Below are 72,089 nucleotides of genomic sequence, written 5' to 3'. Positions count from 1 at the left end.
CTAATTTCTTGCCTTTCCTTTGATCATTTAGCTTCGAAATTTCGGCAGATGATGGACAAAACATTACACTACAAAATAATGCCAAAAACCAGATATCCGATTGTTTTGACCAATTTTGATGATGTGACTTCAAACTCAATTTTCTCGGCTCGGCCGTCAGCGACTTTATGATCCTTTTGTTGTAGCGGGTCACGCACACAAACACACACACACACACACACACACACACACACATATATATATATATATATATATATATATATATATATAAGCTGTTTGTATTTGACTTGTATAATTGTACTAAAAACTATGTGTCGATATACTGTTTGTCATAAATGACATGTACATAATCATATCTGATGTAACGGAATTAAGCAGAAATAAATCAAATCAAATCAAATCAAATATATAATTATATATAGTATAATGACTAAAATGAATGCAGTCTGAAGCTACTTGATTATAAAGCAAAGTGGGCCTAATGAATGTTCATAATACTGGTACTTTCTCTTATAAGGTGACATGACAGGTTCATATCTTTCGATACATGAATATAAAACAAATAAGGAATTTTTCTCACCTAAATCATTATTTCAACAGTCACAGAACCCTCCTCTCGTTATGATTGTTATCCTACCACTTCTTATACCTAATACGAAAGTCATTACAGTCTACGATGCCGCAAGGAAAACTATCCGGTTGAAGCATGATGTTTTCTGTCGTGCATTGTTGGTTAATGCAGGTATCTGAATAGTAACTACATAACATACCTTCTTCAGGGAGCATTTTCAAATCTAACGACACTACGAGTGCTGCATCTCGAGTACAACAGGATCGTTTCAATAGAAGAGGGGACTTTCCCAGCCGATGTTTCACACATGTAAGTACATTTAGCATCCGGGATGTTTCGTAACGGGTTTCTTATGTACATGTAGTTTAAACGCAAGTATTTCTTTTTGTTTGTTTTCTACTCCAGATTCTTTCATTGATTTTGTGTTTTCATAATCAAATCTAGCAAATATTTCCAACATCAATAAAAGAGTGCACCAAATGTAATTAAAAAAAAAAAAGATACTCATAGTCACCATATCATTCTCTTACTGTAAAGTCTCAATCATTAGGTGATTTCAGGTTCGGTGCTAGTGCTAGTGCCAGTGCTAGCCCCAAATAACAGCCTTAAATCGAGCTCCAACACCGACGCGTACGACGGTATGATTAACGAGACGATACCGATCAGAATCATCGATCTCAACACTAGGTGCTAGCATCGCACCGCCGAGGGAATAAAAAAAGTGATGGCGCGTGATTACAGTCAAATATTAAAAGGTGTAGCCATGACTGCTTAGTTTTAGACACATAACGAGGAAGACTGATTAAAATGTCACAAATTTCATTACTTTTGTAAAGCATGATTATCCTAATTTTGCTTTTAGGCTCAGAGTTATAAAGCCATGTCGCGAGTGTTCGTGTACGTTACGCTGGCGACCACTGCATTAGCACAGACTTTGCACTTACAAATGTAAAACGTGCTTATATTATGGACGTCATGAGTGTCGCACGGCAACGCTAGCACCGAACTTGAAATGACGAAAATGATGATCCCTATCAATGGAGCGGGGGAGCTCGGTTCAGCAGACATTCAACACCGAACCCAGCACCAGGAATCGGAAATACGTCATAATTTTGAGGTAAAATCTTCACACAGACGTGATTTCAAGTTTGGTTTTATCGCCGGTGCTAGTGCTCAGATAACACTAGCACTAGCACCGAACTTGAATCACCTATTGCCTTTTTGTTTTTGTTTTGTTTTTTTGTTTTTTTTTTCGGTTGTGATATTTTTCACTGAGGGAGAGAGAGAAAAAAAAAGATAAACAATTTCTTCTAACACGTCATGCATGTGTGTGTGTGTGTGTGTGCGCGCGTGCGCATGCTTGCTTGTGCCGAAGTGTTTCATAGCATTTGTCAGATTATTTGTGTGAGATGAGCCATTTGATTTAATTGAACTTTTTACCAATGTTATTGGTGTTATCATTTTACCATGATTGACGTGCTTTCGATTCTTTTGTTGTTATCATTTTAGATACCTCTCGGGGAACAGTTTCCATTTTCTGCATGAGAATGTCTTCACCAACCTTTCGTCTCTCTACGAACTCACCTTGTCATCAAACGAAATCGACTTTCTTCCGGAAACTGCTTTCCGCGGGTGCACTAGCCTTACGTCATTGTAAGTGTTTCAATAAAGTGAAATGATAAAGTTTATTTTTTAAGCAAATTGAAAGTGTGTTCTTTCATTGATTATCATTTTATTTTCTTCAATTATGTGTAGTGCGAGATACAGAATAAAACGTGCACATTAAACGTGAATGCAACACTTTTATTTTTGATACATAAACGCCGTACAATGAGAACTGATGTTGACTAATTGTCGTTAAAAGAATGCATTGATATTATTACATAATTAGCCATCAGTTTATTACTCTATATAATATGTATCAAATGTGACGAGCCACAACAAAAGGATCTCAGAGTCGCAGAAGGCTGGTGCAAAACCATCGGATGTCTCTTTTTTTTTTGCAAAATTATGTAGTGTAATGTTTAGTCTATCATCTGCTAAAATGTAGAAGATAAACGACCAAAGGAAAGGCTAGAAATTAGTTGTTTACTGGCCGTGATTTCCCGGCTTTGATTTAGCGCCGCAGATAGACTCAAACCTTAGCAACGAGGGAGCAATCCTATTGGTCAGTGGCATTCCGGTTACTGATTGGTCGTGCGTAGACTAGCTGGTGCTGAGTTTGGACTAGGAGCATATCTTCTATTGCCAAGTGGTGAAACTGTCTTACCTCCCCTTTGTAGGGAGTTTTCTCAAAACGTTTGATTGCTTAGACCACTCAACATCATCTCATTAAAACGTTGATATCTCTACAACTGAGCACTTTTATAAGTTGTGTTATATATTATGAAATTTAAGCGGAAGAGTAAGGGAATGACGTCATGTCATTTTCAGAAAATCGACCTCCCCGACTTTTGGATCCTCTTGTTGTAGCGGGTCACACACACACACACACACACACACACACACATACACACATGGACATATAACTTAATCAGAAATATACTCTAACGCAGACCTACGTTATACACGTTTAACGTTCTTCCATTACCTTACTTAACTGTACTGATGTGCTCTAAATTCGAACACCAGTCAACAATTTAGTTACCATTGTAAGTAATGCTTCGTAAGTTCTCTTTAAGAAAGACAACGACGTCTCGCTTATAAGAACCTTTACCAATCTTTTCCATTAATATCTATTCTCTTTGTTTGTTTCGTTTGTTTTTTGTTTGTTCTTTTTTTTTTAGATTGTATCTCTGCCGTATGCATCGCATGATTCTATTCCATAAGACTTTCTTATGTGTACATACCCTGATTGGGAGAGCACAGTGTCCGACAATGTGAAACACAATGTGGAACACGTTGTGGAATCTATTCACATTGTTAAAATATTACAGTTTTATTCATCATTTCACAGTGTGAAACAGGACATTACTACTTGAACACTCTGTGAAAAAATAAAGAAACGCGATGTGAAATCATCTTCACACTGATAACTTCCAGCGTTTCCACATAGCCAACTATGCGATTACATTGTGGAAACACTGTGACACACTGTGTTCTTTCCAGTAGGGATACACATATCTTTTAAGCTTCTTTTTCCACTGTTTTTCTACCTGATCCCACTATGCAGGACGCTTGATTACAACAAATTAGGACGGATCCTCAAAACGCATTTCATGGATTGCCCTTTGAGCTACAGGATTAGTCTGAGCGCTAACGAAATCGCGTATATCGAAGAGGGAACATTTTCACATATCACGCGATTAAGCTATTTTCATCTGCAAAACAATGAGATCATGGACATCTCTTTTGCCAAGGATTTCCACAACAAGACAGTGACTTATTTGTACGTTGCTCTCTTCTCTAATTATGACTGTATACAAGTTGTAAAGCTATATCAGAATCCCCGCATACACTAGAAGCAACAGATTTGATTTAGAATAATGTACTAACTTTCGAAATCAAGTGTTAAAAATGTAGAAAATCATTGAAATGAAGGGTGGCATAATAATAATTGAAGATCAACGTAATTACTGCTTTTTTTACGCTGTTATCTCACCTTTGATTTTTTTTAAACAGATGTCGAGGTAAAGAAAGAACATAATTATTTATATTGTTTTATCTTTTTGAGGGAGGGGTGCTGGACATAGGTAATTTATAATGTTTATGTAGGTCTTGTAAGGTTTCCTTTGTGCATTTTGTTCAATCAAATTCATGCAACGAAATGTCTATCACAATTATTTACCAATGCACGATGCACAGGACTATGGTACTGCGAATTGTTTGAAGTGTAACAAATTAAAATCTGAATATTGCACATATTCACTTAATGATTTTTTATGATTTTCTTTTCAAACAATTTAAAACACTATATCTCTTCAAACAAGTTCAAAACTGTTTCGTTGATTATATGGTCCAGGCTAATATTCCAAAAAATCCTCAAATACATAAGGTTAAATTTATGAGAGTCAACATGTCTCCCTAAGAGAAACACTGTGTCAATTCGCTATAGGTTCTGTGTATACAAGGGTAGAAAGGGTAGGTGTATAGTAGCACTTTGATGGATTATGCTATGAATTTTGTAACAAAAGTCTTTTTTTTTTCTCGGTGTTTTATTTGTATTTTTTTATTTTTAATAACATACTTACAATCTACTTTTACTAATAATTTTTTTTCAAATAACTTACTACATGGAAAGGTCACTCCTAAAAGTTATGGAACAATAAATGATATAAAACCAAAATGAATCCAACATTAACGCAAATTAACCCGGAATATTTCTTAGTAGTATTAGTATTATATATTAAATATATGTACATATATATGTGTGACTGTGCACCTCAAAACGAACATAAAGTCGCACAAACTGATTTTGTGTGAGGACTGAAAATAAGTGAAATGGGTCAACCTAGCCGAACTTGACTTTTTCATATTTTCTGAAAGAGAGGGTCTCCTTTTACACTTTGCTAAAATTTGGTATCATAGAACGGGCAGGAAAGTGTGTGTGTTTTTTTTTTTTTTAGCAGTTTATCTCGAACATTTTTGGTAGAATAGTGTGATTACGTGTGTCTTTAGAATCCCTTTTTCATTTCTGAAAAACCTTGTCCACTTTCTTCACTTTCAACTCTAATAACTTTTGAAAGGATAGTGCTACTGCTTTAAAAGTTGGCATTAATTATGGACAGAATGTGTTAATGAGGCATGGTCAATTTCAGTTTAATCTGATAATCCCTTCATTGTTGTTACTCTGGTGGTTTACTTCCTGTTTTTTTTTTTTTTTTGTCCCATTCATCGCACAGCCAGCATGGTTTGGTAAAGATTAAGCGCTTGAATAGACACTGTACTTCAGAGCCTCTTTTCTCAGTTTACACTTTCCCTGAGTTTGTGCTTTCTTTCCAATATTTAGATTTGATTTGAGTTATACATCATTTTAAAGCTTAAAGTCTGCTCTTTCAGAATATGGTCTTAACTAAAAATTCATGTCTGGCGACTTTTTGTTTGTTTTGAGGTGCAGGGTCACATATATATATATATATATATATGACCGTGCAACACAAAACCACGGACAACTCGAACCCCTTGATTTTACGTGAAGACTCAAAGAAGGTCAAACGGGTCAACCACGTCAATTTTCGGTTTTTTTTTTCATATTTTCTGCAAGAGCGATTTATCTTTTACATTGGACTTGAGTTCGGGGTAATAAAATGAATGAGAAAGGTTTTTTTTTTTTTTTTTTTCAGCAACTTTTCTACAACCCCTAGTAGTAAGATGAGGTATGTATTTCAGACCACTTTTCATTTCTTGAAAATCCTTTGCACACTCTTCAATTTCAAGAAAATTTTGCTCCTTTGGAAGTTGGCGTTAATAATGAACAGAATGTGTCAAGAGCGCATGGTAAATTTCAGCTTAATTTGATAATTCCTTCATTTTTGTTGCACCGGTGGTTTATATCGTAGTTTTGTCTCACTAATCGCACAGCTTGCACGGTTTGGTAGAGATCATACGCTTGAATAAACCCTTTACTTCAGAGCCTCTTTTCTCGGTTCACACTTTTCAGAGTATGCGCTTTCTTTTAAATATTTAGATAAGCAAAGAGAGTCCATTTGATTTGAGTTATACATCATTTTAAAACTTTGAGTCTGTTCCTTTAGAATCTGCCCTTACACTAAAAATCCATGTTGGGCGACTTTTTGTAGGATTTGCGATGCAGGGTCAAATAATATTCGTACTTTACAGTTGTCTAAAGTACTAAAATCATCTTTCATATCTCCTCTTTTGCAGCTACCTTTATTCCAATCGTCTTACTTCCATTAAACCGAGGACCTTCTGGAACCTTCAAACATATCAACTGTACAGTATATTTTTAATTATCTTGATGTAGTTTTAATTTATACGTGTTGCAATGAATGGTATGTACGAATAACGGCGACAAGCTGCAGGTTGACGATTACATGGATTCCGATTTTCCATATACTGTGATTTAAAGGAAAACGTTTTGATAATGATCATAGAAATAAGGGAAGATCACGTAAATGACTTGTCCTTATTGTATTCATCTATTTGGCATAAAAGTTGTTTACCTGGGTTCGTTTCGACGCTTGACTTCTTCTTGTTATCATTGTTATGTTTCGCTTCGCATGGACCTTGCATTTAAATTAATCTACAATGTATATTTCGCATTCTCTACATAGGTACCTGTATAACAACCGAATCACCCGCATTGAGGCAGGAGCATTCGAGAACGTACAGTCGACTTACATGTAAGAGAACACGCGCGCTACTCTCACTAATCAATTCGTATGTTTTCTTTCTTTTTTTTACAGAACAACACGACGAGAAATTTATGGGCTTATTTATTCACGTTGCAGTATCTTGTTGTAAATGCAAGTTAAAATGCAGGATAACGTATAAAATAATTATTCGACTGAGTCGGACGTGCAAACGTGGCACATAAAGAGTTAACTCTCCTCGGCTGAATAACAATGTTACTAGAGTGTGTGCACTCCGATAGAATTTTTCTTGTTCTTTGATAAGTGTAATAATTACATTTGTTATCCCCTTAAAAAGCTCCCTACAGAACAACAGGATCGGCAGAATCGAAAGAGGAGCCTTCAAGAACGTGCAATCTTCCGATTTGTAAGTTATATTTGCTGCTATTTTTTTTTTTACGTATCATTACAAAAGTGATTTACCTATTGAATGACAATTTGGAATGGAATATGTGAATGAAGACTGAAGGCGTCAGAAATTTCAATTGAATGTATATGTGACCGCCTAGCAGCTCAAAACATGCTAAAAAGAGGGCAAAATATTTTCCCTTTTATACATAGTTTAAAAGAATGAGTAATCAGCTGGTACCTAAACTGTCAAAATGCCACATCCAAACCGATTAAAGATATGCTTAAGATAAGAGAAAGGTAGGAGGAGCAATTTCAATGAAAAGTCAGAAAAAAGGAACAGAAGTTTAGGGTCACTCAGGCTACCCGTGCTAAAGCATGAACATCATATCGAAAGCAGCACCAGTCTGAAATATGTAAACATATCATACAATCTAGATATTTTATTTTAAAAAGAATATATATGATCCAGAAAAAAAGTGTTCATACTTCAACTTTATTTTTGTTTTAAGACGCCACGTTTGACAGCAGGTTGAAGTGGGTCAAGCCATTTTTTTTTTAAACAGGGGGGGGGGGGGTGACATAAACTAACGTATTATATCTGCAGATTTTATACTAATATGTACAACAACTTTCTTATTTTTTTTGTCAGATATCTTAATGACAACGGCATTCGTGTGATTGAAACGGAATCTTTCGTTGAAGTGTCTGTCCGGTGAGTTCCTTTTCTTGGTTTCATTTTGGGTCAATGTCGGAACTGATAGTTTAAACGAAATGTTAAATTCAACCTCGGTGTCAATCTATTCTGTTACCATTTATTTTAGACTGTTTTGAGATGATTCGTATAACCATTTTCTTTTTAGTATTGTATATTATGTCACCAACCGTACAGTGTAACATCAAAAAAAAAAAAAAAAAAACACTTTGAAATTCAACTATTTCCATTTTTGATGTAGTTTCTTACCAGAAATGTTTGCTTCGAGCAATATCAAACTTTAATGTTTATTATTCTTACATCGCAAATATGCATATTCATACAATGAATATTTGGGCCTATGGTGATTTCTGTTCAATAATTTCAAAGGACGGCTATAGTATTCCCAGAAACTTTATAGATGTGACTCTTTCCTCATCTCGTGTAGAAATACGTTCACTTTCAACGGCAACCTGCTAGAAAGGATTGAATCACGTGCTTTCGTAGACGTGGAACTCCCTGACCTGTAAGTGGATATAGCAATAAGTGTACATCTTAACATTTGTTTGTACATGTGAAATTGCCGGCGAGTGAGATGTTTCAAAATTTATAAGATCCTATGGTACATATTTCATCAAATATGCATGTTCTACCCGCTATTGCAAGCGTAAAGAGCCACTGTTGTATTTGCAGGGAAATGGAGACAAGATTAATATTTAATCTTGGTTTTGAATGCCATTTCAAATTGTTTGAAGCCAAAAGCTGCCTTCAAAACTAAAATCTTAGTTTTGCTTCTCACAGCATTGTTTTAAAATGTAATGCGTGATGTTCGCACTTCTTTGAATCTATTATGTTTTTCGTAGATGTTCAATGTTCTGTATATCTCTTTCATGCACTTATATTTTTCCGCTATTACACGGCATGCAGTAAATGTAGTGCTATTCAGGAAAACTCTCCAAATACTGATGCGTTTATATTACATTTATCCACGTTGAAAGGAACTTCGCTTATTCCTCTCTGACGTCACTACCAACCCACGTCTTCTACGGACTGAGAGTGTACGATATGTTGTAAGTGTCGCAATACGAAAAGATAGCTTTGTGTGTAGGAAATTACCGTGCATGTACACTGACACATCCCTTGAAACATGAAAAAAAAAAATGTCATTTCGAGTTATCAGAGCAGTATGCTACGAGTATCAACCAAAACGAGTTCTGAAGAAAATAAAACAGAGTTGTAATACCCAGAAATTCGGAAAGGAGTTACTATATGTTAAGAAAATGATAGAAAAATGATATGCTTTGATTGTTCCTTTATTTTGTCAACGATATATGAAGGGTTTGTTTGCAAAAAACGATAAGTCCATTTTTGAAGATTTTGAAGTGCGATCTCTGTCATAAAGTTCAAAATAATACCTTTTAAATGATATATTGGTCACTACATATAATGGTATATTATTTACGTTATGGTCAAAAGAAGCAAAAATTTTGTTATTATTCTCTTTATTTTTCTTGACCTTTAATCGCAAATATCTCTATTTGACAAATATGGACTTATCGGTTTTTGCAAACAAACTCTTCATATGTATATATATATAACGATTACTTTAGGAATATATATATTTATATATATAATATTAAATACATACATAAATTTGCATAAAATATATGATATGTAATATATGTTTCGTTTCGTTGTTTTATGTTTGTAACAAACTTCAGGGTACAGCCTTCTACTCAGCCTTCTACGACATATGAAACGATTTGTGCCACTGAAGCTCGTAAAACCAGATCCTTGTCTCCTCTGCTGTGTTTTAATATGTTTGAACTGTCATTAAACTTTGTCATCTCTCCCTCCCCCCCCCCCCCACTCTCTCTCTTTCTTATATCTTTTAGGCATCTGGAAGGAAACGAAATAGCATTTATTGGGTCTGAAGCTTTCTATGACGTGCGGATCACGTCACGTTATTACTCCTCTACAAAGCTGTAAGACTTGGTTAATCAATGAATACCCTATTAGTATGAGATTTCCTTCTTTTTTTCTTTTTTTCTTTTTTTTTTGGGGGGGGGGAATGTATTATTCACGCAGCTGTTCTTCTTATGTAATGTTTCAGTATTTTCTTGCAACTAGCACACCCAGATACAATTCCAATTTTATGAAATAACGTGATATAATCGTATGACAACGTTAAACGTAACATCTCTTTAATATTTTTTTTCTTTTGGTTAAGACTAAATGTTTTGATTTTTGATATTCTGAAGCTTTTTCGTAGATACTTTCTCGAAGTCTTTCAAGCTTTACAAATGAGTATAATAAGAATAAGCACTCCGTACACACAGGAATTATCACATCATGATGAAACAAACTGCTGTAAAGCATTCTTTCTTCTTATACCCCTTATATTTGGGGGACGAAAACGGACATGCCAATTAATTAGACTGGGTTATATTTTGTTCAACGTTGATCGTTTTATTTGTATATGGAAAACTAAACGATAATTGCGTACCGTAATTGCTAGTGAAATTTATACAACTCCAAATATAAACCACTCTCGAGAAAGGGAGGTAGCATATAGACGTGGCTATTGAATGGTATAATGTTCACCTTCTCTTTTATCCTAGGTACCTCCAAGACAATGTCATACAGGAGGTCGAGGGCAAGATTTTTGGAGGCTCATGCTACGTTGACGAAATGTAAGTCTTCTAAAGTATTAATGTATTAAAGTATTAATTCATTCATTCATTCATTCATTCATTTATTCATTCATTTTTTATTTCATTTCCGGCTAAAGCATATAATATGACATTGCATATACACAAAGTCAGTACAAAGTAACTTTTACATGTCCAAATGAAATTTAAACACACGTTTTGTTTGTTGTGTTTTCTGTCCTGCAGTTTCTGTCATAAAGAGTCTTCTCTGTGAAATCATTGCAAGTTAAAAGATGTTTTGGAATATTGAAACCGCAACGCATGATGAAATAGAATGTTTGACGTTATGGCGATGAGAAAAAAGAAATCATTGTAATTACTGCTCATAAATATTTTTTATTAATACGCAAATTATAATGTGTTAACATTTCTTTAACATCAGGAAAGGACGAGTTCAAACCCCTTTGCACCGACACTATAGTACTAACTTCGATATGATATTTGCTTTATTTGGTGAAGTGTTACTTTCTTCTTTTTTTTTTCTTCCATTTGTAAATCACAAATGCCACAGACGGAAGCGCAAGCAATATCAATTTACCCGAAAAATCCTCTGCTATTTTTTTCCTGTTTCCATATTTCTTTTATTTACAGTCATATGCAAAATAACAAGATCGAATTCCTTCACGACAATGCATTTGAGGACGTCTCAGCAGAAGCAGTGTAAGTAGTTGTCTAAACAGTCGCAAAGTAAAGAAGAAAGAAAAAGAAAGGGAATAGTGAATAATTATGTCACATTATAGTAGAAATACAGGCTTGATCACATTCCATCACTGTTGGTCCAGGAAAACATCTGACAGTTATTTCCATATATGTCTACATACATTAGGAAAGCTGTTCCAGTTGTCCTGATGGATAATATCGAATACAAGTGGCTGGTAAATAGTGTTCTAAACTGTAATGACGTGCTAATGAAATTTGTTCTCCTTGGTAAGAACGTAACGTGTCTCCACTTCCGTCATGACTTTTTTTTACATATTTTAAATGCAGGTCTGTGACAATAAGAAAATATTACATGAAGTTATAACACTGTATGTTGCTTGACTTATTGTTTGATATACCACATCAGGTATTTGCAAAACAACAGGCTGCAGATTTTTCCAGCACTGGCTCTTTCGCCTCTCAACATGGAAAGCATTGACCTGACTTCAAATATGATTGGAACTATTCCGGACGGCGCTTTCCTTTTCCTCACCAATACCCGTATTCTGTACGGAAAACATCCTATTTTGTTTTTCTTTTGGATCGCCTATAATATGTATCTATGTTGTATTTTATTATATAATACACTTTGTCTACCTAGTGTCTAAGCACGTTTGCATTGTCTTACAGATAAAACTGAAAAGGTTAAAAAGGTATGACATAATTATACGAAGCAAAGGCCTTATGTGCAAGAGTTGTTCGGGAAGAATTTACATGAATCTATGTCCTTTATCTCGAAGGTTTTACATTTTGTTTTATCATTTTAATCATAATTTGAGATGGCATTTCATAACATATCAGTTTATCACTACAGACGCCAAACACGTATATTTTGCAAGCATTTTTTTTTTTTTTTGATAAGGTATCTCTGCTGCATGCGGTCATGGTTAAATCACTTGCAGACAAATGATCAGAATGACAGAGAGAGATTGAGATATTGTATATATATATATATATATATAGAGAGAGAGAGAGAGAGAGAGAGAAAGAGAGAGAGACTATAATATAGTTGAACCCTGATTAAGTGTTATTCATTTCAACAATTACATTTTGCTTGTTTTTTATTTTGTATTTAATCTTGATAACTTGGATAAAAATAAAGAGTCGTATGTTATTAATCTGTACTTGTGGTAATGTATAAAAAAACTAGAAATGTCGCTTTGGCGACTGGTATGCCTCCGCCATAATGCATGATTCTCCTAATAGGTCTATATAGTACATGTGGACAATGTGTGATAACATTTTCACAAAATTGGCAAAATATTAAAATGACAAGTTTGTCACAAATAAATGTGTTGAATGTTCACCTTCCTTGACCTAGGTTTAATTGGATGGATAGGAGAGCATGTATTTGGACTTTAACTTGACTTTGACCCATTCATACGTTTATGCATTGAGTAATTTTCATGGTATGCAGAAAAAGGGCAATTTCTGTATTGAATAGTAAATTGTTACCATTTTCATCTGGCTTTTGACCCTAAGATTCATAAGATAATCACTGTCAGGCAGAACATGCATAAATATGTAGTACGTTTCAAGATAACTTGAGCCACTTCCAAGATATGGAGGAAAAACTTAGTTCAGCACTTTCACTTGATCTTTGACCTTTTGACCTTTGAGGCAAAAACAAAAGAAAAAAAAATTTCCTGAGAATCTCTATTAGGTTATACATGCATACACCAAGTGTTACAAAAAAATAATCCTGCTGGCATTGCATAAACATGAGGGAAATAGTAAATTTTTGAAGTGTTGCCCTTGACCTTTGACCCCTGACCTTTGACCCCATGAACCCTAAATTCGCTAGATAATCACTGCCAGTCAGTACATGTATATATACTATGTTCCATGAAGAAACCTTGAACAATTTCCAAGGCACAGAGAAAAAAGGTGAAGTTTTAATATTTCTACTTGACCTTTTGACCTTTGACCTTTGACCTCATGACCCAAACTTTCACCAGAGAATCTTAATTGGGTAATACATGCATACACTAAGTTTCAAGAAAATATCTTCAGGCATTGCATAGATATGATGGAAATAGTGAAATTTTATGTATTTGACCTTGACCTTTTGACCTTTGACCTGAGCATGTGCACCCAAAAGTTGATAGGCACAACTTCACCCCCTAATACACATACATGCCAAGTTTCATTAGGATACCTCAAAAGGTTTTGATAGTTACCCTGTCCACAAAATTCATTACGGACGGACGGAAGGACGGACGGACGGACGGACGGACGGAAGGACGGACGGACGGACGGACGGACGGACGGACGGACGGACGGAAGGACGGACGGACGGACAACCCGAAAACATAATGCCTCCGGCACCACTTCGTGGCGGAGGCATAAAAAAGGAAAAGGGAAAATCGAGGCAGATCATAATGAAACGTGTATACCACAAGCTTACTGAATACGTGATGATACATCTATTGACATGATCCATTACTATTTGCTTTTCCTTTCAGAAATCTGCAGCACAATCTAATTTCGGAAATATCACCGGCACTTTTCTCTCCGTTAAGCAGATTGGAAATCTTGTACGTACCCTGAATGGAAATGTTATAAAAAAAAATGAGCTTAATAAGAGGTTACAGGACCTACGCAATGCAAATGCGTGCATTCTTGTGACGATCTACCATACCCTGATCATCGGTTTTGTGACAAAATATGATCATGAATATGTTCCAGGTATGATGTAGAAAACAGATGAATGAATCAATATATGAAAGATAATCCTTTTATAGGGCATAATTGCTTCTTTATATTTCTTGGATACTTAAAAAATAAATTTTCAAAACAAGATCATGTCGATGAAGACATCTTTTCTCAGTCGTGAAATACATTCCATGTGTTCTACCAGAAAAAGAATAAAAACAAGTGTTTTCTTTTTCTTTTTCCAAAAAAAGAACAAAATTTGAATGAAGGAAGGAAATAGACGAATATTATGTTAAAAGAAAAAGAACTAAAGGTTTTATATCCAATATGTATTTGAGTCGTAATCATATATAATTCAGAATGTTTATAACGTTTATTTATACCTAAATTTTGATATGTGAATATTTGTGTATGTGTGTGTGTGTGTGTGTGTAAAAAAAAAAAAAGAGAATCTAAGCCGTTTGTCTTGCGACTAATTTGTGTTTCTAGTGATATCGGGATAAACATATATTATGCCCAGGGCCTGACCTAAGCGTTATTTGCATGTTCAATATTACATTTTATACAAATGATTAATAAACATACAGCGTAGAGAAACTACGCGTGGAAGGCTAAAGATGCAGTAGAGAATTACATCATTGTTTTATGCGTTGTTCTCCTAGGACTCTTAATGATAACTCCATAACCGTACTCGCAGATGGAGCGTTTGACGGACTCAGCTTTCTCCGTACAATGTGAGTAAAATATCGAGAAAAGGTCTGTCACCTGCTTAGTTTGTAGTTATTTCATGTTTATAATCACCAAATTAGGCTCTACCTCATAATGCAAAAAGAGACGATAGATTTGTATAAATTGGTTACGAAAGCTTCATTTACAGTTGATTTTCTCTTGTGTTGTAGAATGTGTGTCCGTACGATAAAAAATTCTGCAATAAATTTCTCATTAGACTGGAAAAGAATAGATAACGACACAGAGTATTTTACTTACCCGTGACCAGGACGATTATATCTGACATTATAATTTTCAATGTAAATTATCCTTGAGTCTGCATTTGTTTGTTTGTTTGTTTGTTTTTTTGTTCCACCATGACGTCAAAAAGCCTTTGTGTTCTTGCAAGGATTCAGCAGAAATAAAGTTTTTTTTTTTTATCTTTTATGTTTTCGCTTTATTAGTTTGTCAAAATCTATTCTTTTACCCTGTTGTTTTTTTTTTATACCGTATAAAGAAACCTGGCGAGAAATGAGATTGAGACGATAGGCATGGATTCTTTCAGTCACCAACTGAATGTTACCTCATTGTGAGTACAATAGTGTGAACACGGTGAAAGGCCGAATGTAAACGTCTTTCTTTACAGCGTCTCTCTCTCTCTCTCTCTCTCTCTAGTTTCTATTTATCTTAAAAACCGATACCTTTCTCTAACTCTGAAGACAGCGGTATTTTCTGCCTTTCCGTTTTTGCTTTAGTCCACTCATGTCGAACTCAATTGACTTCATTTTTCATGGTGTCCAGCATGAATCACTTCATTATGAAAATGAACTCGGTGCTCAATCTCCTTATTCATTCTTGTTCTACATCGTAAAAACATAATCCTTCCATTTGACCTCATACATTTACGGCGATTTCTTGTACATTTTTGTGATAACCAGAGTTACCGAAAGCACTGATCATGTTTCCAGTTTATGGTTTTATGCCCTCTGTTTCTCAGACAATCACTGTCTTAGCATTTCGTTTTACTATTACTATTATACTTACTACAATACGTGGGACTGCATTCTACAAGCTACGCTTTTTAGCAGCATTCTTCATTTCCGGCATCTTTTCCATGATATGATTCGGTTTCAGTTTGCCTATGCATTTCTTGAAACTATGTTTTGTTTTATTGAAAATAAATAAGAATGAAATCATGCAATCGCACTCAGAATGCAACGTGTAAGAAACGAACACGCAGGAACGAAAGCACACACGCAAACAGTAAACACCTGACCATTTCAGTAACGGCTCGAGTACAAATTTGGCTACCATCTTTGGGAATCTCTATAGATATTCATTCTAAAACCTCCTTTGCATTCGGTGTATACATACCATTCTCTATAACTATACAGTAAAGTCTTGAAAATGATTTGTTGCTGTTTAATTTTCTCTCAAATATCTAAAACTAACTTCTCCCTTGTTTTATATTCGGAAATTCAATCGTGAAAGGGAAAGAAGATTATGGATTTATATAACATAATCCCAGAAAAGGATAAGCCTTTTTTTTTCTAGTAAATGCTCTCTCGTCCTGATAATATCTTCCGACAGTGATATATCGGACAACCCACTCGTCTGCACTTGTGATATCTTCTACGCCATGTATGGAATCCAAAGCGCCATAGTTGGTGGAGAGTGCGCAGCACCCATATCTGTGGCAGGCACTAACTTCGTGAGGCAGAACTCTGAATCACCGTTATACTTTCTCAACCAGGATGAAAAGTTTTTCTACTGCAGTAAGCACATTTGATTTTATCACTATTTCTTACGAAAGTTTGCGTGTGTGTCTCTGTGTGTGTGCGTGTGTGCGTGTGTGTGCTTATACTAGGTGTTATAAAAAAAAAAAACATTTCCCACTTTTGATCCTTAATAGTTCGAAAACTATACATCAGATAACACTGTCATTGATATGAGTAATAGCTGAATAGTGTACAATTTAGTTAGAGGGGATTTGAATGTCAGAACATGAATCAGTTTCGTTAAATCCATGATTGATTTTAAAGTTAAGTTCCAGATTTTGGTCAATTTTGAAGCCTCTGTACAAGAACCAATGATGTGTATGTGAGTGTGTGCTTACATGACCCTGATCAATAAACATGAATACCATGAATACCACTTTTCAGAGCTTTAGTGACTAGGCTTCTGGACTCTTGCTCAAAGGCACATGAATGCTTTTTCATGATGAACTGCCCTGGGCACTGCTAGTCTGAGTTCATGGTAAAGGGTAAAATGCATGCACAAGAAAGAATAAGCACATGAAGAGTTTGTTTGCAAAAACCGATAAGTCCATTTTTTAAGATTTTGAAGTACGGTATCTGTCATAAAGTACAAAATAATAACTTTTAAGTGCTATATTGGTCACTACATGTGAAGGTACATTTTTGAAGTTATGGTCAAAAGAAGCAAAAATTTTCTTATCTCTTTATTTTTCTTGACTTTTAATCGCAAATATCTCCATTTGGCAAATATGGACTTATCGGTTTTTGCGAACAAACTCTTCACATGTACTCATGTGCTTGTGTACATTTCAGGATGAATAAAGACAAGCTTTGATACTGGAATTTCTCATGAATATGTAATAGAGCATACCAATTCTGGCCATTGTTCAGGACCATTGTCAGGGTTTTAACCACACAATCCCATACACACCAATTGACCACTGTGCAAAATTACAATATTGTACAGAGGGTTGAAAACAGAGTGAAATCTGAAACCTAACTTAGAAATAAATCATGAATTTAATGAAACTGATTTATGCCATCATTTAAAATTACCTCCAACAAAATTCTACACTATTCAGCTATTGGTCATATCAATGTCAGTGTTATCTGGTATATAATTTTTGAACTATTAAGGATAAAAAGTGGGAAATGTGTTGTTGTTTTTTTTTTTTGGTAACACCTAATATAAAATGAAGAGCTTGCTTCCAAAAGGCGCTAAATCCATTATTATTCAATGAATTTAGCGCCTTTTAGAAACAAGTTCTTCATATATATATATGAAGAGTTTGTTTGCAAAAACCGATAAGTCCATATTTGCCAAACGGAGAAATTTGAGATTAAAGGTCAAGAAATATAAAGAGAATAATAAGAAAATTTTTGCTTCTTTTGACCATAACTTCAAAAATGTACCTTTATATGTAGTGACCAGTATATCATTTAAAAGGTATTATTTTGTACTTTATGACAGTGACCGTACTTCAAAATCTTCAAAAATGGACTTATCGGTTTTTGCAAACAAACTCTTCATATATATATAGATGAAGAGTTTGTTTGCAAAAACCGATAAGTCCATTTTTGAAGATTTTTCAAAAATGGACTTGTCGGTTTTTGAAGTACGATCTCTGTCATAAAGTACAAAATAATACCTTTTAAATGATATATGGCTCACTACCTATACAGGTATATTTCTTAAGTTATGGTCAAAAGAAGCAAAAATTTTCTTATTATTCTCTTTATTTTTCTTGACCTTTAATTCCTTTAACGGCGCTAGTCGTTAAAAGGGGTTTACACTCGCTCACTGACTTGTTTTCTGCCTTTGAGGGCGTTCGGCGCTAGTCGGAGCCTGAGAGCAGGCGGCATACGCAAAGAGCGTCGCCGAAAACATGAACGAGTGATCTCCTTTGATGGTTCCCGATGGCGCAACCGCATTAGTACGCTTAGCAGTGCGCGTGGGAAAGCTGAACATTTAGCGTGGGAAAGTTTAGCAGTTAATGTGAGAAGGGATCATTCTGTGCGTGGATTTCACGGAGAGAGCATCAATTTTGGGCCCTCGCTTAAATTATTGTATAGAGCTATTCATTCGGATACAAAATCGTCAACTCTTGCTACGATCAGAGGCAGTGGAATTTCCAAGATGCCAAAACATTCGCAGCGGAAAGCTTCACGGGCTGCAGCATCGGCCAGCGCTCCTCCGGTACCGACAAGAGCAAGGAGGATTGCTCGAAATGCTCCCCCACCCAGTACACGCCGGGAAGGAACGACTACTCCCCCTCCAGTGTCCTCGCGATCCGCGGGGTCGGCGGCCCGAAGCTCAGCAGACGAACATAATACCAGCCGGGGCCCCGGCGCAAGTTCCGCTGTTGGGCAGCTGGACTACAGGGTGCAGACGGAGGACCGTGCTACGGGGCAGGCGGCCGGGAGAGCTCATGTGACGGCCCAGCCTGAGCAGGACATGGGTGGCGCCGTCGGCGATAACGGTGAGTACCCAAGTAATGAAGGGCTTCTAAGTGCCTTGGCCTACGGTGACCGTACATAAGGTTAATGAAATGCCTGGGGTCGAGGACGATGAACAGGGTCAGTCGTCAGACACTGGATTCCCGAAGCCTCCCCTGATGTCGACACCTAGGGAAGAGCTAGGTTCAACGGTTCCCATATCGACCACAGAAAAGATATGGAAGGGCGAGTTTGTAGATTTGGGTTGTTTATTCAAGAATGCCCCGATTCAAAGTGATCAAACCTCTATACTCAGGTGCTGCACTAACTGCGACCAGCCCCAACGTGCAGCGTTGGGGCTGCGCCGTTTTTCGCATTCAGATCGAGGAGTTGTACAAAACGGTGCCGTTTCGGCGCTATATTTTCTTAATTTTTCAACAAAAACTACTAGGATTACTTACATGGGTCGATTAAACCTAAATGATTCATTTTGGTGACTGATGCATTTCATTGCTTATGATGCAGAAAATCTTACAAGGCGAATATCTTCAGCTCACCGATGCTCACTAAAACTCCCAACCACTTGCACATGCGCACAGCATGCATGCAGTGCAGTGCATTGACAGCTGTATTGCTGGCTACATGATGCATATTCATTTCACCTTATATGCACCGTGCGATGGTGCATCATTCATATCCTTGAGCGTCCGTAACGTTGACGTCATTGTTCACGCATGCGTACATGCGTACTAATGGATATAGCAGCAAGTCTTTCCACTGTTGCACTAGGTCAGGCCGCTTATTACTCCTAAAATGTGGAAAATTTTGCAGTTTCTAGATAAATGGTTGAGAAGAACCAAATCGAAAATGTAATGCATATTTCATTTTTATTGTCACTGTGTTTATGATAGAAATTTAGCCGTGCTTTATTTGTGAAGTCGCCGTGAATGTGGCAATGGAGTTATTCGTGATTTTTGCTCCCGCTCAGCTGCGAGGTAGCCGCCAGGACCGCGCCTTGCGGCGCGGTCTCCGGGGCTAGTGCTGCACTACAACTACAGCCGCAGCGCAAAGTCCCACGAATTACCACCATAGAGCAGTGAACTAGTGCCTTCACTGTATACGCGCGCATCAGTGTATACCGAGAGACACGGTTCCCGGGCGAGAGAGTCGTTCAGGTATATGGACGTCGTTAGATCTGCTGCCCGTTTTCCCGGCTATGGCTGGCGCACTAGAGTCGCGTTTCACCTCCCACTCATTCCGAATATGTGCTGCCACGGCGGCGGCAGTAGCGGGTTTTGACTCGCAGGTAATCCAGCAGATGGGGCGCTGGGTAACAAATACACATAAACGTTACATTCGTATAAATTTGGTAGGGGCAGAATAGTCCCTTACGTCATGTTGGGGACAGTTATGTTCGTTGCTTCATGTTGGTATAGTTACCAAAATAGTGGATATGTTTTTGTTATGTTGGTATATACTGTGGTATGCTGAGGAATGAGGGTCTTGCTCGCTATAACATTCAGTTTGAGCACATAAATTTTTGTAAATTAACATGTTAGATTATAGAGCAGTTCAAGTATGATTAACCCAGTTTAGCAGGGTTAACCCAGCTTAGAAATTGTGAATTATGTCGAAAAGTATGGACAATTTTACTATATACAAAGGCTTGGGCACATAGAGCAAATATTTGGTTGAGCTAGACGCTGCCGGGTGATAGTTTTCTTTGTTTTGCAGGCAGGCGAGGCCGGCGTACGATCCTGGTAGTTGGGGACTCGTAGCGTACTGGGCCGGGAGATTCGCAAGTCGAGAGGGAGTCCAAGCAATGAGGCAGCGGGCTCCAGTCCAATGGAGACGATATAGGGGGCTTCGACTCGGCCAGGTTCATAGCAGGCTGGAATCGATTCTTTCGTCTCAGCACTTCTGCAACTTGTCACACGTCATCATCCACGCGGGCACAAACGACATTGGGTTTTTTCCGAAGAAAGCACGGATGGAGCTGGTCTCAGAGACAATGTTTAAAATAAATTGCAGCAACTTCTTCCAGAAGCAATAATTGTTTAGTCGGAAATCCTGCCAAGGAGGAAATACGCCCGTTTTGCGGATTCCCACCAGAATCGGGCTGAATAGGATTCGCCTTGCTATGAACAAGCGAACACGCGCATGTTGTCCGCGAGCAGGTGCTCCTGTTATTACGCATCAAGCCATCCGACATCATGACGCCACTCTTTACAAACAGGACGGCATACACTTATCCGATGTTGGCATAGCACTATTTCTAAAAGACCTCAGAAGCGGGATAGCCGACATGATAATTGATATGATAATAATTAATAATTGATATGACTTATATAGCGCCAAATCCACTCTGCAGAGTGCTCTAGGCGCGGAAGGAACAGAAAGTGAAGGAGACAAAGACATACAAATATCAAATACATGTAATGAGTAATCAAATTGAAATAGACACGGGTAGTGAGGTTGGTAATGAAAGGTGTTCATAGATTGATAAGGGAGTCTATGAGATCGTTTTGAGTTCGATAACTCCAATGTTTGGTAGTAAATGTTTTGTAATGTTTTCTGGGGCTAGAGATAGTCATAAAATGCCTTTACTATGGATGTAAACTAGCTCTTGTTCCGATGTGTGCTTTCTAGATTAACGTTGTGTATAGCAAAACAACAACAACAAAATATGTGTAACGTGGAGCTTTATTGCGTCCCCCCTTTTACCGCTGTACCGCTCTCCTGCGCATTGGCGGCGGGCTGTGCCCGTATGGCGGAAATTGTTCATTTCTGGGCCTCTGCGCAGATGTAGTTTATACAGTACATGAAATGTTTTCCACTTGTTATGTCAAACTCGTAGGGAAGGGTGTATTTCGGAATGTTTGTTTTATTAACAATTGTTATTGTGGCCATTTATGCATCAAGAGGCACCGTGAGGAAAGCCGGCGGGTCACGGACGCGCCCGCCTGTGACTAGTGCCGAGCACTTTTCTGATGCAGGGGGCTTTTGTATATGGGTCTGTACGCGCTTGTGGGTTCCGAGTTGAGTGGGCTCGCCTGTCAATCAGAGAAGTCCATTGTAGTTATACTCGATGGGGATACTTCTCGGATTACCATGCAGGGAGTCCTCCGACAAGGGCCTAAGAGGCAAGGCGGGATCCGGGGTGCTTGTCTGTAGGTGGCCCGTACGCAGAGAGCACTGCCATGTATATATGTTGTTGTATTCCACGGTGCAGATGCTCGTCATGAGATGAATACAAATTTGCGGAGAGAAAACCCGGGTCCTTCCAGAGTTAGACATAGCAGTGGCGTGTTTGAAAGCATTTACTACTTGGATAATATTTCTGTTTGTCGGTGTAAAATTACCGAATCCTGAAACCGGAAAGTATAATTGTGTATAACAAGCATTGGTATGATCATGTTTTTACTTTCTCGTCTATAAAGTGTACAACCCTATCATGTTATCATGAGTAACTATGTTATGTAATGTGGTAAGCACTTTTTGTTTTGGTAAACTTGTACTCTCCAATAAATCCACGAACATGCATACTCGACGCCATTCTCGGTTTGTATTTATGTCGGAAGTGCAGTGAGTGTAATTCCTTTAACGGCGCTAGTCGTTAAAAGGGGTTTACACTCGCTCACTGACTTGTTTTCTGCCTTTGAGGGCGTTCGGCGCTAGTCGGAGCCTGAGAGCAGGCGGCATACGCAAAGAGCGTCGCCGAAAACATGAACGAGTGATCTCCTTTGATGGTTCCCGATGGCGCAACCGCATTAGTACGCTTAGCAGTGCGCGTGGGAAAGCTGAACATTTAGCGTGGGAAAGTTTAGCAGTTAATGTGAGAAGGGATCATTCTGTGCGTGGATTTCACGGAGAGAGCATCAATTTTGGGCCCTCGCTTAAATTACCCACCCCATACCCACCCCCTACACTTTTTCCTATTAAAAATGCATTGATTATTTGTGAAAGTCGTCGATACACAAGTAAATTTTGAATTACTCGTATTATAATTAAATGCCTATTGACCTATCGATGTGACAGGTAATAGACATTGAGGAAAGTCGTGCTGTACAGCCAAAACTAATTATTGAATTAATAGGAATTTAATTTTTTGTATCTTATAGTTTGAGATCGTTGTCCTTAAACAAGTATGGACGGATATCGCGCTAAAGGCGGATTATAGGTCCGAGTGATGAGGGAATCGCAATGTGTGATCGTCTAAGGGATCCCAGACAAGACTATCTTGTTGTCGAAGTCTAGCTTGGCAGGTTGGGGCTTTTCTGCCATTTTTTCCACAAAGGTTTTTTTTTGGCAGTTTTTCACCCAATCCTGGGGTCTCCTTCCCTCCGGGGACGCGCGCGGCTTCGCGCCGTGGACGCGCGGCGGCGCTGGGGTTGTGTTCCTCACGGTACGGTGCATGGGCCCGTGGGGTGACGCAAATCTGGGTGGCGTCGCTTCGTGTTCAGGACTGGTGCGGTGCTGCGCGTCTTTTCTGGTGGGGATTGGTAGAGGCGGAAATTGTTCATTTCTGGGCCTCTGCGCAGATGTAGTTTATACAGTACATGAAATGTTTTCCACTTGTTATGTCAAACTCGTAGGGAAGGGTGTATTTCGGAATGTTTGTTTTATTAACAATTGTTATTGTGGCCATTTATGCATCAAGAGGCACCGTGAGGAAAGCCGGCGGGTCACGGACGCGCCCGCCTGTGACTAGTGCCGAGCACTTTTCTGATGCAGGGGGCTTTTGTATATGGGTCTGTACGCGCTTGTGGGTTCCGAGTTGAGTGGGCTCGCCTGTCAATCAGAGAAGTCCATTGTAGTTATACTCGGTGGGGATACTTCTCGGATTACCATGCAGGGAGTCCTCCGACAAGGGCCTAAGAGGCAAGGCGGGATCCGGGGTGCTTGTCTGTAGGTGGCCCGTACGCAGAGAGCACTGCCATGTATATATGTTGTTGTATTCCACGGTGCAGATGCTCGTCATGAGATGAATACAAATTTGCGGAGAGAAAACCCGGGTCCTTCCAGAGTTAGACATAGCAGTGGCGTGTTTGAAAGCATTTACTACTTGGATAATATTTCTGTTTGTCGGTGTAAAATTACCGAATCCTGAAACCGGAAAGTATAATTGTGTATAACAAGCATTGGTATGATCATGTTTTTACTTTCTCGTCTATAAAGTGTACAACCCTATCATGTTATCATGAGTAACTATGTTATGTAATGTGGTAAGCACTTTTTGTTTTGGTAAACTTGTACTCTCCAATAAATCCACGAACATGCATACTCGACGCCATTCTCGGTTTGTATTTATGTCGGAAGTGCAGTGAGTGTAATTGCAAATATCCCCATTTGACAAATATGGACTTATCGGTTTCTGCAAACAAACTCTTCATATATAATTATATATATATATATATATATATATGAGAGAAAGGAAGGAGAAATCGGTGCCTAGCTTTGACACCATTATTCCTCTTACTGTTCCTCCTTTTCGGGAAAGCGCAAGAGTTGAAAAATTGGTCTCCGCCGGGAATCGAACCCGGGTCTTTGGCATGGAACGTATGTATACATATATATAACTTACGTTTTAAACTTAAAAAAAAAAAGTGATTACACGGAAAACAGTATAGGGTACTCACTCTCGCAAAGTCTACACACACACACTTGTCATTTGCATTTGCGTTAGATTGAGAGATTTAGAGTCCATGGTCTTGCCTACTGACACCCCCCCCCCCCCCGGAAAAAAGAGTTGATGAAAAAGAAGAGTCGTTGGAAAATACTGTTTGTTGTTTGTTCTTTTTGGCCCCTGCGGGCAACAACATTGACAGGAATTCAACATTGAATTTCAAATTTATGCATATTTAGAAAAGTTGAATATTTAAATGAAACTATTTTATGTTTTTCTACATGCATGAAACAGCAACAGCGACATTGTCGTAGATATTCGTAGGATACGTAGGAATATATCAACAGAAATGAGAGCTAAGAGACTGAGATTGGTAAAGCATCGATGCATTAAGTTATCTCTGTCTTCCCCCATGTCAGCTCCAATGGACTTCAAGGCAAGTGCCCCTGCCTACCAACAAATCCTTTCTGAGTGGTCCCCGCCTGGCAGTCCTTACCCAATGTTTGATGATAACCTGGCTCTAAATATCTCTACGAACTGGTAAGTTTGTCTTTATTGTATCTTTATGTAACAACTGTAAGTTCGGACGTAATCAAAGAGAAGCTTTTTGTATGACGCAGATGTTGCCAACAATTATGTATATGTAACGACAATGGGTTTCGGAACTAGTGTCATCATAATTTTCAAAATGTTCAATATTTATTTTCTTATAATCATATTATTGTATTTTCTGTGTTTCCTTCAATATTTTATACTCAAGGACATACACGTACACAGTCACCTGCGTCAGTGATGAAGGTTTTGTTGCCATGGGTAACACGACTGAGCTCTTCCTTCTTATCGGACCAGAAGACGGGGTAAAGGAGGACACTCTATACACGTGTTCCGTTACGTTGACGTTTAATGGCACCACCAGTGAGCCTGGAAACAGTGCATCAGTTTTTACCTTGGAGGAACCACGTACGTTATGAGACTGAAGGGACTGCAAACAATTGAAGTTGCACTTATGAAACCATCTATGTTGTGAGAGCAAAGAAAAAAAAAAACAATGTTATATATTTGATGTTGTTGTTGTTGTTTTTCGTTTTTTGTTTTGTTTTGTTTTGTTTTTGTTTTGTTTTTGTTTTGTTTTGTTTTTTTTTTTTTTTTTTTGGGGGGGGGGTATATTTCTGAACATAGTTACATGTACGTATTTGATCTACCTCAATGGTATTGTTCTTGGTCTTGCCATTCGTAAATCTCAAATAACAAAAGGGAAGAAAACTTACGTCTGTTCATAACAACATTTAAAAAAAAAAATCGCAAAATTTGTTATTCTTTCCAATCCTTGCTTCCATGGCGTATCAACCATAAGGAATCCAGTGTGTAATATATTTCACTTTGGGGAATTTGCGTTCAACAGGTACTGCCAACGGCTCTTTTGTTGACTGGGAAAACAACGTCACCTTGCCTATAACCTTCTATGATTTCAGGTGAGTGTCAGTAATCTTTACCATGGTGTAAGGACAACTTCATTATTTTTATGCGTTGCACATGTGTCTACCTGATTGTGCTGATAAGTAGCGTATACATAATATTATCCAAATTATTTCAACTTATTATCATTCATTTTACTATTGTGTGATAAAAATCATGGTTTGTAATTTGGAACAAGATCAACACTTTTTGATTTGCAACTGATTGACAAATTGCCCTGCATCGACGTATTTACGTCGATGCAGGGCAATTTGTCAATCAGTTGCAATGAAAGCATCTCGACGGAAGAATTTCATGAACTTTTTGATTTGCCTGACTCTGCCATCTTGAGTACACGAAACTTTTCATATCTTTAAATCTGCGTTGATCACGTGGCAATTAGAGGCACAAAGCAAGGGCTTACAAACACACACACACACACACACACACACACACACACACATGCACACAAACAAACACATGCACAGTTAGAATAATTAATCTTGAAATTAGTCTACCTTCGTATTCATTTGTTTGTTTTTGTATAGGTTTTCCCGGCCAATTTCGCACTTTTGTCAGTCCATTTGATAAAAGGTTCATTCAATTTAGCGAAAATCCTCGTCACTGCACATTCTGTCATTCAAAATTGCAACTTGTTCGTTCAATTTAGCATTTCTATCAATGAAATTCGCACATGTGCCTTTCGAATTCGTAAAACGGGCATTCAAATTGGCACGTGGTCTTCAGTCATTCAAATTCGCCAGCACTGGCGGCAAATGGTATTTCAGTCATTCAATTTCGCGTATGGGCAGTCAAATTCCAAACATGTTCATTCAAATTGGCGTAGTGTTATTTCTGTTTTGAAAAGGTGAGAACCGTGATTTATACGTAGTTAAATGTGAATTTTTGTTTCATCCACACACTGTTAAGTATATAGTAAAGGTATCTTTGATCCTTAATAACTCAAGTTTATTGTTCTGTAACGCCCCTCTTCTTTCATACATGTTATACATGCACCAGTACCATAGATTCACTTCACTTTCTTATGTCAAGTCATGGCAGCACAAATTAGATACAGGCGTATCTCTCAAGAAGACAGGGAAAGAATCAAAGAAGCATTTGAGGGTCTCTGGTCAAAACCTTGACAAATTCATCTCTAGAGCTGATCCAAGAACTTTATTTCTAGTGATGATTAACGCAATATAGCACCCAAGAAAATGAAAATAATGAAACATGCAGATGAGGGAAATAATCAGGATGTAAATTGAAACCTCCTTCTCCCAATCAATGTCAAAACAAACTTAAGATTAATGTATCTGTGAATGAAATAATGCTATCGATCATTAATAAACACACACACATATTTTGAAAGTACTATTGCAAAGATGATATCAGAATAAAGAATGAATCCGAAAATATGAAATGTCAAGATGCTTGCAAACAATACCTATGATGACTGAAAATGAAGAAAGGAATCAAAGCATATAACGTGTCTGCTAAATTGACTGCAGTAAATGCGAAATTGGATGCCCAAGAATGAATTCGAATGAACGAGCGCAGCGTATACGTGAACACGTGACGATATCATGCTAAATTGAATGAACGATTTGCGAAATGGTGCTTGTCTTACGAATTTGAACTGAAAAAGTTGCTGATTCGAATGATGTTAAAGGTAATTTGAATGCTCCAAAATGAATTTGAATGAAAAGATTATAAAATTGAAATACCGAACATGCCATCTAGGCTAAATTGTGCTAAATTGAATGCAGCAATTAGGAATTGGACTGAAAAAGTGCGAAATTGGCCGGGAAAACCTAATTTGTTTGTTTGTATTTTTAAACCATACTCCAGTGCCAATGAAAGAGATTTCGATTCTACCGTAAAAACGCTGAAGACCTCCCCACATTACGTCGATACTCCATTTACCTCCTGGTTGAGCGAGACCGACCATCCAACCAGTGTGGGCCTCTCAAGGTGGTTTCATGACGTCGACAGCAACTTTGTGACGGAGGCCCAGCTGGTACTCCCATTGGTCAATATAACGTCGACCAACCAGTCAATATACAGGTTGTTAACCTTTGTACAATTCGTGTTTGTTTGTTCATTTTCCATCTGAGAAGATGGCTGGATACCCCATATGCAGCAGTACGTTAAGCTGGTCTTCCATGGGGTCCAGTTTGATGTTAGGTGGGACCACTTCGCCGGGTTAAACACCCTGGAAAATAGATCTACTGAAGTTTGTGCAAAACTACCGTGTTGTTGTAATCCCTTCCTTGCTCGATTGCTATAAGACGGTTGTTCACACACAACAAAATATGCAATGTAACACATATTGCATATAAACATTGATAATAGTAGTAGTAGTAGTAGTAGTAGTAGTAGTAGTAGTAATAATGATAATAATGATAATAATAATAATAGTGATAACAATGATAATAATAAGTATAATCATAAAAACAATAAGAAGAAGAGGAAGAAGAAGAAGTCGAAGAAGAATAATGCCAATGAATAATAATACTATGAAAACGAAATCAAAAGAAAGAAGAAACATCAATGAAGGATGAAAGAAATCTGCCATGCTCAAAGATAGGTACTTCCAGTAATGAGCTGAAAGTAAGTACAAAACACTGTATTTCACTCAGATAATATTATGAAAAATTACAAAGTGTAGTCTAGAGAATGTTCTTCCCTATACTGACGAGATACTGATGATTTTCACGCTGAATAATTATTATGCTGGGGTACTTTTGAGGAGGTAGTGGTGCTTTCTCGCACATATTGGTAATTATAAATAGATATACACAAATAATAGTAAGGTAGCTGCCTATGCAAACGAGGTTCTCTGCGCAAGATTAACCTTTGTTCTGTTTCGTTTAGTTGCCGTTGTTGTTTCTCCGTTAAACTTCATCTTGATTTACTTTTATTTTTCTGTTCCCTTCCATAAAGCATTCAGGGAAGACTGAGTCAAACAAATAAACAAAAAATAGACGCAAATAAGAATGTTAATTATGAGAAAGTAAAAGCCAAGGGATCTAATGACGAGAAGGCCGATAGAGGATTCCACTTTTTGACACAAATAAATAATTACTATTCTGCCGTGAAAATATATTATGAAAGGAGTATTCATTTTGGAAATGATATTTGGGAATCTGAATTATTTAGGCAATTCTACTCGTCTCTTTGCGCAGGTTTTGGGAAGCTTCTTTCTTTCCATTGGACGACGTTGGCTATGGCTCCCAGTCCCAGCGAGACTGTGAATTCAAGCTGCACAATTTTGGGTTCGAGACCTTTGTCGTTTTTATTATAGGTTTTCCCGGCCAATTTCGCACTTTTGTCAGTCTATTTGATAAAAGGATCATTCAATTTAGCGAAAGTCCTCGTCACTGCACATTCTGTCATTCAAAATTGCAACTTGTGCATTCAATTTAGCATTTCGATCAAGGAAATTCGCACATGTGTCTTTCGAATTCGTAAAACGGGCATTCAAATTGGCACGTGCTCTTCAGCCATTCAAATTCGCCAACACTGGCGGAAAGTGGTATTTCAGTCATTCAATTTCGCGTATGGGCAGTCAAATTCCAAACCTGTTCATTCAAATTGGCGTAATGTTATTTCTATTTTGAAAAGGTGAGAACCGTGGTTTATACGTAGGGGGTAAATGTGAATTTCTGTTTCATCCACACACTGTTAAGTATATAGGCCTAGCAAAGTTATCTTTGACCCTAAATAATTCAAGTTTGTTGTTCTGTAACGCCCCTCTTCTTTTATACATGACGGTTATCAGAACTATACATGCACCAGTACCATAGATTCACTTTACTTTCTTATGTCCAGTCATGGCAGTACGAGTTAGATACAGGCGTATCTCTCAAGAAGACAGGGAAAGAATCATAGAACCATTTGAGGGTATGTGACGAAAACTATAGCTCTGTTCGAGTTAACTTGTTTCGTCGCAGTAAAAAGAGATGCCACTCCAAAACGCTCTCACCATTAAGCCCAAAGGCACAGAGAATAAAGTACACGCAAAATCCATTCATGATTTTAGGTGCCCATTCCTGCAGGATTTATTGAGAGAGTTCTTTCGACGTGGACATTATTGCGAGAAGAGTTATCACACAGAGGTGCCTAGCAGCTCTTAGGTCTGCACTCAGCGACGTCTAGATATCTTCTGAAGACTGAAGGCAATATCACTATTTCTTGTCCCCTACAAAATTGCTGATCTATGAAAAACCACTATGAATGAAGGGAGAGTAAAATAGTCCTATTTGGACAGGTCAGCCATTTACAAAAAGGGGAAGGGTACATTAAGGGAAACAAAAAGAATACTAGCTTGGTCAAGTCAGCACATTGCTGCTACTAACTTTTGTTTTGTCTCGATTCCACACAAAGACATAAAATAGAAAATAACTCCTGACCAATCACACCACTGCCCCTTCTTACATAACTTATGTTACCTCTTGTCTGGAATAAGAAATAAAGAGTTATATAGTATCTTCACTCTTGACCAATCATAGAGAAGGTCATTCTTACATAACTTATGTTATTCATTGTCTGAAAACCTATTCAAAGAGACACAAAAGAAAATTACTTTTAACCAATCATCTCTCTGTCTGGACCAGCAATGTATATCTCTATTTCCTGCTAGCCTCCTACCCTAAGGGTTAAGACCAACTGACCTTTGAGATGTTTGTCCCTGGACAGGGGATTTATCTTACATCAAGCTCCTGAGGACTGCCACCTGTTGTGGTCTGGAGATGGGGATGTACTATACAGTGCTATACATTTAAATGTGAAATGGACAGTACTATACGCATGGGGTATTTCCCACAAAATAATTGGGCTGACATGTGTGCATGTCACAGACATCCCCAACCTTCTAAGATGGAAACTATACAAGTTTAGAATGAAGGTTCTCAAACCTTATTATGAACATAGTTTACATGTAGACAAAATTTATAGCGTTTACACTGTTTAACCAGACTGGTTATTTAACTTATGAGACTAAATAGTCTATGTTGTGCAATTCTAGCTCAACAGCTCACATGTAAACAATCAAAACATATAATAACTCAAAACAACTGTACATTTACTTTAGACAAATTTGAACATGGATCGTGGAAATTACTTGCAGATTGTAAACTTCTCTTTCTTTCTTTCTTTCTTTCTTTTTTTTTTTTCAAAAAAGATTAGGATTGAGTTCACCTCCTTGCTCTGCAAACATCCTTCTTTTCATCATCATAATTTCTCTAATGTTTTACACACAAGGCATGTGCCCTTTTTCTGAGTACTTTGATTTTTGTTAGCTTACTAACAATAAGTATTCTGGCATCACTATGCCATGTGCATACATTTAAGGCTGTTGCATATTGTGTACAAGTCATGCAGTATCAAAAGATTCAAGATGACCACAGATAATTACATTCTGGCATCAATGATCAATAGCACAGTGTATGAATGCGTCAGTGTTCTCGTGTTCATCATTGTCCTCAATAATGAAGTCCTCAGTGTCTTTCGTTCGTGATGTTTTCATTTCATCCAATGATAAAGTTCATCCGTTTACTGTTCAGTCGAATTGAAACTCCAAACTCGTATAGGCAAGTGAGTGGCTATGCGATTATTTTATCCTAACACTTTTCATACTGGTGTGGGCAGAATCACAGTTCTACTGTTCTATATACCACTACAGGTATAACATACAACATAAATTATCCTGAACTGCGACTTTAAATCCTACCAAAGGAAATCGGAATGTACTTTACATGTATACAACGTTAAGACACACACTTAATTCTTCAGATAAGAACATTCTTTCAGAATTCACTCATTGATCCTTATATATACCCACAGCATGTGTATAAGCCCTGGCATTATATCATACTATTATGGTATTATTCCTAGATGCGGGACAATGCATCTGCATTGCCGTTCATTCTTCCACTGCGGTGTTCCACCACCATCGGGTAAGACTGCAGTGCCAGGCTCCATCGCATAAGTCGAGCATTTTTGGTTTTGAGCTGTTTTAGCCAGCTCAGGGGGTTATGGTCTGTCTGAATGACAAATGACTGCCCAAACAAATATGGATGAAATTTCTCGACACTCCAAATTATGGCTAGGCACTCTTTCTCAATGATGGGGTAGTTCACTTCGCGGGGGAGCAACTTGCGACTAATGAATGCGACCGGGTGATCAACCCCCTCCTCATCTGTCTGGCTGAGCACAGCCCCTATGCCCCTATCACTAGCATCTACCTGCACAATGAAGGGAGCGGAGTAGTTTGGGCTCCTCAAAACTGGGGCAGAGGTCAGTGAACTTTTGAGTGTTTGGAAGGCTGCCTCACATTTTGGGTTCCATCTCACCAATTTAGGCTCTGATTTCCTCGTAAGGTCAGTGAGTGGGGAGGCTATTTCACTGTACTCCGGGATGAATTTCCGATAATATCCTGTTAGTCCTAGGAAGGCTCTAACGTCTGTTTTCGTGACTGGCCTAGGATATGATACTACAGCCTCAATCTTCGCAGGTTCAGGCTTCACCTTCCCCCCTCCAATCACAAAACCCAGGTACAATACCTCTCTCTCACCGAACTTGCACTTGGCTGGCTTGGCTGTCAAGCCTGCCTCTCTCAACCTCCCTAGCACATCCTTCAAGTGTTCTACATGCTCCTCCCATGTTTCACTAAAGATGACTATGTCATCAATGTACGCTGCTGCATAGGCCTGTGCGCCGCGCAAAACTTTGTCTACCAGCCGTTGGAATGTCGCAGGCGCCCCTTTCATTCCAAAAGGCATCACTGTGAACTCATATAGCCCAAAGGGCGTAATGAATGCAGATTTCTTGCGCGCTGCCTCCGTCAATTCGACTTGATAGTACCCTTTTGTGAGGTCAAGGGTGGATACATACTTGGCATTGCCTAGCCTGTCTATAAGTTCCTCGATGTTGGGTATTGGATAGCTATCAAAGACCGTGATTTCATTCAACTTTCTGTAGTCTACACACAGTCGCATGGATTGATCCTTTTTCGTCACTAGTACGATTGGGGATGCATATGGTGATGCAGACTCTTGAATTATCCCCATCTTCAACATCTCATCCAACTCTCTTTTCACTGTTTCCTTGACACTATGAGGTAAACGGTACGCGCGCTGGCGGACCGGCCTTTCAGAAGTAGTTTCAACCTCATGTTGCAAGATGTTTGTCCTACCGGGGATACTGCTTAGGGTCTCCCTAAACTCAGAAGTGATTGCTCTCACGTCATTGGCCTGTTCTTCGCTCAAGCGGTTAGAAATCTCTACTTCACTTTCACTATCTGCGCCTGGACTAATTAGTGGGGCAACAGGTATACTTGGATCAGTTTCCTCCTCTACTATCCTGGGCTGTGTGTACATTACAACCCCCTGCCTTGCATTCCACTTCTTCAGCATGTTTATGTGAAAGACCTGGTGTCGTTTTCTTTCTCCTACCTCTACTACATAGTCTACATCACTCACTTTTTGCACTATTCTGTATGGGCCTTGCCACTTTGCCAACAATTTGCTGCTTGAAGTTGGGAGAAGAACCAACACCTCATCCCCCACCTCTAGCATGCGAGCACGCGCTCCTTTGTCATACCACAGTTTCTGGCGCGTCTGCGCTGCCGACAAATTCTTGTGTGCTAGCTCTAGGTTCTCTGCCAATCTAGTCCTCATGTTCATTACATATGACAGGATTCCCTCTCCCTCAGTGATTTCGCCTGTCAATGTCTCCTTTAACACGTCTAGGGGCCCCCTCACACGATGACCATACAGAAGTTCAAATGGGGAGAAACCCGTGGACTCTTGGGGAACCTCCCGGTATGCGAACAGGACATAAGGAAGATGCTCATCCCAATTGCATTTTCCCTCATCCATGTACGGCTTTAGCATCCCTTTCAGTGTGGAATTGAAACGTTCTACTAGCCCGTTACTTTGGGGGTGATAGGGGCTCGTCCTTATCTTCCTGATTCCTAAGCTCTCGCACACTTGAACCATCAGTTTTGACATGAAATTGGAACCTTGGTCGGTGAGAATTTCTTGTGGTACCCCCACCCGAGAGAAAAGCTTGATGAGCTCATCAGCAATCTTGTCAGCATTGGTGGAACGAAGGGGGATTGCTTCTGGGTACCTCGTCGAGTAGTCACAAATGACTAGAATGTACATGTTGCCCTTCTTTGATTTGGGCAGGGGCCCCACTATATCTAGAGCAATTCGTTGGAATGGCTCACCTATGATGGGCACCTGAACCATGGGCACTTTACCACCCCTCTTGCTACTAGTCTTCTGGCAGGGCTCACATGTTCGAATATACTCTGAAACGTCTCTAAAAAGCCCTGGCCAGTAGTAATTCCGGAGGATCCTATCTTTTGTCTTTTCGACGCCCAGGTGCCCCGCCATGAGATTGTCATGGGCCATCCCCAGCAGCTCCCGCCGGTACTGTTTTGGAACTACTACTTGCCGAAACTCCTGCCCCTGGGTTGCCCCCTTTTTCCTCCAGTGCCGGAAGAGGATTCCCCCCTCCCAGTAGAAATAGCACTCGTCCCCTGCATCTGTGTCAGAGGGGAGGGCCTTTTCCCGAACCAATTTTAGAGTCCCATCCTCCCTTTGGTCCTTTCCTAGCTCAGATTTTGAGAGCATCAGTAGGCTTGGAGTAGCACACCTATCACTACCTACGTCTTTGTCATTTTGGGGTCTTCCTCCCTCATTCTTCCCTGTTTCCTGTTCAGCCATCTTGGCTTGCTGCCCCCTTGTGACAACCATAACAGGGTCCTGCAGTTGCAATTCTTGCAATCTATCATTCAAAAGCTCATTGCCTAGTATCATGTCTACAGAGAGAGTGTCAATTACTCCTACCACAACGTATCCCGAGATGGAGTATGGCTCACTCACAAGATGTATGAGGGCTAATGGGACATCAACCTCATTCCCTGTCACACCCCCTATCCTCACACTCTGCCCTGTGTAGGCATTAGCATGTACATATTCTGGCCTCACTAATGTTTGGGTCGCACCCGTATCCCGTAACAACTGTATTTTCTTCCCATTCACATCAGCCTCGCTCATGTATGGCTTATGTTTAGGGTCCACTTGATCTGCCCGACATAAATAGCCCTTAGCTACGCCACTCCCCTTATCAGAGGGCCCTCCCCCCTGCTTATTAGGGCAGTTAGGGGCGATGTGGCCTGGCTTACCACATTTGTAACACTTTACTGCTTCCCGATCCTTTCTATTGTTCTGGGAGTTTTGAACTTGCCCCTTTGGTTTTTCCTTCCCAGCCTGGCCTGATGGGAGGTTATTGCTGTTCCCTCTATCAGTCCTAGGGCCCTTATAGGTATGGTTTAGGCTCCTCCTGGTAGTGGTATACTCGTCGGCTAGACTAATCAATTGCCCAAAATCAGCTGCATGGTTATCGAGTAACCACAGCTTCAAATCAGGAGGAACGTGATCCAGCAGGTTTTCTTGTAGGATCATGTCCTCAAGTTTCCTCACGTTCCCCTTTGCTCCTACTCCCTCTCCCCACCTATCAAATGCATCGCGCATCCTCGTTCCATACTCTACGTAGCTTTCATCCCCGCGTTTATTCATTCTCCGAAATTTTTGCCTGTAGGCATCTGGCGTTAGCTCATATTTAAGCAGAATTGCTTTTTTGATCACATCGTAGTTGCCACACACATCATCGTCTAGTCTAGAATAAGCTTCGCGTGCTTTCCCTGTGAGTAGGGGTGCTAGTCTTCCTGCCCACAACTCCTTTTCCCAACCGTGAAGTTTCGCAACTTTTTCAAAAGTGCGCAGAAACGCATCTACATCATCTCCTTCTTTGAGTCTGGGCAGCAATTCTTTCAAATTATCTGGCCTATGATGGGTCGCTGGCCCCTGCCTCTGCGCAGCATTTTGCGCTAATCGCACCTCCCTTTCCAGCTGTATACGAGCTTTTTCAATATTTTCTTCCTTCTCTAACTCTACGCGCCTAGTCTCAGCCTGAATTTCTGCCAGACGTAGTTCATGCTGCATCCTTTCGCTCTCAACGCGCAGACGCATCATTTCGAGCTCTACATTACCTTCAGTTTGGGGAGCATTGCTAGATCCTGTCTCAGACCCCGCCCCTGCTGAATTTACATGAGGCTGTAGCATTTCAATCAATTCTGCCTTACTAAGCCCGTCATGGGACAAGCCCAACTCATCACACTTCTCCCTCAACTCGGCCACCCTCATTTGTCGCAAGTCACTCATACTTAATATACTTCACTAGTAAATGTATGCGATAACCTTAACAAAAGACAAATGTGACCAATAATTCAAAATACTCTAAAGTCATAGAATTACCTTAGCTCATAAAATACTATAATCCCATGTATCTAACGCTTAAGGATATTAGGATAATTTGTATTGTGATTAGCCTGCACTGAGATTAAACCACACACCTCAATTACCATATTTTACTTTAGCGTTCATGAAATAAATGTAAATTGAGCCACACCCTTGCAATTCCAGTTCTACTTTCACTTAGCTCCTTTTGGTGTTCGTCAAATGCTCCTCCTGCCTCTCGCAGCCAGTCAGCTCCACAGCTCCTGCCGTCCGTCGATCTGCTCCAGATCCAGCAAAATGAAGCATCCAAATCCTCCTGGATTATGAATCTGCTCCCCTCCAATGGAACTGCTGCCACAGGCATCCGGATGTGTACACCAACAATTCACTCGTCTCCAGACGAAAATTGCGTGCTCCAGTGGATCAGTATGAATTGTTCCACTCAGCTTTAAATATGAGTATTTTGTAGACTTGTGGATCAACTTGGACTGCCCCTTTTTGCTTGAAACTGCTTCCGGGACAGCGTCTTTCTATGGATCAGTTCGAGTTGAAACTGCTCCCAAACCGAAGACTGGAGAATTAAATTTATTTTCTCCAGCCAGCAAACTGCTCCAGATGCAATACCGAAGAACTGAGCACTGTACAGTTTATAGCTGGCTCCGTCGAAATCTCCACAGCCTACGTCTCGAAGTTAACAGACTTGAATAGATGGACTGGTGCGCTTGGCTTCCAGATCCCACTTGCTGCCACCAAGATGTGACGAAAACTATAGCTCTGTTCGAGTTAACTTGTTTCGTCGCAGTAAAAAGAGATGCCACTCCAAAACGCTCTCACCATTAAGCCCAAAGGCACAGAGAATAAAGTACACGCAAAATCCATTCATGATTTTAGGTGCCCATTCCTGCAGGATTTATTGAGAGAGTTCTTTCGACGTGGACATTATTGCGAGAAGAGTTATCACACAGAGGTGCCTAGCAGCTCTTAGGTCTGCACTCAGCGACGTCTAGATATCTTCTGAAGACTGAAGGCAATATCACTATTTCTTGTCCCCTACAAAATTGCTGATCTATGAAAAACCACTATGAATGAAGGGAGAGTAAAATAGTCCTATTTGGACAGGTCAGCCATTTACAAAAAGGGGAAGGGTACATTAAGGGAAACAAAAAGAATACTAGCTTGGTCAAGTCAGCACATTGCTGCTACTAACTTTTGTTTTGTCTCGATTCCACACAAAGACATAAAATAGAAAATAACTCCTGACCAATCACACCACTGCCCCTTCTTACATAACTTATGTTACCTCTTGTCTGGAATAAGAAATAAAGAGTTATATAGTATCTTCACTCTTGACCAATCATAGAGAAGGTCATTCTTACATAACTTATGTTATTCATTGTCTGAAAACCTATTCAAAGAGACACAAAAGAAAATTACTTTTAACCAATCATCTCTCTGTCTGGACCAGCAATGTATATCTCTATTTCCTGCTAGCCTCCTACCCTAAGGGTTAAGACCAACTGACCTTTGAGATGTTTGTCCCTGGACAGGGGATTTATCTTACATCAAGCTCCTGAGGACTGCCACCTGTTGTGGTCTGGAGATGGGGATGTACTATACAGTGCTATACATTTAAATGTGAAATGGACAGTACTATACGCATGGGGTATTTCCCACAAAATAATTGGGCTGACATGTGTGCATGTCACAGGGTAATAACCTTGACAAATAATTGATGGCTAGAGCTGATCCAAGAACTTTATTCATAATGATAATTTACGAAATATAGATAGCACCCACTAAATGAAAATAATGAAACATGCAGATGAAAGAAATATATAATTACGGTGTACATTGAAACCTCCTCTCAATTAATGTAAAAAAAAACAAGATTAATGTATCTGTGAATGAAATCGAATGCTATCGAACATTTTAAACACATACACATATTTTGAAAGTACTGTTGCAAAGATGATATCAGCATAAAGAATGAATACGAAAATATGAAATGCTAAGATGCTTGCAAACACTACCTATGATGAATGAAAATGGGGAAAAAAAAGAAATAAATGCATTAACGTGTCTGCTACATTGACTGCAGTAAATGCGAAATTGGATGCCCAAGAATGAATTCGAATGAACGAGCGCAGCGTATACGTGATCACGTGATTATATCATGCTAAATTGAATGAACAATTTGCGAAATGGTGCTTGTCTTACGAATTTGAAGTGAAAAAGTGCTGATTCGAATGATGTTAAAGGTAATTTGAATGCTCCAAAATGAATTTGAATGAAAAGATTATAAAATTGAATTACCAAACATGCCATCCAGCTAAATTGTGCTAAATTGAATGCACAAATTAAGAATTGGACTGAAAAAAGTGCGAAATTGGCCGGGAAAACCTATAGTAGAAAACGAAGTCATGATATCGTATATATGTATTTCTTTTTATGTCAAGAATATGCGAGTGTATTACGTGCATATGGGCAAGAGTGTGTGTGCGTATGTATGTGTACTTAAAATCATAAAAATTTTCGTGAAATAGATTAAATCGATATGATAGATGCAGTCACTATGATTCAAGCATGATTTCATTATTTGAAGTAAAACTGAAGCTGACTGAAATTGCACAGTCGTCTTGGGCGTATCATTGCTATTTGCTATACGTTCTACCCACTCTTTGAAAGCGAACATAATCCATTATTTCTGTGAAGTTTTACCAGCGGTATAAGGACAGCGATTCGCTTCACCGGAAATGAAGACCTCGCCGTCGGAGGAGGCGAAGAAATCTGGGTCTTCATCAACAAGGTCCTGGTCCTAGAGCTGCACAGGGAATATCAGTTTTCACTAAATTGCAAGAAGATTACCTTTTGGCAAGATCACAGTAAGTTTGTCTCTGTCACTCGTTGCTTTCTTTCTTTCTTTTTTTTTTTTTTTTGGGGGGGGGGAACTATAAATCATAGAAGTGAATAAATGAAACACGCAAAGGTTTATATAGGCCTATCTACTTTGAATTCAAGATTGGGTTTGTTTGCATAGTCTGTCAAGAGAGTAGCGAACATTTATGATTTTGAGTTCACTTTCATTTAGCCTTTGCCTTTAACTTGATTTTGTCCGTGTGTTTTGTTTGTTATTGTTTTCCATATTTTTTGTTATTGTTTATTTGAAATGTCTGATTGGAGACCATTTAGGCAACGTAATTTGGTGAATGATATCATGTGACTACTTCCCTTGCTGTTTTTGTTTTGTTTTGTTCTGTTTTGTTTCATTTTTTTTTTCAGTTGGCACGTCTTTCGTCACCCAAGAGGGCGTTGTGATTGCAGGAGAGTGTCATGCAAACAGTGAACAATCTGACGTGAAATATGCAGATTTATTGGTAAGGTCCTTTCTCCTTCTCAAATCTTTCATTGTGCTTCTCCCTGTTCTTCCCCTCCATTCGTTTTTCATTCTTATTGTTATCTTTCTTTTAATTTAAAGGGACGATACAGTATTGGTGGAGATGAGAATTTGGCTTTTATTTTTTTTTTGCGAAATACCAAGAAAAGACATATGAAATAGTACAAAGCATACCATTTTAAGAGGAATTCAAAGTTTATTTGATAAAAATCGGGTTCGGAATGACTGAAACATCCAAAAACAAAGTAAAACAAAGCTATCTAATAAAAGGTGGGTCCCACACTTTATTAGAATCGCTCTTTTTTGGATATCTCACCCCTTTCAAAACCAATTTTCATCAAATAAACGTTGAAATCCTTATGGAATTACATGGTCTTTCAAATTTCACAAGAGGTTTCTCATTATCTCACCAAAAAATGTTAGAAACCTTTAATTAGGTCTCAACCAAAACTATAAGATCCCTTTAATCCATTGCGAAAGTGTCACGATAATCTGTTGATGTTACATATAGGTTTAATGTAGATTATAATAGAGATTACACCGTCTGCCATCATATCAGCTAACCTTGCGTCAATAATGTCTATCCCTTGAAATGTCATTAACATTGGCGTTTGACGTGCACACGTGACCTTTAACCCGAAGTCTCTTCGTTACTGCAGTCATCTTGGAAATGTATCACAATAGTATAAACACGTGGGAAGCAAATATTATTGTATATTCAAGAGTATAGAAAATATCTACTCCATGTTGGTGGAGAGCCGCGGTGTGAAATGGAAACGTGTTTTCCGTTCAGTATGTCACACAGTAATAAGCTTACCACATAAAAATTGTCAAAATGCGCAATATCACAAATACAAACTTCTGTGAAATTTTATTATAATGATAATATCAATATCACAACAAAGATTGATATAGAAATTATGTATTTCTTTCAAACTTTTTAAAAATCAATATTGTGAAGCCTATGGAAAGCAACGTATGTTTCATACGTGATTTTCTTATTTGATATCAGATCGGCGAAAAGTATCGCCTGGACATATTCCACACAGAGAGGCAGATGTGTGCGTCTGATTTTCTCCTCGAGCTGAGAGGGTTCTCTCTCCTCGGTGACGAAGACAGAGTGGACAAGTATAACGTTGTCATCAACGAAGATCTCCCGGTTAACTCCTCACTTGCAACGATAACGGTCGGAGATGTGTTCTCCATAAGCGCCCTCAGCGTTTCAATTATAAGTGGTGAGGGTTGGATGAGATCAGGAAAATAAAGATCTATCTATCTATTAATCTATCTATCTATCAATCTATGTATCTATCAGTCTATCTATATATCAATTTATCTATTTACCTATTATCTGTCTTTCTATCTATATGCTATCTTTGTATCTTTGTGGGAATGATGAGGTCTTTGCTGGTTTGAATTGTTCACTATTCATATTATTATAACAGAAGCAATATCGTTTCAGGAAAGTCTGATCTATTGTTCTCAGCATGTGGTATGCTATCATATTATTATTGATATTATGAATTATTACCAATAACACTCTTGTAGTTGTAGAGGTAGTGGAAATAGTAGTATAAGGTAGGAGTAGTAAAAGTAGTACTTGTGGTAGTAGCAGTAGTAGTAGTAATAGCAGCAGCTAGTAGTAGTAGTGACAATAATTTGTAGGCACAGTAGTGGTAATATTTATAGCAGTAGTAGTGGTAGTAGTAGTGGTGGTAGAGGTAGTAATAATAATAGTACTAGCAGCAGCACCTGTAGTGAACTTCCAGACCCTCTACTCGTACTATTTCGCTTTTCAGGATTTTGACACCCTAAACGTCGAAAACGATAGTTTAAGGTGATTTTGTCTTCGCCAAAGGCGGCGACTTCGTCGCCGCTAAGTTCAGTTGGCAAGGGTCTGGAAACCAGACTACACCGGTAGAGACATCTCCGTCGTTACCCTCCTCATTTCCTGATTATTGTTTCATGCCCAACAGGAAATGAAGCCCGTCATTTCACATTGGAAAACGGCTCTGGATCTAACATTGGAGGCGAGAACTCCACCGGAACTGCGCAAGGCGGCCCTACCTATGAGATTAATGGAATTGACTTCTTCACATGCCCGACTGTCCCAGTTCTGAGTGCGAAATTTTAGATATTGATCTCTCTTTTACTTCACTGATGTATTTCATTAGTATTGATTTAGTTACCATCGAATAATTGTCTTAGCAGAAAAATTGTTTTAATTGTCCCCAAAATGTGACAGTTTTGAACTTCAATTCATGAATTTCTTCCGTCGAGATGTTTTCATTGCAACTGATTGACAATTTGCCGTACATCGACGTGAATGAGCACTGAATTGATCAGTGTTTTTTTTTTTTTTTTTTTTTTTTTTTTTTTTTTTTTTTTTTTAGTAGTAGCCATGATGAAAAAAGTCATGGGCGTACATACTCGAGCAGGATTCGAACCTACGACTTCCTGATCACCGGACAGGCGTCATCTCCACTAGACCACCGAGCTTTCGCCCGAAAGCAAGTGTTGTTCTAATCCTTATAGCATGCAGCGGGTACTGCTTTATTGATTCGGTGATCAGGAAGTCGTAGGTTGAATCCTGCTCGAGTATGTACGCCCATGATTTTTTCATCATGGCTACTACTACTAAAAAAAAAAAAAAAAAAAAAAACACTGATCAATTCAGTGCTCATTCACGTCGATGTAGGGCAAATTGTCAATCAGTTGCAATGAAAACATCTCGACGGAAGAAATTCATGAATTTGAATAACAAAGCAGTACCCGCTGCATGCTATAAGGATTAGAACCAACACTTGAAGAGTTTGTTTGCAAAAACCGATAAGTCCATTTTTGAAGATTTTGAAGTACGGTCTCTGTCATAAAATACAAAATAATACCTTTAAAATGATATATTGGTCACTACATATAAAGGTATATTTTTGAAGTTATGGTCAAAAGAAGCAAAAATTTTCTTATTATTCTCTTTATTTTTCTTGACCTTTAATCGCAAATATCTCCATTTGACAAATATGGACTTATCGGTTTTTGCAAACAAACTCTTCACTTGCTTTCGGGCGAAAGCTCGGTGGTCTAGTGGAGATGACGCCTGTCCGGTGATCAGGAAGTCGTAGGTTCGAATCCTGCTCGAGTATGTACGCCCATGACTTTTTTCATCATAGCTACTACTAAAAAAAAAAAAAAAAAAAAAAAACACTGATCAATTCAGTGCTCATTCACGTCGATGTAGGGCAAATTGTCAATCAGTTGCAAAGTTTTGAACTTATTATCAAAAAAGAAAAGAAATGGGAAAACATATTTCGATGATATACCGCCTAATATTACAAAAACTTCATTGATGCTTGAAGCTTCCAACATGAATGGTCATTATCTCCGTATGTTCGGTTCGAGCCGCATAAGTCAGTTGACGTAATTCCACATTCTAAACACTTTACATAAGTATACGCTAAGTAAGTGGTCGTATTTCCTGTATGCTGCTAACCTTACATTGTTTCAACATGCTGATGTAACGTTTGTTTACATCTTGTGTAACTTATATATATTTTTTTTTTCTTTTCTAATTCAACCAACTAGACGAGGAACCTAACGTCACTGAAATCCAAGAATTCACTATTATCACAGTCTTTGCGGACTTGGTGCTCGATGTTGCTGTCGACCACGAGGTGGCAACCGAATACTTTCTTGTTATCCTTGTCGAAGACGACTCTCAAGTACCGACACGGACTGGGTCCATCAAAATTCATGTGAGTTATGAAGGATTAACTGTATAAAACGTTCGTCCCTTTCGTCCCATTCGTCCCTTTAACGAACTTGTTCGAACCTCTTCTTGCGTTATTCTCTGTCTCTTTCCATTTTTGCCTTCTTGCAGAGAATGTATTCTATTTCAATCTGCGTGTGTGTTGGTTGTACTTTAAATTCGTCATCCCGCAATATGCTCGTAAACTTAATCAATCCGTCCCCGTATCTCTTTATCACAAACGCACTCCATGTGCATGTGTGTTTATCGAATACATCTACAGATCCTCGTGGAGGACAGTAATGACAACTGTCCCATTTTCCATGGCAACGATAGTTACCGCTTCTTCCCTCTCCCCGTGCTGAGCAGAGAACCTTTGGCTGTTGTCAGGGCAACGGATGCGGACGAGGGTGTAAACGCGCATCTTACATTCACGTCTACAACGCTCTCCAGCATGTAAGTTACATTCAAATTATCATGTGCCTATAACGTGAATACCTATGCTGTGGAGAGGTGTGTCTATTTTGACTTTAAACCTTTGAGGACGAGTCCCAAGTATACTCGGGCAAGCGTCTATGGGAAATGCGTGTTGTAGCAATATCAAACCGTCCTCAACGGGTTAACCCGTTAATGCGTATTCTATATTTACGGTATCTTTTTAAGTGGGATTTTCACGAGAAAGTTAAACAGTATGTGGGTACAATTTAAGTCAGCAGAAACATCAAAATTTGATTTGGTTTTCTCTTTTCTTTTATTTTCTTTTCTTTCTTTTATGAGGAATGATAATCATTATGATACTAGACAAGGGTAGAAATTTTAGGCTAATCTTTTGACTTTATAGACGATAATCAAAATACTGGATTAAAGCGACTACCCGTAAACAAGTAAATTCTAGACGTACCAGTAGGCATCTACATAACACTTGGCGTGTTTGCAGCCACTCAGCTTGTTATTGGGCGATCAGTACGTTTATTCTGTGATATCCATTATCATATAGGCCTATAGAAAACTCCAGCTATTATATCGTCGAAATGATTGTAGCCGTTATCGACGGTGGGACGCCCTCACTCGGTGACGTGGTGCACGTTAACCTAACAATCAGCGAGACCTGCGTGTTTGATACTCTGGGAGAATCGATTGAATTTAGCATTTACATCAAGGAAACGACTGGAGAACTACATCTAAGGGTGCCAAAGTATTACCTCTACAAGTACGGTGAGCATAACTAGCTACTACAGATCCCTTGACATTATTTGCAGTTGAAATTGTCTGCATGAATATTCATCACTGAACATTTGTGACCGTGCACCTCAAAACGAACATAAAGTCGCACACACTGATTTTGCGTGAGGACTGAAAATAAGTGAAATGGGTCAACCTAGCCGAACTTGACTTTTTCATATATTCTGAAAGAGCGGGTCTTCTTTTACATTATGCTAAAATTTGGTATCATAAAACGGACAGGAAAGTGTGTCTTTTTACCAGTTTATCTCGAACATTTTTGGCAGAATAGTGTGATTAGGTGTGTCTTTAGAATCCCTTTTTCATTTCAGAAAAACCTTGCCCACACTCTTCACTTTCAACTCTAATAACTTTTGAAAGGATAGTGCTACTGCTTTGAAAGTTGGCATTAATTACGAACAGAATGTGTCAATGAGGCATGTTTAATTTCAATTTAATCTAATAATCCCTTTATTGTTGTTACTCTGGTGGTTTACTTCCTGTTTTTTGTCCCATTCATGGCACAGCCAGCACGGTTTGGTGAAGATTAAGCGCTTGAATAGACACTGTACAACTTCAGAGCCTCTTTTCTCAGTTTACACTTTTCCTGAGTTTGTGCTTTCTTTCCAATATTTAGATAGGTTAGGAGAGTCCATTTGATTTGAGTTATACATCATTTTAAAGCTTAAAGTCTGCTCTTTCAGAATATGGTCTTAACTAAAAATTCATGTCTAACGACTTTTTGTTTGTTTTGAGGTGCAGGGTCACATTTTATAGTGTTATGGTTTGGTACATCCCAAGTCATGCAGGCAAAATGACTGCTGAATTTGGAAAATCAATGTTCGATGAAAATAAAAACAAAACAACACATAAGAAAACAAAACAAAATCTTTAAACAATCTATCACTTTCGATTATCAGAGATATGTAGTGCTCAATGACTGTCTCTTCCACACCATAGCAACAGAAGGAGATACAGGAGAGCGAAAGAAGACGATTTAAGGAGCAAAATTATTTTCTTTTCCTCTTCCGTAACCCGTAGACTGCCGCGATCCGAGAGGAATGGAGAACGGGGTCATACGAGACGCCATGATCACGGCTTCCAGCGTTCTCAGCAAAGACTACAGCCCAGACAAGGCCAGGCTCTACTCTACCGCCACAGAACGTGGTCCAATCGGACCCGGTTAGTAGAAGATAATGGATATTCGTGTTGTGGTGTGTTTACCATAAACGCTTCTTACTAACCGCAACAGACTGGTAGTATACTGAAGTAATGTATTTGCTTTACGGCACTATGGTGTATGCATATTTCTACATTCAATTTCCTGCTCTAAAAGGGCAGCTCTAAAAGCAATCATTTTTTGCTACAGTAGATCAAATTTTACCGTTTAAGAGACATGCGGCATTTTCAAGAAAGGTAACATAGTTACTAGTCACTAGTCTTCAATGAAAGAATGAAAATGAGTTTCTTTAATACAAGAAATTAATAACGATGCAATAACATAATTAGTAACTAATAGCTGTTATTGCATCTGTACTTGATTAGGTTGGGTTCCAGCGGTTTCGGACACTGACCAGTGGATCCAGGTGGACATGGAGGAGGTGACCATCTTCTCCGGACTCCAGACCCAGGGCAGCCTGGACAATGACTACTGGGTGGAGTCCTACCAGGTTGCCTATAGCAACGACACATCCAGCTGGACCTACGTTCAAGAGAGTGGAAACATCAGGGTGCGTTTTACCCCAAGCCAATCCCCTCCGAAAGCCAATGCCACAATCCTTGACAGCTCATTATCATTCACCATTGGACAGGGATGATGATAATCATTATTTCACAATAACCCATTTTTTTTTTCTTCTTGAATCAACTGTGATGTTACCTGAGAATGATAAACAACATGACCATCAGAAGTCGATAAAACAGTTACCATCAGTGACCATGGACCGTGGATTCGTAAATCCATACATACCATGACTGCCATGTAAGAAGTAAAAGTAACAAGAAACACAACTTGTAGGAGTATCATTTATGATTTACAAACATGCAAATCACCTTTTCAATGAGCGATATGGCTGCGCCGATCTTCTATAACTTTAAAAGAAAGCGGACTAATGGTGTAAGTCGTAAATTTGAGGACGGTATTTCTCATTAAAGGAGACCTCCAGATGATTTTCAAATTTTTACATTTGAACATATATAAATTAGTTATACTGGGTACAGAGTTTCAGGATTTATAATGATTGGGATGAAAAATAAGAATGTTTTCGAAGTTTATAACAAATTGCAATGAACAAGGATGATGACATGGCAGCCTCACCATAAGAATGCATGAGATGTGGCTCAAGGAAGCAGCACAAAAGAAGAAAGCATGCATAGATTACACACAGGTGAGCTTGCAAGCATGCGGTATTGTAATGGAATGACACTGCTACATTTCTGAGATATGTGAGGCCCCTATGTCATCATTTTTGTTCAGTGTAATTTGTTTAAGGTTTTTGAAAGTACTGTTTCTCTGCTCAAGAACCACAATAAATTCTACAAATCTATACATGAAGCTGTTGATTTATGTACTACATGATGTGAACTTATGAAAATCGTCCGGAATGCCCCTTTAAGTATGTGGAGCTCAAGTCCGTCTATGTTGTAAAACAACCCTGAAGATGCCATTTGAAATTTTTCATGCTGTTACGTGAAAGTAATGCTTTGAATGGAAAAAGCATGCGGCATATCAAGTGGGATACCTGACCCAGCATTTCTCGCAAATTAGTTGCGGGGAATCAAGCAATATTATGATGTTTAATTAGCATTATGGTTGGTGAAGAACTATGTGTACAATAGCTTCATGAAGTATTATTTGCCTCGTAGAATTTTACCGGAAACTCAAACAGGAATCGTGTGAAACGGAACACGTTTGAGGAGGTTTACGCCCGGTACATCAGGATCTACCCCAAGACGTGGAACAACGAGATAGGGCTTCGCTTCGAGATCCTTGGCTGTACAACAGAGAGAAGGTTCCGACGTAAGTCATTTATTATTCTTACTTCTATTGTCATTATTTTAAATTCAATACACGTATCTTGTAAGTATCTAACAGCTGCTACTAGGATCAGTTTGGAGAAACAATGTGGGTCATCCCCCAGTTTTGTTGCCGCACTTTGCTTGCTTAAAACAGTCAGACAGAACACCTAAATTTGCCCTCTCTTCCTTAGGTCAGCACCGTTTTCCATAGGTAATATCTAATTGTGGCATTTAGAACGTATATTACAGTTGTTTAATTAATAATTTTAAGCGAGTTAGTCAATCTTTTTTTCTTCTTTTTTGTCATCTTTATCTAGATTTCATTGCCTGTTTTTACGATATTTCTCACTGTTAATGTTTCCGTGGTGTCCCTGATTAAAGCACATATTCGGTCGGTTATATACTAAGAATATTTGTATACTTATTTCGCACTTTACCAATCTTTGCAGCTCTTATATCTTCATAAACTGAGAGTGTTAGTTGTGAAAATTGTTGTTTGTTATTTTGCTTCTTTACTTCTTCATTTCTTGGCTCTCTGCTGCCTGTTTGTCCGTCTCTGCCTTTAAAGACCTCTCGCAATGCGAGCGATGCGAGACAACAAACTACTGCATTGGGGATGGCCTACAGAGGCCGTGTGGACGCTGCGACCCGCCACAGGCCGACTGCCCTCGCTCACCCACAGAGCATTCATTCGGCCACGCGTCGGAATGTACCGAGTGCCCAGTTGGATGGGTGTGTTGCAGCTCATTATTATTTTGGGTTGTTGGCAATAAAGATAGTATCGATGAGAGTGTCAATAATGATAATAATGGTAATAATAACAATAACAATAATAATGTTGATGGAAGTTGTAAAATAACACCAATAACAATATGAGTGATGATAAAAGTAATGATGATAATCTTATATTTACCCAACCTAGCCTGTTCAGTACAAGCAGGTCTTTTCGACATACACGTGTAGCTGTTTACTCACCTTTAGCGTTGCCAAGTATCCATAAGACACGCCAAGCAAAGATTTGAATCCCAGGTCATATGTTTGAGAGTTCTACAGAGTCTTACCCATGTAAATGCTTCCTCGTTCACACACTGACGTATCTGATTCCTCAGATGCAACTATAATAAACAGTTCCTGGTTGATAGAATCGTGACCATGGAAAAGTAGTGCCTACGTTATAGAGTCCACAGGGACTGTGTGGTTTGTAAGGATTATTAGTTTCTCTCTAAGAGCAGGTTTTCATCTACCCAATGGCTCCACCAGGAATATTGAATGTGTAAAAAAGAGAAACGAAACAAAACATAAAAACACACACACTCAAACGACAAAAAAACAAAACAAACAACAACAACAACAACCAAACAAACAAAACATGATTTTGAAGCATGGTGATTTCTACACAGCTTTCATTTATGCCTCGGGTCATGTTTTTTTCTGTTGTATTCTCTACCCAAAGTTGTGTGTTGACGGATATGCTACCCATTGTCCAACATACACGTATGCTACCTGCAACACCACAGTAAGTACTCACTCCAAATCGTCATCCTCCTGATGACATTATTTCTAAAAACTGCTTTCTGTATATCTTTAAAAATAGGAATTTTACTCTGTTGTACACTAGGAATTCAACTCCTGTAGACATTGAAAGGTAAATATCTCCGACAATCATAGACAGATACATCATGAAGTGTTCTTCAGAATTTTCAGCTTTCTTCGTTGCAGCCTGCAGCAGTGATATTCATTCGGTAACAGCTTTATCATCTACTGGAGACCTAGTGTAGAGCAAATGTAGGATGATGCTTTCTCTTTTTTTTTTTCTATTAAAAATATATCACTGATTATACTGAAAATGAGTACAATCCCTACTTTACTAGGGGCATGCACCAACGCAAGATGTTCAAATGAAGCATAAAGTGTCCACTTGATTACAATACATAATTTATGTCTGTCTGTTTGTTTGTTTGTTTGTTTGTTTGTCTGTTTTTCAGCAATCTTAGCAAGTATGAGACCTAACTTTTAGAATTTGACATTGTTAATTTTGTGAAGACAAGTGTTCATTTTCCAATGCTTTCTATCACAGTACTGTCCTGATGAGTGTACGACCTGTGAGGCGGGCACAGCCTGCTTCGATGGACTGAGGTTTCCCTGTGGACCAGGAACTTTCTCCAGGGGATATGACACAGGTGACATGGATATCGAAAGTGATTTCAGAGAAAGTCACATGAATGGAACTATTGATAGCAGTTCCGATAGTGTCATTCTCTTGACCGTTTTATATATCAATGTCGATATTTCTTTATTTCCTTCTGGAGTTATTGTTTTAACCATATTTTTCTTGCTTTCGTCATGCAAGTATAGTACCAATTGCATCTAGTGCCACGCTGAAGTTAATCATATTTCAATATCACCTCGGAAAGGAAGAAAATGATCATTCTGAAATTGAATGTGATATACGCATAATAAAATTTCAGTGATACCATTTCAATTTAAAGTAGAATTCAGGATTTTTCCTTGACCTATGTCTATCACTAAGAGTTCTGCAATCCCTGTGCCCCTGGATCTTATAACAATGAGTCACTACAGTCTGAGTGTACGTGTTGTGACAGTGGGTTTAGCAGCACCGAGGGAAAGACGGAGTGCGCCCCCTGTCAGCCCAGCGAGTTCTCGTTGGGAGACTGTTCGATGTGCAAGCCATGTTTGTCGGAAGCTGATTGTAAGTACAGGATGACATGTTCTCATAAATGTGACAACTGCAGTTAGAAAATTGTGTTATTCTCTTAATAGGCATAGGCAAAAGAGGGCTCTACAAAGGGAAACAAAAAAAAAACAAACACCAAAACAAAACGCGAAGGTTAGGATCCCCGTTTTTCTGAATGTTAGGATCCTCACTATGTACAATCATGTCCTAGGGGATTGTAATAAATGTAAGATTTAATTTTCACAGGAAATTGGTACTTTTCAGCTATTATTATGTCATTCTTTCATTTCACCCGCTTTGGATGGTTTCTTGCTTTCAAGAAAAGAATCAAACCCCTCGCCTAAGACATGATACCACTCCGCGTTTCATACACTATTGTTATTCGTTGTTTCCTTTTTTTAAATAATATTTATTTTGTATTCATTTTTGTTTTGGAAGATGTGCATAATGATATGTTTTATATACCACATTTCTCTAGTTTCTCCTAGCTTTATCATACTGAGTTAGTCGTAGACGTAACGATTAAGTACATATCCTATAATAGTATTCAGCACATGTTTTGACATGAAATTCTTCCACGGCCAATAGGCCCGTGTGTCTCCATCCCTGGACCCTGCACCGAGGGCGTGACGTGTGTGAACACAGGAGGTAACGGGGGCTACAAGTGTCTGGACTGCCCCAAGGGATTTACTGGCACGGGAGATAACTGCCAAGATATCAATGAGGTATACATGAGAAGACTAGAAAATTTGCAGATAATTTAGTACATAATGACGGACAGACGTGTTATCATAATTTGGCAGCTTAACTGACGTTGATTCACCTAGTTACGAGATTACCGTAAAAGGCAGAGAAATGTAATATTATGTAAGATAATTGTCAATCACACACGAAGAAAGACATAATTGAATAAAAAAAGACCGTGCACATTCTAGATTTGCCTTTGCAGAGAAGATGCGTGTTTGGTATACGTACTTCAAGGTAAGTCACAATACAATGTTGTTCTTAAAGGGACATTCCAGACGATTTTCATAATTTCACATCATGTAGTACATAAATCGACAACTCCATGTGTAGATTTGTGGAATTTACTGTGGCTCTTGAGCAGAGAAACAATACTTTGAAAACCCTTAAACAAATTACACTGAACAAGGATGATGACATAGGAGGTTCACATATTTCAGAAATGTAGCAGTGTAATTCCATGACAATACCGCTTTCTTGCGAGTTCACCTGTGTATCTATGATGCATGCCTTCTTCTTTTGTTCTGCTACCTTGAGCCCCAACTCATGCATTCTTATGGTGACTCTGCCATGTCATCATCCTTGTTCATTGCAATTTGTTCTAAATTTTGAAAATATTCTTATTCTTCATCCCAATCATCACAAATTCTGAAACTCTGTCCTCAGTATAATTGATTTATAGTTGTTCAAATGTAAAAATCTGAAAATCATCCGGAGGTCTCCTTTAATGTCATCGTAAACATGGCTTTGTAAAGGTAGAGAGTTTAATTGTTATTCCAAACATACGTTTGTAATACTAAATTCACTATTTCGAATGACAAAAAGTTAATTATATGTGACCCTGCACCTCAAAACAAACAAAAAGTCGCCGGACATGAATTTTTAGTTAAGACCATATTCTGAAAGAGCAGACTTTAAGCTTTAAAATGATGTATAACTCAAATCAAATGGACTCTCCTAACCTATCTAAATATTGGAAAGAAAGCAAAAATTCAAGAAAAGTGTGAACTGAGAAAAGAGGCTCTGAAGTACAGTGTCTATTCAAGCGCTTAACCTTTACCAAACCGTGTTGGCTGTGCGATGAATGGGACAAAAAAACAGGAAGTAAACCACCAGAGTAACAACAATGAAGGGATTATCAGATTAAACTGAAATTAGTCATGCTTACTTAACACATTCTTTTTATAATTAATACCAACTTTCAAAGCAGTAGCACTATCTTTTCAAAAGTTATTAGAGTTGAAAGTGAAGAGTGTGGACAAGGTTTTTCAGAAATGAAAAAGGGATTCTAAGGGCACACCTAATCACACTATTCTACCAAAAATTTTCGAGATAAACTGCTAAAAACACACACTTTCCTGCCCATTTTATGATACCAGATTTTAGCATAATGTAAAAGAAGTCCCGCTCTTTCAGATAATATGAATAAGTCAAGTTCGGCTAAGTTGATCCATTTCACTTATTTTCAGTCCTCACGCAAAATCAGTGTGTGCGACTTTAGTAAAGTGCACCTCAAAACGAACATAATATGTTCGTTTTGAGGTGCACGGTCACATATTCTTGTGTATGACATTTCATTTGCTTTCTTGTCTCTTCGCTGAGAATCCATAAGCTTTCAAAATTAGCAATCAACATGTAAAACTATGCCTTCTCCCGTTTTGTCAGTGTTTGGAGGCGAACCCGTGTTATGTTAATACCTCGTGCGTGAACTTGGAACCAGGCTTCGAGTGCGGGAGCTGCCCGCCGGGCTACGACGGGGAGGTACCGCACGGCATCGGTTTGGAGTACGCTCGGTCGCACGTACAAGTGGGTTGACATCCGTCAAATCGGACGTGAGGTGGAAGGAGGGAATGAGAAAGGGGGGGGGGGGGGGGGTACGGTAGCGATCACAGGAAGTCGAGTAGACATTATTATTAATCATCTCGATGATTAGGCCTACATATATTGCATTCTAAGTATTGTTCATCCTCTCATAATTATGGTAGTGACTATGGTGGTAGCCGTGTTCTCACATGGAACGCATGAAGTTCGTATTTGCAGCAGCTGTAGCAGTGATAGTCTACCAAAAGCTTACAGAAATGTAGAGTTTTATCTCAAAAGGAGGTAACTCCATTCCTGTTAAGTCTTGATATTTATGATTAAAGCTGTTGGAAAACAGAAAATAATGAGAAAATGCAGAAATATTTTTAATCACAAGTTCTAGAATATTCCTTGTTATGTCACAGGTGAGGTATTACTGGAAAGGTATAGTTTTGGTCAATCTGACGATAGAGTTACTTTCATATGTTAAAAAATGGCGCTTAGCTCTCTTTGCAACGAAATTCTTCAAATAAAGAACACTAGATTGACTGGGTTGACCAATTTCACCTATTCTAAGTAAAATCTGGTTGTGAGACACTGTGATGTCTTTGTCTCCAGCTTTTACTTAGTGCATGTCATGTATTCATTATTTCCAAAATGCATATCGAGCCCACACCCTGTTAAATAGTTTTCTTGTCTCTCTCTCTTTAAAATAAGCGTCTTCTTTATTCTTGCAGGTTTGCACCGATATCGACGAATGTGCCATCGATAACGGAGGATGCGACGCGCATGCAATTTGCACGAACACTATAGTAAGTATCCCGTTGGACGCGGTAACGTTGTTGTGTGATACGAATATCCTCAAACTTGTCTGCGCAATAAGCTTTACTGTGTTAACCTCTATCTCTACATTTTTCTTCCATTATTTTTCTATCTATCTCTCCATCTGCCCGTATGTCCTACCATCTCAACGAACAAAGTTATACCGACATTCCAGTTACAACGAAGTACAAGTCTAGACAAAAACATTGTCCGCTATATACATATTTTTTCTTGTTTATCATTGTTCGGTACTAACGACATTTCGATAGAACGAAAGAAAACTGCTGGTCGTGAGTTCTTCGTATATAACGGGAGTCTAATATGTTACCAATCGTTGTATCCTCAAATATAAATTTTAAGGATAGAAAGCGAGCAAGCGAACAAACAAACAAATAAACAAAAACTGATAACAATGTCTCCTCAATCAGTTTGTCTTTATCAAAAAAGAAACGTGAGTAAAGAATGATGATAACTAGAAATATCAACGGTTGTTATAATCACCCTCTGCCAACAGGGGAGTTTCACTTGCTCCACGTGTGAATCTGGTTATATCATTGGAGACGATGGAGTACGATGTACACCGGGAGACTACTGCTTCTTGGGGCTGGACGATTGCCATGACAACGCATCTTGCACAACCACGGGAGAGGGGACTTTCCAATGCGAAGTAAAGCCAACACCACTCATGTGTTCTATTCGAATCTAATCTACACAGTAGAAAACCTACGTTAGTTATAATAATAGTCGCACATCTACCAAAATTAGATTATCTACTTTTTTTTATAAATAGCTATGTTTACATGACTATGCTGCCATGGTCGGGAAAGGCTAATTAGCCATAGCTATAAGCAAATTAATGGGAAAGTTTTCAAAAGTGGTAATTGAGCATGATGTTATGCTGTTGTTGTTTTTATCTTAATGTGCATAACTCTGTTATTTTCATTTAACTAAGTGTGCCGGCGGGTTTGCGGGAAACGGAATCGTTTGTGAAGTCGACGACGATGCGGACGGACGACCAGCCGCGACTCTGGCCTGTGACCTTGACAACTTTGACGGTTGCCAGGGAGACAACTGCCCGACGATCCCCAACAGCGGCCAGGAAAATGTCGATGGCGACGGGTTCGGGGACGCGTGCGATGAGGATGACGATAGTGATCGCATAAGAGATGCTGAGGTATAGGACTAATAAGCCTTCCTGCTTAACCCCTATCACCCCCGGCGCCACGTTAAAAAAGAGGGAGGGCGGGGGGGGGGGGGAACTTCCAGGTTTTATGAGCTAACAAGCAAGCAGAAAAATATGAAAAAAAGGCCTTTAGCCCAACTTCTTGTGCAACTTGTGGGTTTCATTCTGTATTTTGTTTCTACTTCACTTTCGGAGTAAATGTCTGTTTGTGTTTGTTGGGGGGGGGGGGGTCAAAGGTAAGCAGGACCTTTAAAATTATTATCTTTATTGATGGTTAGCAGAAGATGAAGGTTTGCTTATTATGAAATATATATCCCCCCATTTTTTCTGTTCTATACATAATAATAAAACGTAACCTTGACTGCAGAACGTTTGCGAAGAAATCTAAAAAGAATGGGGTTGTGTTTTTTATTCCGTTTAATTGAGAAACTATCTCCAGTGAGGGAAAAATGCAACAATTTGGCTCCCACCAAGTAGGTACTGTACTTTCATTATTCTACACTAAACCTACAGTGGGGGCAGTACTATTTGAGACCCTATAAATGATTATACGCCCCAACTTCCAGGCTCTGCTGGTATTCAACATTATCGCAATGATGAAACGTTTAATCATGATTCGTCATTCAAGAAATTTTGCAACTCGAGGTGTGAAAAGGCTTCTGTGAGGTGTGGACTTCCACTACCAGTGATACAAATACTCTAAGAGAAGCACCCGTACCAAGACACATGCACATCCGCGCAGGCGTGTGCATGTGTATAGATGTGCAGAATGCAAGAGGACTGTTTTCATTTTCTCTTCGTTGTTAGGACAATTGTCAGTTTGTGTGGAACCCAGATCAGCTGGACAGCGATGGAGACGGATATGGCGATCTCTGCGATGTCTGTCCCTTCAATACCAGCAGACAGATCGACACCGACGGGGACGGTGTCGGAGATGACTGCGATGATGATGACGATGACGATGGTAGGATTCCATTACTCTTTTCTTTACGTGTAATTACGTTTTATCCCCCTCTTTCTTTTTCTTTGAGAATGAGAATGTGATGTGTGTGAAAGAAAACAAAAAAAGTTAGCCAACCGATAGATAGACAAAATTACAAAGACTGGTAATAGCCGTAGACAAACCTCATTAAAATTTTACGAAAATGGTGATGCTGATTGAAGCATGAGATGTTAAGGTAAATTTTCTCAAAATTGTTGGATATCAAAGTGTTGCAGCAGTTTTATGATGTGTGTTATCGATTTGTAGTTGACGGAAGCAATTGAACAGTCAAATTGGCATGCAAAGGTAAATACATTATAGACCAGTGTTCACTTGAATTTTCACAGTCCTATTCTCTCTCCCGCCCCTCTTCCTTCGTCTTCTATCGTTTCCAAGGCATCCCAGATCAGGCCGATAACTGCCCACTGGTCAACAGTACAGACCAGACTGACCGAGATGGAGACGGGGTGGGCGATTTGTGCGACAACTGCCCGGATCATGCTAATCCGGATCAAGCCGACTCCGATCAGAACGGATACGGGGACTCGTGCGACAACATCGGTCAACCTCATCTGGACATGTAAGAATTGATACATCTACCTCTTTCCAATCTTCCCTCTTACTCCCTATCCCAGTATTTCATTTTACATAGATTTGACTTTTATACACGTTCATTCCCTTTATTATTCCTTTTGTAACTGTCCATTATATTCAACTTAAAACAACATTTACGAGCTTTGTTGCGAGGTTTTGAATTTCTTTAGTGCATCTCATAATGACATCATGACATACACTATTATGATATGTATGAAATATAATTTTTCCTTGTCTTTTTCCGCTTATTCATATTTTCAGTCATTCTTTCATAATCTCATAACGGCATGTATAACCTTCTTTTCATTAGAACAAAAAGAAAATGCTTACCACCAGACAAGTTACCACAAAACCTTTCGCATGAATGGCCGAGATAAGATCGTTGGTAAAATTTCTATAGTGTATACGTTTCTCTCTTGTGAACATAGAGAAATACATAAATGTCTCAGCTGGCGTAAAGCTTGTAATGGCTGAGATGACTATAAACAGAAATCTTACAATAATACCAAGCACACACAATGACTTTGAGCTTGAAATGATAGGTGAGCATAATAATTACAACATTATTTTTTTTTCCACTGCAGGGACGGTGACGGCATCCTAGATATCTCAGATAATTGTTTAATCATTCCCAACGCTGATCAGACTGATACAGACGGTGATGGGACAGGTAAAATCACTGTAAGAAAAGGAAGAGAATTATTGTTGGACTGCAGTTCATCTATGTGAACAGGAAACTCAATGGGCCAACGATGACTCTTGAGCCGCTAGTGGGCTCCGAGCGGATCAAGCTTCCTGTAGGGTTGCTTAACTGCAGAATTTATGTTGAGAGGCTTCTTTAACACAAGCATTGCCATCCGCAGAAAACTTGTTTTCCCCCTCACTGTCTTTTCATTCTCACGCCCATATATTTGAAACAAAACCGTGTCAAACGCAAAGGAGAATGACATAGTTTCTTTTTTATCTTTAATATGTGTTTATTATTACAATGTCTAACCACAGTTCAAGAGTTCAGATCTTTCTGTGTCTTGCCAGTGTTTTAATGATAAGTTAAGGTGATTTGTGTCTTTACTCAGCAGCGGCGGGGCTGCACATTTTCTCGGTCTCCATTGTCTGATGTTTTCATGGTTGCTTCCCTTGTTGCTAGGCGACCAATGTGACGATGATCAGGATGGTGACGGGATTCCAAACGGGCTTGACAACTGCCCTCTATATGCCAACCCAAGCCAGGAAGACAGGAATGGTAACGCGTAGTTGTTCTTTTGTTATCTTATTTGTTTGTTTTATTCATTCTTATTCTAGAGTGTTCAGTTTAAATGTCCAAGAGGTTTAAAAACAGATGAGTTACTCTGTGATATTATAATATCCTGAATACAAAATGACTTTTTTTTTTGGTGGGTTGGGGTGCATTTACAACATACTAGTTGAGATCTAGGCACTGTAATTGATAATCTATCATGACATTTACGCGAAGCTGAGAGAAGGTTGTGAACAAAATAGTTCGAATGTGTCTGTTGCTAGTCGTTTTTGCATTGACCAACCGCATATCGTTATGCTCTTTGCATACAATGTGTTCCTTGAGTAGACAATCTATCACTAAATGTATTTTACCGCAAGTAGACCTACTTGAGAAAAAAAAACACACAAAACAAACAAACAACCCCCCCCCCAAAAAAAAAAAAACAAAACAAAACAAAACAAAACAAAAAACAAAAACAAAAGCAAACTTACAAACAAACAAACTGCACTTATCACCTCTTTCAGCTGATGGTATCGGCGACGATTGTGAAACAGACTACGACGGAGACGGCACCAGTGATATCTACGATATCTGCCCGAAGAGCAATCGATACTACATTACGACCTTTGACCCGTACTATTCGGTCAACCTTGAGTTCATGGAAGCCCAGCCATTGTGGGATATCACTGATTCTGTAAGTACAGGCGAAAGTATCTCGTATCCGAATCGTTTTGGCGAATGTTAAAAAAGCTGTCTTATCTTATCCTTTTTTGTGGTCACAAAAATACAAATGTGACCGTGCATCACAAAATGAAGAAAAAGTGGAACCCCTTGATTTTACGTGAAGACTCAAAAAATGTGAAATGGGTCAACCAAGTCAATATTAAGTGTTTCATATTTCCTGAAAGAGCTACCCTTCTTCTACATTATTCTTAAGATTGGGATCATAAAATGAATGTGAAAGTGCCTTTTCAGCAATTTTTCTACAACCATTTTTGTAGCGTAGGAGATCAGGTATGTCTTAGAGGCCCCTTTCCATTTCTTGATAACCACTTGCACACTCTTCACTTTCGAGTCAAATAACTTTTGAAGGGATAAAGCTACTGCTTTGAAAGTTGGCATTTTATTCTATGGACACATTTCCATAGTTTGTGCTTTCTTTCTAATATTTAGATAGGTTAGGAGAGTCCATTTCAATTGAGCTATGCTTCATTGTAAAGCTTAGAGTCTGTTCTTTCAGAATTTGCCCTTAACTAAAAATCCATGTCTGGCGACTTTTTTGTTTTGTTCTGTGATGCAGGGTCACAAATAATATGATGTGGCATTTGTGATGAATGAAATTGAATTTACCCTGTGCTGACTGGGAGAGTGATATCACAGAGTGTACTTTGGCATCAACAAAACTCTCCATTAAAAGAAATGCCATAGCATTGATTTCATGAGTGTCACAGTGTGCCGGATTTTCTTCATTTGTAGACCCCCTATAATTATGTTCACTTCATCTCTTCTGACGTCCCAACGATTCTTTGCAAAATTGTGCCAACATGATCCACAAGTTTTTCTTTTTTTGTATATTTTCGACAGTGTGTTCTATTTTCTCCAACTAGACCTATTATTATGTTTTAAGCCCACGCGTTTCAACTATGATATTCTTCTTTGTCATTTCATTTGTTACAACAAGCGTGTGTGTTTTTGTTTGTTTGTTTGTTTTTTTTTTTTTCGATAGGGCAAAGAAGTTCAGTTATCACAACCAAACTCATCCTCATCCCCAGTAATGCTGATCGGGCGCGACATCTTTGGACCGGTGGACTTTCGCTGCACGACGTTCGTCAATGGAGACGAGGGTGGGAGCTACATCGGTTTAACATTCGGTTACCAGAGCAACAGGAAATTTTACGTCGCAATGTGGAGGCACAGCAACCTTAACAGGGACACATATGTTGCTGGCATCAAGGGGCTGCAAATTAAGGTATGATAGCTGAATGAAAGAAATGAGATGGTAACAAGTGTGCAGCCGTGAGTAATTCAAATGTAATGACGTAATGTATCCAATCTATGGTTTTAGTGGCGGCGTAGGAAACAGGAAGAGAACGTGTTTCCTTATCGGTTCGGCGAAATATTTTCTACTGACTTGTTTAAAGAAGTCTTTAGCAGCATGATCAAAAAGTGTAGACATGGTATTGATTAGCATAATTCAATGTCGTGATATAATCCACCCTTTCTGTGATTATGCCGTTATCATTCTCACCTTAATGAATAGAGGGTCACTGCCAGATTGAAATAATGTTTAGAAGCATTTGGCTTTTGTCTCTGTTGATCTCAAATGAATTGACGTTATAGATTTGGCATATAGTGAAAATTTTGATATCACATCTCATATTTTCATATTCTATTCGAAGGACCTATTTCATTCTCTTCTCTGCGTAGAGTGTGAGAAGGTACAAAACCTCGTTTATTAATTATGTTTCCTCCCCTAACCCCTTCTATTTGAAGAGAGTGCATTCCTCCACCGGGCCTGGGTCCGCGCTGGCCAACGCCCTGTGGCACTCATACACGACCGACAATGAGGTGGAGCTCATCTGGCACGACCCGCTGATGCAGGGATGGCAGCACAGGACTGCGTATCTATGGCAACTCACCTTTAGACCTTCAATTGGCCTCATCAGGTGGGAAGGATAATAGCAATTAAGATATTGATGAAGATGATGATAATGACGGCCATAACGAAATCAGTTACGATGTTGATGACAATGACAATAACACTTAAAAACATGATGACGTAGCCTTTTGCAAAGGCAGCCCACAATGGATTCGCAAACAGAGTGCAGTGGACTCGCACGCACACAGCGAAAGTGACGAAAGTGTCAAAATGATTAAAGGGTGTGTACAGTTCTGGTCGAGGTGAGGATTTAGCTTTTAACGTTTTGCGAGATATTCAGAAACCACGCTATGAGATGTCAAAGAGCATGCAGTTCTAAGGGGTATCAAAAGTTTATTCGATGAAAATCGGTTTTGAAATGGCTGAGATATCCAAAAACAAGGTGAAACAAAGAGATCCTAATAAAGTTGTGGCATGTCGCCTTTTATTATTAGCACTTTTTTGGATATCTCAGCCATTTGAAAACCAATTTTCATCAAATAAACGTTGAATCCTTCCTAAAATTACATGCTCTTTCATATTTCATGAGAGGCTTTTCATTATCTCACTTAGGAATGTTCAAAACATGAATCCCCACCTCAACCAGTACTGTACAGTCCCTTTAAGATGGCAATAAAATTGATTGTGACAAAATGATAATGATATAACTGTGATGATGATGATGATGGTGGTGGTGGTGGTGACGGTAATGTAGACGGCGATGGTAATGATGAAGATGATGATGATGATGAGGATGATGATGATGTTGATGATGATGAAGATGAAAAGGAAGATGAAAAATGGATGATGATGATGTTAATACATGTAACTTCATTTGTTTCAAACAGACTTGTCATACAGTCCAAAGGAAGAATCTTGACGGACACTGGTGATCTATTTGACTCTACCTTTCTCGGTGGTCATCTTGGAGTGTTCGTCTACGACCAACCGAATGTCATCTTCTCAAACATGCAATACAAATGCGCTGACAGGTCTGTTTGATCCACTTCTAAAACTGATGATGGTGATAATGCTGTTGATAATAATGGTGGTGATGGTGGTTATTAGAAAAGTAAAAAGACACACACACACACACACACACACACACACACACACACACACACACACACACTATCTCCATAGTGGCTATTGCTTATCATGGATCATTGTACCAGCATTATCAATGATAGCTTAACTACTTTTCATTGAATTGCCATAATCACCATTATTCATTGTTAATCATTACTATAATTATCCTCTTTACCTGCCCCACATACCCTTAATACTATATTTTGTTTTAAGTTCCTTGTGTTTTTTGATGAAATATAATTCTCTCTTGTATTTTTCTCGTTTTCTTTCGGGTTCATCGTCATTCGATTTCATTTGCACCTCTTCACGAACCTTGGCTCGATTCTACTTTCATTATTCGTTTGCTTTATTGTTCTATTTTGTTTTTGTTTTGATATTCGTAATAATTTGAAGAGTTTGTTCGCAAAAACCGATAAGTCCATTTTTGAAGATTATGCAGAACGGTCTCTGTCATAAAGTACAAAATAATACCTTTTAAATGATATATTGGTCACTACATATAAAGGAACATTTTTGAACTTATGGTCAAAAGAAGCAAAAATGTTCTTATTATTCTCTTTATTTTTCTTGACCTTTAATCGCAAATATCTCCATTTGCCAAATATGGACTTATCGGTTTTTGCTACCAAACTCTTCATTTGTTTTCCAAATCTTATTGTAATTGCATTCGTTTTCTTAGTTTTCTTCTAATCTTTATATGACATGATTATCCTTATAAGCTCTTATGATTTTTTTTTAAGTTTTGTTTTTATAACAATGTAATCAAGATTCATCGTTAAAATAAACTAGTGGGATAAATACATACAAAAAAGGGGGAAAAGTATTACCATGCATTCTCATTTACCAGTGGAGTTGACAGGCGTAGTCCCTTGTTACAGACTCAACATGGCTTTGAAATTCGATGGGGTGGATGATTACGTAACCCTCCCCTCCATTCAGCTGCTGGGCATCACTGGTAGCTACACGCTGGAAGCTTGGTGTTTCCTGGAGGAAAACTACCCTTCCTCTCCTCTTCCCCTCTTCGCAGCGGCAGATGATAGCATCTCGCTCGCCATACAGGATGGGTACGTTGCCATGGAAACGGCAGAGTTATGACACATTAAACAAACAGACAAAAAATAAGTCACATGAGGTTGAACATGATGAAGACCGAAGGACCTTGTGTGCTTAGTGTGATGGTTGTCAACCTAATTCAAAGGTTTTATTTTCACTTCTTTCAACAGAATGTACAAAAAGTATAAATTCGACATGCGTTTGAAGGAATGATACATAGATAGCAAAGAATAACATCTGCCAGTAGTCATTACAAAATGAGGCATTTTTCATACAAACATGTTTATACATTCTGCGAAAAAAGTGGAGGTACCCACTCAAAAGACTGTTACTGAAGCTGATTTTACCATTTTAATAGTCTGAGATATAAGCTGTCGAAAGGAAGAATCAACTCTGACATGAATTCTTTCTTCCAGTGGAAAAAAAAAAAAACACCCGACATTTAATATAAACAACATTAGTAAAGAAATTACTAAAATATCAATATCTGCTTTTGTTCAATCATCGTCTTTTAATCACAATAATCTCAATTCACGAATGATATAAAATGATAGTGATTAATTATGATGAATAACAATAATAAAAGTACTAATCTATACTACTAATGTTATTATCATTTTATTATTATTGTTGTCATTATTACTACTATTATTATTCATACCATTATTATTGTCATCATCATCATTATCATCACTGTTATAGTTTTGTACTGCAGTAATAGTAGTACATGTAATATTATTGTATAGCAGCATTTTTATTTTCTTTCAAACTAGAGGAAACAAAGTTGCTGACACTTGGTACTTGTTAGTCTGCGGTGCTTTGTATGTTTTTGTGTGTGTGTCTGGATATGTATGTGTGTTTTGTGTGTGTGTTTTTTTTTTCATTATTTCATCGGAATTAGCCAACGCTAATGTGGGATTTCATTTACGCGGTTTCCCTGGTTACAACAATGCAGATATCTTCAAGGTAAATACGGATCATTCAATATAACTACTACAACAAGTCCTCTGATTGGTGGAAGCTGGGCCCACGTGGCTGTTCGACTTGACGTACAGGGTAGGGCATTATAGTATTTATTTCTAACACAGAAACGCACACACACACACACACACATACACATACAATTTGAATGAACACAAACAAGATAAGAGATTGTTGTTTGGCGAAGTATTGTACCTTGTTTTCAATACCCATCCCTCTCTGAGCTCATTTGTCCGTTTGTTAATTTCTAACTCATAGAAAAAGTAAATCTTATGAAGGCTTAACTGAGCATATCCTTGCCTGTGGTTTTGATAATCATCTTGAAAAGCAAATGAATGAACGTTAAATGTTATCATGAACTTTTTTTTTAATTTATCTTTTTTTTTCGCAGTAACAAATTCAAAAGAGATAATTTAAGCAAATCATTTCCATACGTACTTACCCTACTTTCTGAAGTATTGGCAACTTGATACCGCATAGTCTTTCCGCTTTACTATCTTAATAACGTGGTTCTGGAGTTATTATTTCAGACAACCGCTGGTATCATGGTATATTCCCTTCATATTGTGTAAAGACAGCCCAATTTTTTTGTGTGATATAATGCAATTTGTTTTCCCATTCCTCAATTTTCGTCAGATTCTACGCTGTCCTTGTTTGTCAATGGGACGAAAGAAGCCACACTCTCTAATGTTGAGACATATACTTGGGTAAGCTCATAGGTTTTTGGTATTTTCCTCGTTTTTAAACCTGTTAGGTTTAAATTTTAAAAAATGAGTGACACATGCCTCATCACGTTCTATGCAAGTTCTGTTAGGATCGATAGTATCGTTTGATACACCCATACATTTGTCAAGCATTCCATGCCGTTTGACACGAACATGTAACTCTCAAACTGATGTACCAATATTATACAATGCTCTGAGGCAGGGGACTAATGTAGAATTACGTTTTTGTCATTTCTAACATCTCTGATCGTATTCGTCATCTTGATAGCGTAATGTGATAACCGTTTAGGTGCTGATGTCAAATATGTACACATTTTACGCACATGCCTATGGGAAAGACATCAAGGTGCCAGGCTGAGGGCGGATGTCTCCGATGCGTATTTCAATGATATTTATTTTTCTTTTGCTGTGTTTCTAAAGTACTTTTTTCTCCTTGGTTGCTCCCATGAAAATAATAGAACCTTCTGTTCATGAAACTTTGTTCGATTTTTGCTCTCCTTCGTTTTTTGCGTTTTAATCATCTGTTGTCTAGGAAACGGATACTGAAATGCATTTAGGAATAAACCTTGCCGGATTCTTTTTTCAAGGGACTGTGGACGAGGTAAAGCGGATTTCACTTATACTACAATATATTCTTCATGTATACAACGTCTTTTGGTCTGCATAAGATGTCATGGAAACGGATCTGATAAGACACGGATTTAATGTTGATTGTTTTCAAATCCAAAATTTTATTTTCACTTAGATCATTGTGATGGCATAATGGTATGACGTAACATGTTTTTTTTAATAGATTTTGTATGTAACATTTTTAATTCATTGTCCGAGCATTCTAGAGAAGATATACTAAAACTCCAACAGAGACAAAAAAGTAGGAATTTGAACTCTAAATTCATTCAACTGTGCAAGTAACATGTGAAGCAGACTGCCTTCTTTTTTCTGCTTTGTCAGCGGAGTCACTGACTTCATTTTATATCAAAGTGTAAATCTTTTGTCAAACAAACTCTTTAACCATAAACATGCAGGTTATGGCATATAAGGGAAATTATCATGATGACACAATAATCCTGGAACAATCAAACACACATACATTAATACAGATTTTACAGATCTCTTTCCTATACTCATCGTGCTAGAGGGTATATGTGATTAAACCTTGCCTGGTTCCAGGTATCACATTAGATTTTGACCAAAACAGCAAACAGTCATACTAACGGTTACCTTAAACAAGAAGATTAAAAGTCGAGACTTATCAATTGTGTTGGACAAAAGAAATGCCTAGGAATAACAACATTTAATAACCCTGCATTGAACTTTGTGCAGGCAGACTTGGGACATAACCTCTCATGACGGAGTCCGATGAATGACTTTCAACGTTAAAATTTCATTTAATTGATTATCCACAATTTGGACATTTGGATGAATCGACTATCTGATAACCCATGTTGAACACGTCTGTCATATACAAATATCTTGGGATTGATATTAGGGACATTAAAGAATCAACAGTTTCCGTTTATGACTTTTTTGCTGTTCCAATATCTTCAGCATGCATTCATGGGCTTGGGACGTGATTCTATTTCACACTAAAGACATAAAAAGGTAGCATACCAGTCATGTAATGTGATGATTGATTGTCCCAAAATACTTTTCGAAGGTACGGATTTGGGGCCTTCCTCTCTTTGACGACGAGATCCGGGAACACATGGGACTACCCAGTCTGGAGTGGCAGAAGCACAAAAACCTGCTGGACGGACACTACACCATGGACGAGGAAGAGAGTGGTAAGTCCAGTGATCTTTTACTTTCATATCTTTTTAGTTTGATAAAGTCTTTGATAGCGACCACCTGCCTATCAGTTCGATCAGCAACCACAGATTTGGTTATCTCTTGACGACAGTAAAGTGTGAACATCGACAGCTGAACTCAGTCTTCTAGGAGAGTTAGTCAGCTGGACATTGCATACCTTCATTATTTTGTTTTTCTTTCTTTTCCCAGTGTGAAAAAAAAAACAACAACAACAACACACACAGTTAAACCCAGTTCTTACCATTTTTTTTTTCATTTCATCCAATTTATCTTACATTTATTTATTTATTTATGTATCAATGGTTCAATAATCATTGTTGGGTAATGGTCTCCAAACAACTACCATCGTAGCCTTTTGCATAGGCAACTCGCTGTAATTTCAGCAAACGTAAACACAGCGCGCAAACCGAATTTAAGTAGTTTAAAGGAATGCGATTCATATGTTCTTTGTCAGAAGAGTGGTAAATGATCGAACAACCTATTTGTACATACAATATATTAATGATTTGTGTGTATGTCATAAAGATTGTACATATAGTAGGCGACATACAATTCCAACGTGCAGGCTTTGGTAGATAAAGGACGACCACAATAAAGTATTTCAAAAAAGCATTTTTTTTTTTTTGTCAGCAGGTTTCACTCTTTTACGTGGGTATAAAACATTTTTTTTTTTTTTTTTATCGCTACCTTCTTCGAACCTGTAACCACAACGGTTGCCTATGTTTCCCTTTCGACGATGGTCGTCTACTGGTTTGAATCCATAGGCCACTGCAAAATAATTCTTTGCCATGACAGGTTCAAGAATGCTCGTTGATAGCTCCCCCTACGGCAACCATGGTAGAATTTACGGCGACTCGAACTTCGTAGCCAGCACGTTGGATGCCGGCCGATTCCAGGTGACGTACCCTGACGCAAGGCGACGGAAGAAACGAAGGAAGCGAGACGTCCATGAAGAGCTGTAGTGTACCAAATCATTCATGCTGTCATTAAACGTAAATCTTTATAACTTTTTTATCCAAAGCACTGTACAACTTTTCCAATACACAGACACTACTATGACGTCACTGAATCAAAATGTAGAGACTTAGCAAACGCCTTGCACATGAAACAGTATAAACACTTGCTGAAGGAAGTATAACGCTGAACTGGTGCTGGTGTGTTACGGCTTACATTATTAAGTCTTATTGGTTGTGCAGTAGTTCCCACAAAAATTCGTTATAGTTATAATTATGACATTGGTTTCTTTGATTTTGTTTCATATAACGTTTGTAGTTTCATTAAGTCATTTGTTCTTTTATGTATTTTCCGAGGGTCCCATATAACCCTACAAACTTTGCTGTTTAGTGGGACCCTTCATTTCCATTCCAATCCTTGTATTATGCATATTATGTATATACCTAAGAAAATAAATATATTATGTTGTTACCCGTGATCACATGTAAGTTTTTTTTTTTTTGTTGCAAATATGTTCTGTTAGTGCATTGTATATAATTTCCCTGTTTATTTAATGGAAATGAAAAGTAAAGTTGAAAGTTGTATTTGAAGTTGATATATAGATAGATATATTCATTTTTTTTTAAACTGAAACTGCTTATTCATTATTCTGCGGCTGACAGAGACTGCTTTAATGGAATCTAAATCCGTCCATGTATCAACGCCCTTCTTTTTGATTCCACTTAGTGATTATTAAGATGAAAGGTATGACAAAAATATGTAGAACCCTAATACTTTCGTTCTTGAAAGCGAGGGAACATAAAGCTGCAAAATGTGAGCTACGTATATCCTTATGCAATCGAAGCAAAACAGAAGTTGAATTTCCCAAAGTATTATTGAAAGCAAGATATAATTAAGCAGAGGGGTTAAGGCTGTGTTCTGCGTTTTCTTCAATTTGGCTTCCTCTACGAATGAAATTTTGTGAGATCGCAACTCCTGATATATATCAGCAGTTGCGATTTGACAAATTTCACTCGTAGAAGAGAGAAATGGACGAACTTTAATGAATTTTAATGAATTTTATTCCCAGAAATGTACGGGATTACTTTATGCAAATTAATTTGATTTGATTTGAATCGATATGATTTGATTTGATCTGATTTCCTGTATGTCATTTCTTCGCAAGTGCAGTGTATATCATTTTTGAGCCACTTATTAGCATTGTATATTATCATTACGCAGTAATATGATTATTTTCAACAACAGGATAATTGGTATATAATCATGAATGACATCTTTCCAAAATGATTTCCATACAAGAACGATTGCCGTGAGAAAGCCAAACAGTTTAACTCTTTGGCGACCGACATAGTACAATAAAAGAAAAAACAAGTTTATGTCTATTCTTTAGTGTCTTGTTGCGCTTAAGTATTCTTATATATCATTTTGTTTGTGGTGAAGGAGACCGACAACTAAAACACGTCGGATCGGGAGTGGTCGTACAGAGAATCAGGTCGGGAAAAACAAACCCCATAAAAATAACAAAAACATTATCATTATTGTAGTAGACCTGTAAAGAGCGTGTGTAGTTGCAATATCTGCACGTTGAACATATATATATATATATATATATATCTATATTATATATATATTATATAGGTGTGTGTGTGTGTGTACAGAGAATCAGGTCAGGAAAACCGACCCGCTACAACAAAAGGATCCTGAAGTCGCTGACGGCTGAGCCGAGGAAATCGAGTTTGAAGTCACGTCATCAAAATTGGTCGACACAATCAGATTTCTCTTTTTGTAACAATTCTGTACTCTAGTGTTTTGTCTATCCTCTGCCGAAATTTCGAAGCCTATTAAAATCAATGATCAAAGGAAAGGCGAAATATCAGTGATTTTTCTGGGGCATGATTTTCAGAAACGTGTCCGAAGATTTGGATTTAGTGCCGCAGCTAGACTCCGCCCCTAGCAACAAGGGAGTGATCTTATTGGTCAGTGCGTGGCATCCTGATTACTGATTGGTCGTGCGTAGACCGAGGTTGCTAGGAGCATACCTTCTTTTGTCAAGCGGTGAAATTTGTCTCGCCTCAACTCGATCATGATAGCGTACCGTGGGTCAAGACATTGGGGGGGGGGGCACCTCATGGCAGCAACATCAGAACTGCATAACGTAACAATTAAATGCGAGCGAGCGGAGCGAGCGAGCTTGAAAATTTTGACATTTTACAGTCCCAAAACTGCCGTTTTTAGCTATATCTTTTCGCCTTGGAAATTAAGGAGAGGGGGCGCACCGGGCGCAACTGCTGGCAATTACTGACAGCAACATCAGGAGAATTGCATAACGATTAAATGCGAGCGAGCGAAGCGAGCGAGCTTGAAAATTTTGACATTTTATAGTCCCAAAACTGCCGTTTTTAGCTATATTTTTTCGCTTTGGAAATTAAGGGGAGGGGGCGCACCGGGCGCAACTGCTGGCAATTACTGACAGCAACATCAGGAGAATTGCATAGCGATTCAATGCGAGCGAGCGGAGCGAGCGAGCTTGAAAATGTTGACATTTTACAGTCCCAAAACTGCCGTTTTTAGCTATATTTTTTCGCTTTGGAAATTAAGGAGAGGGCCTGGGCGCACCGGGCACAACTGCTGGCAATTACTGACAGCAACATCAGAAGAATTGCATAACGATTGAATGCGAGCGAGCGAAGCGAGCGAGCTTGAAAATTTTGACATTTTACAGTCCAAAAACTGTCGTTTGTAGCTACATATATATTTTTTCGCTTTGGAGGGAGGGGGCGCCCGGTGCTTTTGCGCCCCCTGGATCCGCCACTGGTAGTCAAGGGTGTCGGTTATGTTCATGATTGGGGGAGGTATGACCAGCGAGGGGGCGTCGAAGTGACCAAGCGGGAGAAGGATGTCCAAAATCTGCACTTTATATAGAGCATCCCCTAATTTGTTTGTGTTTGTGAGTGTGTGTGTTTCATATAGATGGAAAAGTTAGGAAATAGCTAAGGTCAAGTCTTATTATTGGCAATGCAAGGCATTTTGATATAGACTAGTATGTAAAGCAACACTGCAAAATCAATGATCAAGCTTTGATAGCAAATGTGTACAACCTATCAAACATCACATTGCGCAACATTGCAGCGACTCTTTTTGCCATTCCGATGTTCTGAGCACACTGCGCACATCCTGCTTCTTTTCAAAATGCCAACCAGGAATCACACTGAATCACAATCTTTTGTCGTCTCCGGGCTTTTTGAACAATGTTTCACTATAATACCTCTTTAATTATATGGTTAAAAGAAATCTTAGAAAAATATCTTTTTTCTTGATCATCCTTTCATGTCGATTTAAAAAGTAGTTTACTAACCCTTGAATTACCATTTTGGTATTTTTTTTTTCCAGCGGATTGGGGGGGGGGGGCACGTTCTCCCCCTTAGCATGGCTTAGTAAAGATTAAGCACTTAAACAGACCCTGCACTTCAGAGCCTCTTTTCTCAGTTCACATTTTCCAGAGTGAGTGCGTTCTTTCCAGTATCTATATAGGTTAGGAGAATCCATTTGAATTGAGTTATACATCAGTCTGTTCTTTCAGAATCTGCCCTTAAACAAAAAATACATGTCTGGCGACTTTTTGTTTGTTTTGTGGTGCAGGGTCACACACACACACACACACACACATTATATATATATATATATATATATATATATATATATATATACATATTTGTTTTTTCTTTCCTGTATCTGTGATTGTTGTCAAACATGCACCATTATACACACGTTTCTGGTTGGGAATGCTATTTATGTGCCTTCCTCTTTTTTGTACCTATGTTCAGTTTATTTGTACAAACACTCCTCAATTTATACTATTATGATTTGAAGGGGTCGGTGCATTATAGTGCTAACCCACACAATGTTCATTTTGAGATAATCGCTTTTGAAAGTTTGAAAAAATCCATAAATCAGGTTAATGACTCGAGAAGGCCAATTTTTTCGTACATGAATCTTTACATACTCAAGATTGAATAGTGTCTTGGGGAAATTTACTACGCTGATATTTTGGCGGATTTAAGAGGATTTTTCAAGTCACATTTTGAATTTGTGGCGTAGCACTTTATTGCAGCCAAATCCGTCGTGTATACAAATACTCTTTATTTTTTTGAAAACTCACAATATATCAATGTCTCTTCGCTTAAAATGGAAAATTAATGTAATACTTGAGTTTCCCTCCTTTGTGACGTGAAATTAAAATAAGATATACTTGTTTTTAACTGTCTGTATTGTATAATCTGTGTGAATTATGAAGACAAACTTTGCATATATTTCAGACGCACACACGCGCACAGAATCAATCATATACGCATAAAGACATCTTGAAATGTGGATATTAAACAATTTCAATTACAATTCAAGTTTTAAAAGATAAAGCATTCAGTGTCATACAAATAATATGATTTGTTTGGGGGGTTATACCTCATTGAGGATTTTACATCTTCCGTGTACCTAAAAGCAGGGAAAGAGTCCCTTCTTCAGCATTATGCATAATTTTAACGCATTTTAAATTTAAAGTATCTAGATCAGAGAAAATAAAGTAAAATGGTACATATCGACATATTCCAGAGATTACTATGTCTTTTGTTAAAGGGAATAAAATACCATAAAGTAGACATTAATGCTTTGTTTAGCTAGATTGGTTTTCTTGTTTAGGGTATCAAAATCACCAATAGTACTCTAAAATCCTTCCTTGTATGACAACGAATTTACCCCAAAAAAATATAGTGTTGCATGAGAATTATGACTGTATATGCCTCAATGAATCCTCCTCCTCCATGTTCGTTGGTAAATGCAGGCTGTGTGAAATTATGCAGGAAAGTTCTTATCACAAAATGAATGACTAACTCTTAATGGCCAAAAATCCATGAAAAGAACATTTTTAAAAATTGGGAAAAAATCTCTTTGGAAGTCTGAACACTTATTAATTTCGTATATTCGGATAGACCATACAAGCAATGTGCTGAATAAGACCAAAATAGCCTACGTATTATACCATGTTGGTGTGTTTATATTATTTTACCCCATATGCACGTTTTCAGACTACTTTTGGATCATGAAGACCATTTAGGAACAAGA

At 38.4% G+C, this 72,089-nt stretch overlaps 2 protein-coding genes across 2 annotated transcripts; one reads left to right on the top strand and one right to left on the bottom strand.

The window, feature by feature from the left end:
* Positions 1-31,865: 31,865 nt before the first annotated feature.
* Positions 31,866-36,209, bottom strand: LOC140246862 (uncharacterized). Its single transcript, XM_072326189.1, has one exon. The coding sequence runs from the start codon at positions 36,207-36,209 to the stop codon at positions 31,866-31,868; it is 4,344 nt and encodes a 1,447-aa protein (XP_072182290.1).
* Positions 36,210-36,607: 398 nt separating this feature from the next.
* On the top strand, positions 36,608-68,264 carry LOC140246861 (uncharacterized). The gene is made up of 34 exons (XM_072326188.1): positions 36,608-36,710; positions 37,832-37,892; positions 38,997-39,166; positions 39,564-39,658; positions 40,691-40,913; positions 41,655-41,798; positions 43,261-43,430; positions 43,707-43,879; positions 44,421-44,638; positions 45,686-45,826; positions 46,190-46,374; positions 47,510-47,663; positions 48,231-48,394; positions 49,116-49,178; positions 49,740-49,842; positions 50,193-50,372; positions 50,946-51,082; positions 52,767-52,907; positions 54,238-54,390; positions 54,676-54,897; positions 55,714-55,870; positions 56,285-56,468; positions 57,067-57,152; positions 57,630-57,725; positions 58,247-58,416; positions 59,449-59,691; positions 60,216-60,388; positions 61,209-61,352; positions 62,328-62,513; positions 63,458-63,558; positions 64,120-64,190; positions 64,741-64,809; positions 65,866-65,992; positions 66,813-68,264. Exons 1-34 carry the CDS (start codon positions 36,608-36,610, stop codon positions 66,977-66,979), a joined length of 4,974 nt encoding a protein of 1,657 aa, XP_072182289.1. The 3' UTR covers positions 66,980-68,264.
* Positions 68,265-72,089: the final 3,825 nt, after the last annotated feature.

Source organism: Diadema setosum, chromosome 3 (assembly GCF_964275005.1).
Source record: "Diadema setosum chromosome 3, eeDiaSeto1, whole genome shotgun sequence".
NCBI lineage: Eukaryota > Metazoa > Echinodermata > Echinoidea > Diadematoida > Diadematidae > Diadema > Diadema setosum.
The sequence above is the reverse complement of the archived record's forward strand: the minus strand, read 5'-3'. Positions and strand labels throughout refer to the sequence as shown.

Coding starts and splice junctions, on each gene's coding strand:
- LOC140246862 (XM_072326189.1), bottom strand. CDS start 36,209: ATGAGTGACTTGCGACAAATGAGGGTGGCCGAGTTGAGGGAGAAGTGT.
- LOC140246861 (XM_072326188.1), top strand. CDS start 36,608: ATGAATCTGCTCCCCTCCAATGGAACTGCTGCCACAGGCATCCGGATG. Junction 37,893..38,996: donor TGTGGTCTGGAGATGGGGAT/GTACTATACAGT, acceptor ATTTCTGTGAAG/TTTTACCAGCGGTATAAGGA. Junction 47,664..48,230: donor AACAGAGAGAAGGTTCCGAC/GTAAGTCATTTA, acceptor CTGCCTTTAAAG/ACCTCTCGCAATGCGAGCGA.